The sequence below is a fragment of the Amaranthus tricolor genome, chromosome 8, assembly GCF_026212465.1.
Source record: "Amaranthus tricolor cultivar Red isolate AtriRed21 chromosome 8, ASM2621246v1, whole genome shotgun sequence".
Taxonomy (NCBI): Eukaryota; Viridiplantae; Streptophyta; class Magnoliopsida; order Caryophyllales; family Amaranthaceae; genus Amaranthus; species Amaranthus tricolor.
The window spans coordinates 5,826,038-5,898,126 of NC_080054.1; the positions used below are offsets into that span (position 1 = coordinate 5,826,038).

Here is a 72,089-nt window from a genome sequence, read left to right on the forward strand (position 1 = left end):
AATATATTTTCTAAATTAAAAATTTTTTGTTGCAATTTTGATTGTTGTAATTGTTCTTCAATCCTTTGAAAAGAAATTTCTTCTTTTAAAGACGAAATTTGAAATTCTTTTTGTTTTATTAAATTTATACTTTGTATTACTGAAGAATTTTGTAATAAATTAATATCTTTTTGTAACATGGGACTTAAAAAAGGAAATGATAATTGTTTCCCTAAAATTTTTGTATGAACACCTTTGTCATCAACCCAAAAAGGATAAATTTGTGTTAAAAAGGGAGTACCTAATATTATTTCTTCCTTAATATCATTAATAATAATGAAAGTATTAGTAAAACTATAATTTTCATTTATGATCTTCCCTTTTGAAATTTTATATTTAATATCCATGGGTGAACTATTTGCACTATATAACCGAGTTTTTGTTTTTTCATAAAATTTGGTTGGGACTAATCCTTCCCTTAAGCAATTTTAACCGAGTTTTTGTTTTTTCATAAAATTTGGTTGGGACTAATCCTTCCCTTAAGCAATTTTGATCTGCTCCACTATCAATTAAAGCAATATAGGTTTTTTGAAAATCTCCAATTTGAAAAGTAACTGGTGCGTACCATTTTTGAAAATTAATTTTATTAATAACGGTGATAAAATCATCATCATCCCCATTAACTTTCTCTTTTCCCAAAGAAAGATTTTCTTTATAGATGGGGTTTTCTAAAATAGATAATTTTGTTTCAAGTTCGAAATCTTTGATTTCTAAATGCTTTAAACTATTTTTGATAGAAATGATGTCTTCTTTGATTTTATTTATTTCAAGTTGAAGATCTTTGACCGAAAGAGTTTGATTCTTAATAGGAATTAATTTAGAAGTCATTTCTTTCGAAGAGTATTTTTCTAATAATTTTGAAATATTGAAAGGTTCAATTTGAGGAATTGGAATACTTTCTTTGTTTTTAGAGGTAGAGGTTTCACCCCAAAACCATAGTTTTGAGTTTCAAAAGGGTTTCTCTTTTGATCTCTTTATCTTGGATTTTGTCAACGAGATCAAAAAGAAATTCCACATTTTTCTCTTTATCTGTTAAAACATTAATGCATTTGATAGGAGAGGAAGAAATCGAAGATTCAGAATCAGAAGTTTGATCATTAATTTGTAAAATTTCGTCATCTTCCTTTTCTGAAGAAGAAGAAGAAGAAGTAGACTCAAGAGTTTGTAATAATATTTTGGATATTTTATCTCCTAGCTCAGAGTCGTTAATAAATAATTCTTGAATCTTTTTCTTTGTGGTACAAGCATTTGCTTTATGCCCAGGTTTTCCACATGAATAACAAAAGATTTTGAAAGCTTTGTTTGATTTTCGGAAATTTCCGAAATTTTTCTTTCCTCGTTTCTTTCGATAATAAGAAGGATAAGAATTTTTATTTTTATCTTTTGAAAATTTAGAAAATTGTTTTTTAATTTTCTTTTTTGTAGAGGGAGCTCTAATAGCTTCCATACCAAATGCTTCACAGAAACATCCAATTTCTTTCCTAGATTGTTTCTTTTCAGAGGTATATTTGGCTTGGAGTTTGAGTTCTTCACATAAAGAAAGACCTTCCTTTTTAATGAAAGCGAATAGTCCTCCATAAGTAGTATTATTAAGAGCTTGTTCTTTATCTGTATCATATTCAGCTATTATTCTAAAAATTCTTTGAGCAAATAATTTTGGTAGTCCTGATATAAATTTTTCTTTCCAAAAACTTTGATTGCAATCTTGTCTTTGTAAAACATAACTAAAGAAGGTATCTTTATACCATCTATAGTCACTTAAAGTTGGGCAACGTAAATTTTGTAAAATCGTTTCTCCAGAAGAAAGAGTTTGAGTAGGGTTACCGACAAAATGAAAGGCAATAACTATGATTAAGAAATCACAGCAGTCAGATTTTTGAAATACATTTCCTTGATCATCCATGATGTCAGTAACGTGATTCAAAATTTCTAATCTGTCTTGTAAAGTGAGAAGATTATCCCACCAGTTTTTTAATTGCCCAGTAAAACCTGATATAATAAAACCAAAAATTATTTGTTCATCCAAAGGTTTTGCCTTGTAAGCTACAATAGCCATTCCCATATTTTGAAGAGTATTAAGAATTTCATAATCAGATTTTCCATCTATGTTCCATTCATGGATCATATCTGGAGAAAAGGATTTGGAGGTAAATGTAGACCTTTCTTTATATTGAAGATCAACAGGAGTAGGCCTAGGATAATAGTTTTTTGTAGGGATATTCTTCCAAGATGATCGTATTTTATTAATTTGATGAGGATCATTATCAGATTCTTGAAATTGCTTTGCAACTTTTGAAATGATTAAAGACTCAGAATTTTCTTCATCAGAAGATATCTCTGAACTTTGATATTTACTCAAAACCTTAATATGACTTGGACTATCTACTAATTTTTGTAAAGATTTTTGAATTTTATCTAACACTGCAGAATTAGAGTTAGAAGAAGTAAAACCATTTTTTGGAAACATTTGAGTCATAGGTATAGTTAATCCTGGTGGTTTGAAATGCGGTGCAGAAACCTTATCAGATCCTAATGATGCAATCGTATTAGGGGCTATGGATCTAGAGGTTTCTTTTTGTAAATTATCAACCTTATTTGAAAGTTGATCTACTTGTGTAGCAACGGTATGAAGGATTTGATTTGTAAAATTATTTTGATGATAAATTTTAATGATGTCTTCTACATTTGGAGTTTTATCTGTTTGATCTACTCTTCCTTCTTTAAAAGGACTAGCCTTTATTTCACGGTCATAATAGGGAAAAGTAATATTTTGTAATGGTGGATGAACTGAACTAATTGTTTGTCCATCTTTCAAAACCCAATTTTTTTGAAGTTTGGTTTGTACAAATATGTGATTTTGAGAATATGGATTAGCAATACCTTGTTTTTCACAAAACAATAAAAACCATGTAAAAAACGGGATATTAATTTGAAGAGTATTCATATCTTTATACCATACATCTCAATACCTTGTTTTTAAAGGAGCGAGAAAAAGATCTAAACCAATCTCGATGTTCAGCATTGTGAGAGGAATTAAATTCATCTCTTAGATAGTTTTTATCTATTTCAAAATCTTTAGTAATTGTATTGATAGAGTCAAAATTTTGCATATCAGACATTGTGGGAGATGCAGGTCTAGATGAAGAGATTTGAGAAGTTTGAGAAGCATTTGCTTCATATTCAGGAATAGGAGATTTATATCTGACTTTGATTGGTTCAGAAATGACTGAAGTTGTTTTTTGAGGAAAAGAAAAAGATCTTCGTGGATAGTTGGAAGAAGAAGTACAAGGAGAACTAGATAATTCTCTCATAGACCCAAACCTTATAAGAACTTTATTTTCGTCTTCCTCAATGCATTCTATTTCTTGTCTTATGTTTCTAGGAGGCATTGGATTTGAGAATTGAAATGTCTCAGGAATAGAAATTTGATCCCATCTCAAGGTTTTTGCTGTAGAAACTATTGATTTAGTATTCTCAGCATGAACCTCTATAAAAATAGTTTCTTCTTTTGAAGAAGCCTCATGTATGAATTTTGGATTAACTGTGGAATTCATTAATCTAAAATAAACACGGAAAACAATTGCAAAATTTCTAGCAAACTCTTTAAATTTATTATTTAAAATTTGAATATCTAAAATTAATGAAGATAAGATTAATGGGTCTTGAAGATCTACTGTAAAGTTTGGAAAACAATTGAAATATATTGGGCCATTACAGATATTAGTTTGAATCATAGCCAAAACAGAATCTTTATAATTATTAAGTCGATCGTCTCTGAGAGCTAGGAAAATTGGACAATCAACTCCTTTATGAACTAATGGTTTTATTCCTATTTGAACAAGGCCAAAATGAATGAATCTAAATTTGTGTTTGAGATAAGCTTTAATGCTGGATTCTGAAAGTAAATGCATAGTTTCAGATTCTTTTTGAATGCTTCTAGTCTCTTCATGAGTTTTGATGCTAAATGCAGTCTTAAAATCAGTAATGCCTATATGATAAATTTTAGTAAGATTTTCTTTTGGAATTTCCCAATTTGAAAAGTTCTTTTCTATATGAACTTCACTACTTTGAATTATATTATTAGGTGATCCTAAACTAATAGCTTTCCTTAACCAGTTTGCCATTAATAAATTAAATGTTGCATAAACTAAATATGACTGAATTGAATAGGAACAGTGGGACCACCTAACCGGGAACACCAAGACTTAAAATGGCTTACCAACAACTTAATTAGGCTGACCAAGCACTTTACCAACACTCAATACAAATGCAATTTAATAAATGCACAATTAATCAATTTAATAACTTATGGCTCTGATACCAATAGGGAGTACAGGATCGATAGAGAAAATAATTTAATAATTTTGTGGATATAAATCTTATTATATAATTGATAATAATAAGATAAGTAAAGAAAGTTAGATTTATTTGAGATAAGACTTAAACAAAAGAAAATTACATGATGCCCTCATCTTAGAGCTAGACACTTAATTTATACACAAAGGAAGAGATAAGGTGCAATCTGCTCTTCCAATAAGAAACTAAAGAGAAAAAGTAAATAGTACAAACATAATTATTAAAGTTACACTATAATATTGTAGAAGATGCTTTGAATTACTATTGAAGATGCTTTACTGTTGAAGATGCTTTGAATCACTGTTGGAGATGCTTTACTGTTGAAGATGCTTTGAATTAATGTTGGAGATGCTTTTGATTTCGTCATTGCTTACGTTTGTGCTTTCGGATGAATTAATTTGAGTTGTTGAACATTTGAATTGAACTTTTGTGAACTCAATATTTACCCTGTTCACATGCGGAAGGATAAGTCTAACGAATTCACTCGTTTTGAAATGGGAAATTTAACTGTGAGTGAGTATTATTAGAAGTTCATGGAGTATATCAAATATTGTCCAGATGATGTACCCATAGAGAAAAGAGGATGCAACGGTTTGAGTTGGGTCTGCCCTTCAAAATTCAGAAACAAAATGAAATGAATAGACACAAAACTTTGGAAAAGATGTACAAAAGAGCATCACAGATTTGGGACATTTTAAGAAAAGAGAGGGAGAAAGAGAAGCAAGTCGTGGGGATAAAAGTAAGGAAGTGTCTAATCAATTTTCTGGATCATAAAAACTTTGATTAGAGAAAGCTGAGATCTTACGGAGATTTTTAAGGGAACTCTTTCACTGGGGGTTTGGGACAGAGGAGAGAATCTAGAAATTTTAGACCTATGGTGGATAGAGATGGCAAAGAGAGGACATATGACTGTAATCGGTGTAAAAGAAACCACCCGAGGAAAGACTGCGAGGGAAATTTAGTGGAATGCAACTTTTATCTTTAGAAGGGGAACAAAGAGTTCGAGTGTTATAAAAAGAAAGGCAATGGGTTGCAACAATCTAGAATTCATTAGAAATAGCACACCTTCCCTATTAACGGAAGATAAGAAAATAATAACGACGGAGGAAATGCTTACGAGAACAACAATGGAGCAAGATTTCATCGTCAGTTTGGTGGTAATCATGGTCAATCTGGTGGGAATAGTTACGATAATGCAGGAGGAGTGTGTGCTAGATAACCGGTGAAAGATTTTTTGCAATTAATGCAAGGGAAGCTAATCAAGTTGCAGATGTCGTTACAGGTAACTTCACCTTACCTTCCATATTTGTTACGCGTTGTTTGATTTAAGAGCTACATGGTCTTTTCTTGCTAAGTCTCAAGTAGAGGATTTAAAGCTAAGTGATTTTGAACATGTGTCATATACCGTAGCAGTACCTTTGGGAAAATTGTATTGTTGTGATAAGTTATTCAAAAACGTACCGCTAAAGATCAGAAAGGTGATTTTTCCTAATAACATACATGTGCTGGAGATGGAGGGATTAGACATTATCCTAGGAATGGATTGGTTGAGCAAGTTCATAGCAACTATAAATGTAGAGAACAAAGAGTAATTTTGAAAGGTCGGTAAGGAGAAAAGGTAAGATATCGAAAATTTGAAAAGCGGACGAGGTCAAATATGGTGTCGACCTTGGAGTTGAGAAAATTAGTAAGATGGGGACTTCCTTTGTATTTGTGTCACATCAACTAAGTTGGTAAAGGTGAGAAAAACCCCAAAATGATTCCAATAGTAGGTGAGTTTGCGGATGTTTTTCTAGAAGAGATTCTTGGTATGCCTCCTCATATATTGATTTCACCATCGATTTAGTGCCTAGAACAGGGCTGATCTCTTGAGCCCCTTACTGCATGGCACCTAAGGAGATAGAGGAATTAAATTCACAACTAGATGAGTTGTTGAAAAAACGATATATTCGGTCAAGTGTATTGCCCTGGGGCACCAGTTCTGTTTGTACGAAAAAAGGATAGAAGTTTGAGGTTGTGTAATTAACGAGAGCTGAATAAGGGACTGTCAAGAATAAGTATCCCTTACCTCAAATTGAAGATAGATCTTTGATCTAGGTATCATCAGCTGAGTATCGCCTACGGGGATATACATAAAACATCGTTCAAAACACATTACATACACTATGAGTTCATATTAATGTTGTTTGGGTTGACAAATGTCCATGCAGCGTTTACGTGTTTGATGAACCAAGTATTTCGAGCATACTTGGATAAATTTGTGGTGTTTTTCATCGATGATATACTTGTTTGCTCTATGGATCGGATGGAGCATGAGGAGCATTTGCGTAAGGTTTTACAAACCCTTAAAGAAAACAAGTCGTATATAAAAAGTTGTCTAAGTGCGAGTTTTGGTTGGAGAAGGTGTCTTTCTTGGGACACTTTGTGTCTAAGGAAAGAGTCTCGGTGGATCCGCAAAAGTGAAAGCAGTGCGAAGGTGGTCATCACCTAAGAATGTCACTAAATTAAGAACTTTAGGCTTCGCCGGGTATTACCGACGATTTGTGCAAGATTTCTCTCGGATAGCACATCCCACGACTTCGTTGATGAAGAAAGATAAGAAATTTGAATGGATAGAAGAGTGTGAACAGGCCTTTACGACCCTGAAGGAACGCTTAACCACAGCTCCTGTTCTCACTTAACCTGATCCAAAGTTAGATTACTCAGTTTACAGTGATGCATCAAAGAAGGGTTTGAGTTGTGTGCTTATGCATGATCAAAAGGTCATAGCATGTGCGACAGCTGAAGAATCATGAGATAAATTACCCTACTCATGACCTTAAGTTGGCTACGATAGTGTTTTCTCTTAAGATTTGGCGACACTATTTGTATGGTGTAAATTTTAAAATTTACACTGACCACCAAAGTTTGAAGTATCTGTACACTCAGAGTGATCTTAATACGCGACAACAGAGGTGGTTAGACCTAATGACTGATTATGATTAAGAATTCAATTACCACAAGGGTCAAGCGAATTTGGTAAAACTAAGGGGTTTAAGTAGGAAGTCTAGTCAAGTTTAGCTGCTCTGGGAGGTCAGGGTCTTTTGGCACGAGAGTTTACTAAGCTCAATTTGGATATCATATAGGATGGCGAGCTTTAACTTAAGTTGAACGCTCTGTCGATCCAACCTTCATTCTTTGAAGAGATCTTGAGATCTCAAGGCCGGGATCCTAAGTTATTTAAGCTTAAGGATCAAGCTCAAGAAAGAAAAACTAAGGGGTTTTCAATTCACGAGGATGAAAATTTAAGGTTTAAAGATTGATGGTGTTTACCGACGGGAGAGTTGATAATGAAAGAACGTATCTTAGATAAAGCTCACAGTTCGAAATACTCATTTCAACCTAGACGATATAAGATGTATTAGAACCTCAAATTGATGTTTTAGTGATCAGGAATGAAGAAAGATATTACTGAGTTTGTGTCTCGCTGTTTGACCTGTTAGAAGGTCAAGAGTGTACATAAACGACCTAGTGGTTTACTTCTACCCTTGGAGATTCCAGTATGGAAGTGGAATGACATATCAATGGATTTTGTCGTAGGTTTGCCATGGACGAAGGCTAGAAACGATACATTATGGGTGATTGTGGACTGTTTGACGAACTCACCATGTTTTATTCCCATGAATTTTCGATGGGAGATGGAACAATTAGCTCGGGCTTATATTAAGTATATCATCCGGTTGCATGGGCTCCTCGTACGATTGTGTCAAACCGGGATACGTATTACCTTTCACACTTTTGGAAGTCACTATAGCAAGCTTTGGGAACTACTCTCTTGTATAGTACTTCTTTTCGTTTTTAGACTGATGGGTAGACAGAGAAAATAAATCAGATTTAAGAGGATATGTTACGAGCGGTAGCCATGGAGTGGCAAGGCTCTTGGGATGAGTATTTCGCCCAAGTATGAATTTTCTTATAATAATAGTTATCAAGCCTTGATTCAAACGGCTCCATTTGAAGCTTTGTATGGAAGACGTTGTCGTAGTCCGATGTGTTGGGATGACTTCACTGAAGTTGTTACTCTAGGGCCTGATTTGTTACTGCAAATGACGGATCAAATTAAGTTGCTACGTGATAGGATAAAAGCGGTTCTGGATCATCAAAAGTCTTATGCAGATTTGAAACGAGGCCCTGAAGAGTTTGAGGTGGGTGATCACGTGTTTTTAAGGGTATCTCCTATGCGTGGTGTAGCCGTTTTGGTGCCAAGGGGAAGTTGAGCTCGAGGTTTGTAGGTCCATATGAAGTTTCGGAACGTATTGGGAAGATGGCATATCGTTTAGCTCTTTCTAATTCGTTGGATAAGGTCCACAATGTCTTTCATGTCTCACAACTTAAACGGTACTTGGCGCGTCATCTCATGTGTTGGACCCTAACCTTTGGAACTTTTCACAAACCTATCTTATGAGGAGCAACCTGTTCGTATTTTTGTTACATAAGTCCGTGGTACAAATCACGAGAGGGAGGCGGCTACATGGGAAATCGAGTCTATTGTGCGACAAAAGTGTCCTCACCTGTTTCAAGTTAGTAAATTATCTAGACATAACTTCTTTAAAGGGAGTAGAAAGTGATAGGATTTTCGCTCGAAAAATTATTTCATTGCGGTGTGACGTATATGTTTACTAATTAGTTGAAGGGCGCTTTGTCTTGTTGTGTTTTGTTGTTTACGCCTTGTACAAGTTACCAGGATATAACTTCTTTTAAGGGGGATAGTCTGTAACATCCTGTTAATTTTAAATCTTAAAAATTAATATAATTAAATGATTAGTTGTTTAACGTGTCAATGTCTTGTGTCAACGTGTTGGTTGTGTGATGTGTCTGTCGCGTATTGTTTTAGTATCATGCTATACACTTATCAATTGGATAAATTAAATAAATAGGTGGACATAAATGTTGGTGATAATTATTTAGTCACTCAAGAATAAGAAGAGAAGGATGAAGAGTCATGCATTTATGGGTGTTTATGTAGAGCTATGACCATCAATAGATTAAAATTTTCATTTCTAAATCATCAAACAAAATTCTGATATTTTGAGGTGTAGTACATCACTATTAATACAAAGTATAATGGTAGGAGCATTACTTCATAGAACCTTCATAAAGGATTCAGAATTTGATACCAAAAACCTCTCATTGCTCCTTGGAATACCAAGAAAAATTCAGAAAATTTTAAGCAATTACACTTTACCTTAATGCTCATTATGACTAAACCTTTCACTACCCATAATATCCCTATTTAAACACCACATCAAGACCCTTCAATCCCATACTGACAAAGCATCAAAGCAAACAAAAATTATAAATACTTTTGAGAGCTTGTAAAAGTGTGGGTTTTGGGGTACAAAGGAAAAGAGCAAGGAGGAGGCTTTAGCTTATATTCACTTTGGAATTCTAGAATTATTTCATATTATTCCCATATTTGTAAGTCCTTTATGTTCATAAACCTTTTATAGTTTGTATAATTTTTGCAATCATATGATAAGAAAGAAACATGTTATTGTGGTTTTGGTATGTGCGTTTGATTGTTGAATTATAACTAAAGGATTGCTCACGACAAAATATGTAATTGACTAGTTTTTGATTTATTGGTTATGGATGTATTATAAATATAAAGTTTTGTTGTAGCGCATGAGTATGTGTCATGAAAATTGGTGAAAAGAATTCTACACATGTATGAGTAAGATGTATTATAAATAAAATGTACACATAAGTTGAAATATGGACCTAGTCACACGTTTTGTATGAATCGTCCTAGGCCAAGCCGCACGTTTTGTGCAACTAGATCTAATCTATTTATTAATTAATATTTTTATTTTTATTTTGTTAAATTTTTATTTTTAACTCGGTTGAAAATTTTTTACAAAAAAGATGAGTAAAAGAGAAAAAAGTAGTTTATAATGCAGAAGCTTTATGGTGAAATTTGATACATACTCTTTTGGCCAATGTTTTTTAGGAAAATCACATTCATACAATGCTTATGATATTAGAAACTAAACGTCAAGAGTTTTCCAACGATATATTAAATACACAATTCCAATAATCGAGCAAAAAATGAAGATCGTTTAAAGTTTGTTTGTACGGAAATTTGATACATGTTAACTTTTTAGGTTATAACTATTGATAAAAAAAATTTATACTAATGCAAGTTTTGCGGCATTAGAAACTACACTTTAAGAGCTTTCCAATGATACATTATATGCCCAATTCCGATAACCGAACAAGAGATGACGACTATTTAAAGTTGCACTGATTTTTAATACACCTAGTCGCACAAAACGCACATAGATCGTGGTAAAGTCGCGTAAAACACGCAACTGGACAAACAATAGAATCGCACAAAACGCGCGACTGCACCAGTCACGCGTTTTGTGCGACTGGGTGTACTAAAAATCAGCGCAAACCTTAAAATTTCTCGCTTGGTTATCGGAATTAGACATATAGTATATCATTGGATAGCTCTTGAAGTCTAATTTGTAATGACGCAAAAATTGCATTAATGTGAATTTCCTATCAATATGGCTAAAAGAGTGAACATGTATCAAATTTTAGTTTTTACTTAATTAATTAATAGGAGTATTAATTAACCCAACTTTTTTCTTTTTGTATTAATATTCTTGATTTATTTACTTAATAATTTTAGTTTTTGGTAAATTGATTAATATTTATTCATTTTATGTTTATAGTTGATTAATAATAATAATAATAATAATAATAATAATAATAATAATAATAATAATAATAATAATAATAATAATAATAATAATAATAATAATAATAATAATAATAATTAGTCAATCAATGATAATTTCTCTTTAATTACTTTAATATGCATAAAATAGTTTTAGTTTAATTACTAATAATATTAATATTATTGCGAAATCATTCAATTAATAATTAATTAGGTGATCAAATTTAGGAAAAATTACCCTGAATAATACGAACTTTCACTGATTTTCCTACAATAATACGAACTTTCAATTAACCATGAATAATACGAACTTTAATACATATTTCCCGCTAGCATACCTGACCGGTTCTTTACCTGGAGAAACGGTTATTCCCCATTTCTTCATTATGCTAGCGGGAAATATGTATCAAAGTTCGTATTTTATTCATAGTTAATTGAAAGTTCGTATTATTGTAGGAAAATCAGTGAAAGTTCGTATTATTCAGGGTAATTTTTCTTACTTAGTTTTATCAGCCAAAAAATTTTTTTTAAAGGAATGAGTAAGTTTACCGGTAACAGGTAAAATGGTATGCCAGCGGGAAATATGTATCAAAGTTCGTATTATTCATGGTTAATTAAAAGTTCGTATTATTGTAGGAAAATCAGTGAAAGTTCGTATTATTCAGGGTAATTTTTCCTAAAATTTATCAATTATATTTTTTAGATGTTTAATTTTAGTTCAAAGCGTTTTTTCAAATCGAAGTTAGATTGATAGAATTATGAAAATCAATTAAGATTAAGGAAATTCAATATGTAAAAGTAACTCAATGAAAAGAATAGTGACATTTAGTAAAACCCAATCATCATCATAATCATACAATATACTAATTCATAAACACTTCATGCCATGTGTCATTATTATAGTGCATTTTACAATTTGTATCAAGTATCACACTTACAATGCAATTTTAATGAAATGCAAATTATTAATGAAGATTTTTATTTGAAGTGTTTGTACTTGTAATATAACAATTGGTGATGACATAAATTCCACAAACTCATACTGTAACACCCCTGAATTTCAAGCCTCTTACACGAAACCAGAAGTTGTGAAGGAAGGGAGGAAATTCGGGTGTTACATAAAAAGAAAAGAGGAAGATAATTAAAATAAACGTTAAAGATTAATTAAGAAGGTAAGTAAGTGGAAATTTCGGCAGCATCTCTGCTGAAAACTGAGGATGTGACAAGAATATATAAATGGATAACATAACAAAAATAATCTAAGGCCTTTAATGCCTTCAAGAATACGTCACGACGGAAGGAATCATCGCCGGCTTCTCAAATCATCAATTCTAATGAGGATCGTGGTTCCAGTGTTAACGCATCGATCTGACGGATACCAAAAGAGTATTCCCACTACTATACATCCAAAAACTACGCAGCGGAATTATGGATCATACAAGGAGTCACATCGCCCCATACAAAAGAAATTATACAATCACAAAGGAGAACTTTACAAGTAAATATAGAAGCTACAAGCATTAGACAATTTGTACACAATCGTTACGACCGTACTCCGCTCTTTCCCCCAATGCAAAGCAAAAGAAGCTCCAATACCTGTCATGTCAAGCTATGATCCTCCTACTGCTCAACATAATGACCATAGTCAAATGTGTCATAGCAGGAACATCATAGAGAGTCATGAGCAAACAACAACAAACACATACACGTCAGTAATTAATAAACTTATAACAATTTGAGTCATCGAACAAAACTATAGACAACGATATAGTATGGCAATAGCGGGTCTACTCATCTGTCTAAACACCTCTATTTACTCATAATTCCTCTTTCAAACTAATATTCTCTCGAGTATATTCAAAGATAGTGGATCCTTTCTCTATTCATGGCATAGTGACACGGCCAAGGGCGTTATCGGCCATCCGGCGCCCATTGCAAAGTATGAGCTCATGCCCTCCAGCTGACCCTCTCGGGTCCTACCTTCGGGAAAAACTAACACACTAGGGTACTAAACCAGTGAAGAGCCACCATATTGGGGTTTGCAAGGCCTGCATGGTATCGCCTCGGTCAAGGGGCGGTATCGGCCATCCGGCGCCCAGTGACCCAAGCATGCTCATACCCCCCTTACGGTGGTCCCGTCGAACCTCACCTAGGGGACTATTAAATCAACCGGACATAATCCAGTTGAGTCACGCCAACTAATCATACATCAAGGCTCAATAAGTAGGAAATCACTTCGATACCACACACAACCATGGTGCGTTCTCTACTATTTAGAAATTTGTTCTCAAAGTCTCCTAATGTTTTCATTCTACTTGCCTATATCACTATTATGACTATACACTAGCATAGTTTACTTTCTGGCGCTCTATAATTCTAGTACGATGTATATAATCATGAAATATTGATAACACTTTGTAACGATAAACATGATAATAAATTACTGCGTGTACGTACCTGCAAGCGTCACTGCACGACCACAAGTTACAAAAATAACCCAACTAAGGGTCTACTTTCCTCTTATAAACTAGGAACCTATACAAGTTAGGAATAGAACTTATAAGTTCTCTTAACTACTTTGTCATACCAGCTAGAAACCAGAGTAACCACTATCATCCATTCACGACAAGTTTTCAATTACTTCTAGCACGTGCGCATCTCATTCAACACCAAGCATAATCGTCAATTCAATAATAACACAAGTTTTCCATCGACAAAGAATAAAAGGATTATGTCGACTATTTCATTACGCAAACTAACTTTGAGTTATAATGGTTCACATCATCTTAATATAACGCGACGATTCACACTTAATGTTGATGTAGTGCTAATATGACGACAAGGAAAGAACTAAAATCAAGACATCATAACAAGTGACTTTAATAATTCTCAACAGTTGACACTATGTTCATAGCCTTACTAATATCATTTAATTATACTTCGATAATCTAACGAGGGCACTTGTAATCAACGTTAATAATTTCTTTTACTTCAACAAGGCCAATTAAGACTACCATGCCCAACAAAACTCCCACATTCAACACAAATAAGGTTACTCATGTACTAAGACACCATCAAAAAAATAAGAGATTCAATGAAAATAATACAAAGTTCAACACCTTTCATCCATATTTCAAAAACCCAATTCAAAAGTACATTCAAATCATCAATCAAATTCTTACCCATAACAAGATTCAAAGACAATCATACAAAATTAACACCAAACTCATAAACTTAGTAAAATTCTGATTAGATACTAGGAAAAATTACTTAGAGTAAACTTGAGAGGCTTACAATGGGGTAATTAGAAAAGGAGTGAAGACTAGATGGTTGACACCACGCGGCTGGACCGTGGTTGCTGGAGGCGGCAGCCTTCACAGTAGAAGGGGAGGAGCAGGCTGGCGGTCGTGGCTGCAACAGACGCGGAGCAGGTGGTGGCCTAGATGCTGGCCGCTGTTGTTTGGGGAAGAAAACGCAGCCCTTGCTGTTGCTTGCAAAGCAAAAGAGGCGGCTGCTGCTGCTTGCGAGGAGAAACGAGGCGGCTGCTGCTGGTTGCGAGGAGAAATGAGGCGGCTGCTGCTGGTTGGGGAAGTGAAGAGGCGCAACTGGTTGGGGAAAGAAGAAGCAGCGCAGAGGAGAAGGGAGAAAGAAGGAGAAGGAAGAGAAGGAGGGTGACGGCTCTTGCTTGAGCATTTAGGGTTTTCACGGGTTTTATACTCGTTATTGCTATTATTATTATTATTATTATTATTATTATTATTATTATTATTATTATTATTATTATTATTATGATTATTATTATTATGTTTATTTATTTATTTATTTTTATCTCGATTCATTTCTTGTGAGACCCAACTAAGAGACTCACCTTCGCGGCCTCATACATTTTAATAAAATAATCATTTTGATTCGAACCTTTTTATTTAAGAAATCGTAACTATATTTTTCATATATATATATATATATATATATATATATATATATATATATATATATATATATATATATATATATATATATATATATATATATATATATATATATATATATATATATATATATATATATATATATATATATATATATATATATATATATATATATATATATATATATATATATATATATATATATATATATATATATATATATATATATATGTATGTGTATATATATATATATATATATATATATATATATATATATATATATATATGTATATATATATATATATATGTATATATATATATATATATGTATATATATATATATATATATATATATATATATATATATATATATATATATATATATATATATATATATATATATATTTGTGTATATATATATATATATATATATATATATATATATATATATATATATATATATATATATATATATATATATATATATATATATATATATACTTATATATATATATATATATATATATATATATATATATATATATATATATATATATATATATATATATATATATATATAAGTTAACATTTAAATTCATGTGTGCAAGAAATTTATTAAAACTAATTTCGAAAATAATTAAATATAATTGTAAAATCTTTAAAAACTATCAAAATATCAAATAATTACGTCATTAAAATCTCGGGGTGTTACAGACTACCCCCCTTAAAAGGAGTTTCGTCCCCGAAACTAGCGCAACCAAGGTACTAATTCTGAAAATTTATATTTCTACTAACTCAGGAAGGTGTCTTAACGATTTTAAGCCTAAGGAATTAACTCAAAGATCGTGACCTTATTGACACTATTATACTCACTCTATCTAAATATTCATACATGTTTCGTTCTGAGCATTCATATTCATCTAAATTAACTCAACACCCAAACAAAGCATGTAAATGTCACACAATTAACTTAACATAATCAATCAAAAGCATGTAAAAATCATACAATTGACTCGACACGATCAATCAAAAGCATGCAATTTTGTAATAGGTCGGTATCATAGAGGAGAAGATACGTACAAACGCGCAAATTTCTATCACATTCTACCCCCCTTAAAAACTTAGTTACGACCCCGTAACTTACATACGTCAGGAAAAAGGTGTGGGTATTTCTCATGCATGGAATCCTCAATTTCCCACGTTGCCTCCTGTGTGCGCTGGTTAGTCCATAGAACTTTCACCATCTTTATATCTTTTCTCCTCGTACTACGCACCTTAGAATCTAAGATCTTAATAGGCTTCTCTTCATAAGATAAATTCTCATCAAGGTCTAAGGGCTCGGGGTCTAACACATGAGATTTATCGAGAACATATCTCTTCAACTACGAAATGTGAAACACATCATGGACCTTACCGAACTCATTGGGTAATGCTAGTCTGTAAGCGACCTTTCCTACCTTTTCTGTGACCTCATAAGGTCCTATAAACTTTGGGCTCAATTTCCCCCTCTTGTCAAACCTCATGACTCCCTTCATCGGTGAAACTCTCAATAACACATAATCCCTTGCGGCGAACTCATCAGGTCTCCTCTTAAGATCTGTATAAGACTTTTGTCGATCCTGGGCCGCTTTAAGTTTTGCTCGAATCATTTTTACTTGATCAGTCATCTCCTCTAACATAGCCGGTCCTAGATTGATAGATTCACTGAAATCGTCCCAACATACTGGATTACGACAACGACAACCGTACAAAGCTTCAAAAGGTGCCATCTGGATGCTTGCCTGGTAACTATTGTTGTATGAAAATTCCACCATGTATAGGCACTCATCCCAAGATCCTTGCCTATCTAAAGCCACCGCTCGCAACATATCTTCAAGTGTCCTATTCGTGCGTTCGGTTTGCCCATCAGTAGCCGGGTGAAAAGATGTGCTCCTAAGAAGTTCTGTACCCAAAGCTTTCTGAAATGCTTCCCAAAATTTTGACACGTATCTAGTATCACGATCAAACACTATAGATCTAGGGACACCATGGTATCGTACGACATTCTTAAGGTAAGCTCGAGCCAATTGATCCATATCCCACTGATTATTCATTGGAATGAACTTAGCACTCTTGGTGAGTCTATCCACGATCACCCATAGCGTATCATTCCCCGATCTAGTCCTCGGTAAACCCAAAACAAAATGCATGGATATGTCATCCCATTTCCATACAGAAATATCCAAAGGTTGGAGCAAACCTGCAGGTCTCTTATGCTCGCTCTTTACCTTCTGGCAAGTCAAACACTTGGAAACAAACTCAGCAATATCTCTTTTCATCCCCGACCACCAGAATGTCTGCTTCAAGTCTTGATACATTTTATCTCCTCCCGGATGGATAGAGTACTTTGAACCATGAGCCTCTGTCAAGATCTTATTCTTAAGCTCTGTGCAAGTAGAAGGTACACACCACCGACCCTTATATCGAATGCTACCATCCTCGAATATAGCGAATCCTTCAGCTTTCCCTTCTTTAACCTGCTCTCTCGTTTTCTCTAATAAGGAGTCACTCACTTGATTTGTTAAAGTTTCTTCAAAAATTGAAGGTCGGATGGATAAGGCTGCTAATCGGGACTCCAGCTCCCCATGTTGTATAATCTCGAGATTCAATCCTTCCATGTCTCTCTGCAACTCTCTAGGAACAGTCAAGGAAGCTAAGGAACGACTGGTCTTTCTACTCAAAGCATCAGCGACCACATTGGCCTTACCCTCATGGTAATTAAACTCCACATCATAGTTGTTAATCAACTCTAGCCACCTTCGTTGTCTAATGTTCAAATTTTGTTGTGTATACAAGTATCGCAAGCTTTGATGGTCAGTATAAATTTTGCACTTCACTCCATACAAGTAATGTCTCCAAATCTTCAGGGCAAAGACAATGGCTGCTAGTTCTAGGTCATGAGTCGGATAATTGACTTCGTGCGGTTTAAGTTGTCTTGATGCATAAGCAATAACCTTTCGATCTTGCATCAACACACACCCTAACCCATTTTTCGAGGCATCACTATACATAAGATACTCAGACGTGCTGTCTGGAAGGGTTAAAACCCGTGCAGTAGTCAATCTCTCCTTTAATGTTCGGAAGGCTCCCTCACACTCCTCAGTCCACTCAAATTTCTTGTCTTTCTTCATCAAATTAGTCATCGGTCGGGCAATCTTCGAGAAATCCTTCACAAATCTTCTATAGTAACCAGCCAAACCTAGAAAACTTCGAATCTTGGTCACATTTTTCGGTGTAGGCCAGTCTTTCACCGCCTTAATCTTAGCTGGATCCACGATAACTCCCTCTTTGGATACAAAATGCCCTAGAAATGATACTTTTTCAAGCCAAAACTCACACTTAGAAAATGTGGAATACAATTGATTCTCCCGAAGTATCTGCAACACTTGCCTCAAATGTTGATCGTGCTCTCCCTCATCCTTTGAATACACCAAGATATCACATGAAGACTACGACGAACTTATCAAGGCATGCACTGAATACCCGATTCATCAAACACATGAATGCTACTGGTGCATTTGTCAGCCCAAATAGCATTACTGTAAACTCGAAATGCCCATAGCAAGTCCTAAAGGCCGTCTTGGGTACATCACTCTCCGCTATTCTCAATTGATGATAGCCAGACCTCAAGTCAATCTTCGAAAACATTCCGGCTCCCTTAAGCTGGTCAAACAGGTCACCAATTCTCGGTAGAGGGTATTTGTTCTTCACAGTAACCTTGTTCAACTCACGGTAATTTATGCATAGTCTCATACTCCCATCCTTCTTGCGAACAAACAACACAGGTGCTCCCTAGGGTGAAACACTCGGTCGTATGTACCCTTTTTCCAACAACTCTTCTACTTGCTTTCTCAATTCTTCCATCTTTGCTGGTGCCATCCTATAAGGTGCTTTGGATATGGGTCCCGCCCCCGGTACTAAGTCTATGGTAAATTCAAAGTCCCGTGTAGGTGGCATTCCCGGTATTTCATTTGAGAAGGCGTACATAAACTCGTTTACGACAGGAACATTCTCAAGAGCCACAACCTTATCCTCTATTCTTCGAACGTGACACAAGTAACAAGGTAATCCCTGCTTCAGCAATCTCTTCATTCTCAAGGAAGATACCATTTTAGCCCGTAACCCCGAAGTGCCCTTGTTATACTTAACCCTTTTTCCCTTAGGTCCCACAAGTCTCACTTCTTGTTTGTCGCACTCAATCTCTACCTTGAAATGATCTAACCAATCCATCCCAAGAATGATGTCTAAGTCATCCATGTCAAGCTTATAAAAGTCACTAGGGAAAACGACTTCTCCTATGGTTAAAGGAACTCCTCTATATAACCTAGTACACTGAAATAACTCCCCCGATGGAATCACTACGACATTAGAGGTGGATTCAGGGGTCTTTAATCCTAACTTCTCGATCTTTGATGTGCATACAAAAGAATCAAATGCCCCAGTATCAAACAATACTTTAACAGGTACAGAATTCACAAGGAACGTACTTGTCACCACATCCCTAGCCAACTCTGCCTCTTTGCTGTTGATAGCTGTCAACCTTCCTGTAGTTGGATGAGTTACTGCCGTACTGGCTCCTCCATTGCCATTCCGGGTGTTGTTCCCATTAAGCCCTACAGGCTTGAAGCTACTTTGAGGTGTGCGGTTCCCATTCCAATCCCTCTGGTGGTTCAGCTTCCTACCACTGTGGTCATTCCCATCCTTGTTATTTCTGAAATTCCCCGGTCTGGAGCTTTGTTGCCCACTATGTTGTTGAGCTAAATGTCCATGCTTTGCAAAGCACTCGTAGTCTCGGTGTCCCAGCTTGCCACAATATTTGCACTCTACCAAATTTCCACTGCAGTCCTTCCCTGGGTGATTGTTGGAACACTTGGAGCAAAAGAAGACTCTCTCCTTGCCATGACGATCCGTGATCACCTTCCGATCATTGGCACCTCCCAGTTGAGGCTTGCCATTTCTCCCATTTCCGAGGTGTTGGTCATTGAAGCTTCGATGTCTTTTGTTGTGGTGAAAACTGTGTTGTTGATGAAAATTCTCCTTCCTCTTTTCCCCACTAGGGGCTGTCCCACTACTAGTCTCGGCCCCTTTTTCCCTTGTCCATCTTAAGCAAGCTTCCGACTTGAGCGGCTCTCTGATACATCGCATCCAATGTGGTGTATCTGTCGCTATCAATGTGAACTTGCACCTGATTCACTAATCCCAATTCGAATCTTTGCATCTTCTTTTCTTCGGTGGGAACGTCATCAGGGCAGTATTTGACATATTCCATGAATTTCTTATAGTATTCATCAACGGACATCTCCCCCATCTCAAGTCTAGCAAATTCATTGGACTTTTGCTTCCTGATATATGGTGGGTAAAACTTTTCTCGAATCATCGTCTTGAAATCCTTCCAACTTAGCAGATTATCGAGATCACTCATCACACTATCTCTTGCATTCGACCACCAATAATCTGCCTCTTCTTGAAGATAGAATGCAGCCTGGTCTACCCTCAAGTGCTTCGGGCATTGCACCACGTTGAACAGTTTGTCAAATTCTCGTAACCAACTTTCCAAAGCTGCAGGTTCCCCAGTCCCTGAGTACGTAGGAGGTTTATTCTGAGAGATTCTCTTGCTCATAGAGGAAGCTGTCTCTGCGGTCGGCTTGGACTTTGACCTCCTTTCCTCAGCCAGTTCCATAACCAGCTCACGTAGTGCCTTGTTAGAAGAGCGTTGTCTCAAACGTTTGCTAGATAGAGGAGGTATTTCCTGTTAGCATCATCCAACACGAATATAAGTTTATTTCCCATCTATTCCAAAAAGACGAGAAAGTATGGGGTCGAAGATTTAATTCACTAACTTACCTACATGTGTACTTCTACCTCTATGATAATCCACCTTAAACAGTATTGCGCTTATCTTAAAGAATTTCGTAAACGAACAGTTAAAAGACGGAATTCGCATATAAGAAATGAAAATTGTCATATATAGATTCTCAAGTACCCATCACGTACGTATTAACCTTCTCATACCAATAAGGTTCAATTAACATCACATTTAAGCATTATTATACAAATTTAGTAGATTATACCAAAACTTCACTAACACTAAATAATACTCAATATTGCAGAGAATGTAACTAGCATCTGTTAAACAAACCCATGTTCATAAGGGAGTCATAAGTATGAGCAACTTACACTTATGAATCTAATATCAAATTACTTAACTTATTCGACTTATGCACATGCAATGATCACCATAACGTAAAACATAAGTCGTATATCTATCCTAAATCTACCCCATCTCTCACGCGTAACGTTAACTTCAAACAATTCCTTAAAGACTTTAGAATATGAGCGTCAAAGTAGGAACCACTGGCTCTAGTAACCACCTGTAACACCCCTGAATTTCCAGCCCCTTACACGAAACCAGAATTCGTGAAGGAAGGGAGGAAATTCGGGTGTTACATAAAAAGAAAAGGGGAAGATAATTAAAATAAACGTTAAAGATTAATTAAGAAGGTAAGTAAGTGGAAATTTCGGCAGTATCTCTACTGAAAACTGAGGATGTGACAAGAATATATAAATGGATAACATAACAAAAATAATCTAAGGCCTTCAATGCCTTCAAGAATACGTCACGACGGAAGGAATCATCGTCGGCTTCTCAAATCATCAATTCTAATGAGGATCGTGGTTCCAATGTTAACGCATCGATCTGACGGATACCAAAAGAGTATTCCCACTACTATACATCCAAAAACTACGCAGCGGAATTATGGATCATACAAGGAGTCACATCGCCCCATACAAAAGAAATTATACAATCACAAAGGAGAACTTTACAAGTAATATAGAAGCTACAAGCATTAGACAATTTGTACACAATCGTTACGACCGTACTCCGCTCTTTCCCCCAATGCAAAGCAAAAGAAGCTCCTATACCTGTCATGTCAAGCTATGATCCTCCTGATGCTCAACATAATGACCATAGTCAGATGTGTCATAGCAGGAACATCATAGAGAGTCATGAGCAAACAACAACAAACACATACACGTCAGTAATTAATAAACTTATAACAATTTGAGTCATCGAACAAAACTATAGACAACGATATAGTATGGCAATAGCGGGTCTACTCATCTGTCTAAACACCTCTATTTACTCATAATTCCTCTTTCAAACTAATATTCTCTCGAGTATATTCAAAGGTAGTGGATCCTTTCTCTATTCATGGCATAGTGACACGGCCAAGGGCGTTATCGGCCATCCGGCGCCTAAGGCAAATATGAGCTCATGCCCTCCAGCTGACCCTCTCGGGTCCTACTTTCGGGAAAAACTAACACACTGGGGTACTAAACCAGTGAAGAGGCCACCATATTGGGGTTTGCAAGGCCCGCATGGTATCGCCTCGGTCAACGGGCGGTATCGGCCATCCGGTGCCCAGTGACCCAAGCATGCTCATACCCCCCTTACGGTGGTCCCGTCGAACCTCATCTAGGGGACTATTAAATCAACCGGACATAATCCAGTTGATTCACGCCAACTAATCATACACCAAGGCTCAATAAGTAGGAAATCACTTCGATACCACACACAACCATGGTGCATTCTCTACTATTTAGAAATTTGTTCTCACAGTCTCCTAATGTTTTCATTCTACTTGCCTATATCACTACTATGACTATACGCTAGCATAGTTTACTTTCTGGCGCTCTATAATTCTAGTACGATGTATATAATCATGAAATATTGATAATACTTTGTAACGATAAACATGATAATAAATTACTGCGTGTACATACCTGCAAGCGTCACTGCACGACCACAAGTTAAAAAATCACCCAACTAAGGATCTACTTTCCTCTTATAAACTGGGAACCTATACAAGTTAGGAATAGAACTTATAAGTTCTCTTAACTACTTTCTCATACCAACTAGAAACCAGAGTAACCACTATCATCCATTCACGACAAGTTTTCAATTACTTCTAACACGTACGCATCTCATTAAACACCAAGCATAATCGTCAATTCAACAATAACACAAGTTTTGCCATCGACAAAGAATAAAGGATTATGTCGACTGTTTCATTACGCCAACTAACTTTGAGTTATAACGGTTCACATCATCTTAATATATGGCGACGATTCACACTTAATGTTGATGTAGTGCTAATATGACGACAAGGACGAATCTTAAAGTTATCATATCACAGTATTATTCATTATATTCTCTAAGGTTAGAAAGAACTAAAATCAAGACATCATAACAAGTGACTTTAATAATTCTCAACAGTTGACACTATGTTCATAGCCTTACTAATATCATTTAATTATACTTCGAAAATCTAACGAGGGCACTTGTAATCAACGTTAATAATTTCTTTTACTTCAACAAGGCCAATTAAGACTACCATGCCCAACAAAACTCCCACATTCAACACAAATAAGGTTACTCATGTACTAAGACACCATCAAAATAGCACACAACCATTATTTTCATTCATATTTCAAACTCTAAATCATAAATGTGTTAAATTCACCAAACACACTCTTACCCATAAAAGATTCAATGAAAATAATACAAAGTTCAACACCTTTCATCCATATTTAAAAAACCCAATTTATAAGTACATTCAAATCATCAATCAAATTCTTACCCATAACAAGATTCAATAACAATCATACAAAATTAACACCAAACTCATAAACTTAGTAAAATTCTAATTAGATACTAGGAAAAATTACTTATAGTAAACTTGAGAGGCTTACAATGGGGTAATTAGAAGAGGAGTGAAGACTAGATGGTTGACACCACGCAGCTGGACCGTGGCTACTGGAGGTGGCAGCCTTTACAGCAGAAGGAGAGGAGCAGGTTGGTGGTCGTGGCTGCAGCAGACGCAGAGCAGGTGGTGGCCTAGATGCTGGCTGCTGCTGTTAGGGGAAGAAAACGCAGCCCTTTCTGCTGCTTACGAGGGAAAAGAGGCGGCTGCTGCTGGTTGCGAGGAGAAACGAGGCGGCTGCTGCTGGTTGCGAGGAGAAACGAGGTGGCTGCTGCTGGTTGCGAGGAGAAACAAGGCGGCTGCTGCTGGTTGGGGAAGTGAAGAGGCGCAACTGGTTGGGGAAAGAAGAAGCAGCGCAGAGGAGAAGGGAGAAAGAAGGAGAAGAAGGAGAAGGAGGGTGACGGCTCTTGCTTGAGCATTTAGGGTTTTCATGGGTTTTATACTCATTATTGCTATTATTATTATTATTATTATTATTATTATTATTATTATTATTATTATTATTATTATTATTATTATTATTATGTTTATTTATTTATTTATTTTTATCTCGATTCATTTCTTGCGAGACCTAACTAAGAGACTCACCTTCGCGGTCTCACACATTTTAATAAAATAATCATTTTGATTCGAACCTCTTAATTTAAGAAATCGTAACTATATTTTTGATATATATATATATATATATATATATATATATATATATATATATATATATATATATATATATATATATATATATATATATATATAGATATACATATATATATATACATATATATATAGATATACATATATATATATATATAGATATACATATATATATATACATATATATATACATATATATATATATATATATATATATATATATATATATATATATATATGTATATATATATATGTATATATATATATATGTATATATATATATATGTATATATATATATATATATATATATATATATATATATATATATACATATATATATATATATATATATATATATATATATATATATATAAATATATATATATATTCATGTAACACTAATTAATGTAAGGTAGTTATTTTTTAAAAAACCTCTCTCTTCATATCCTCAAATGTCAAGCATTATAAAGTGAGAGTTTACTAAAGAAGATGACAAGTTTGAGAAATAAAGTTAAGAGTAATACATAAGGAGTAATTTATGCAATCCTATCTTATCTTATATATTATAAATTTTCAACAATAGAGACATTAAAGATACCTATAGTATGTAATATACAAACAAAGCACACATGTAACAACATTATATGGTACGATCGAATATTTTTTCAATTACTACTACTTTCAATTGTTATCAAGAACATACGAATTCACCAATTTCAGTATACCACCATCATTATCATCATCATACCCAGCGTATCCCGCTCAAAGAGCAATTGAGTTACTTTTAAGAAAGTCGTAATAAATAAAGAGACATAATGAATTGTGTTTTTGAAATTAAAAGAGAATGAAAATGTATGAATGAGATAACAAGAATGGTGAGTCATTGCCAAAAATAGAAATAATGCAATTAAGTAGGACGGACTAAAATAGAATATAATGTAAATTCAATGGGACAGAGGAAGTAATTGATAATTATCATTTTGTCAAATGTCCTACATATTATGTACACAAACAATTTGTAAAAAACAAAAGTGAACCACAACCGTGCATAGCATTGGTATAATCCTCAAACCCAATAAAAATTAATGATAAAATGGTGGTTCAATTATCTGTTTCTATCTATAAATCTATAATCTTCTATAATCTATAAAAACTACTAAAAATGAAACAGCCCTGACATGTGTCAGACTATGGGCAAAAATTTTTCCGCCCATTCTTCATGCTAATGTGGTAGAAAAAGATTAACATTAATAATTCATTCTTAATACACTAAATATACAATCACACTACTCTTATTTCCACGATAAAAGTGGTAAATATTGAAGCAATGTATAGTTATCTATAAAGACATCTTTCAATTTTTAAAGGAAAAATTACCCTGAATAATACGAACTTTCACTGATTTTCCTACAATAATACAAACTTTCAATTAACCATGAATAATACGAACTTTGATACATATTTCCCGCTGGCATACCATTTTATCTGTTACCGGTAAACTTACTCATTCCTTAAAAAAAAATTTTTTGCTGATAAAACTAAGTAAGAAAAATTACCCTAAATAATACGAACTCTCAATTAACTATGAATAAAATACGAACTTTGATACATATTTCCCGCTAGCATAATGAAGAAATGGGGAATTTACCGTTTCTCTAGGTAAAGAACCGGTCAGGTATGCTAGCGGGAAATATGTATTAAAGTTCGTATTATTCATGGTTAATTGAAAGTTCGTATTATTGTAGGAAAATCAGTGAAAGTTCGTATTATTCAGGGTAATTTTTCCATTTTTAAAAGGTCACAAAATAAATATCTTCTTTCTGTAAATCATTTAATAATTAAATACAACATCTTTTATATTAGTTTACTCATAATATTTGCAGAAAATATCTTAAATTCTTTGGGTCAGCAATATTACTATGATAACATTATAAAATAATTTTTTTATAATAAAATTTTTTCATTATAACAAAAAAATAATTATTATTACGATAACATCAAAATCTTTATATAAAATTTTTTTCACATAAAATAATTATTTAGTAAATTTCTAATGTTTTTAACAAAATATCTTTTCATTATAAAATAATGGTCTCATTGAATACTTTGATTCAACATGTCATGAACGTATATCGTATTATTAATCTATTTTCTTTATAGAAAAAAGATATAAATATTATAAAAAAATCTTTATTTACATAATTAGCGTTAAGTTTAAATTGGGACAAATATAAAAAAAAACTTAGTAAAAATGGTAGAAAAAATATATATTTAATTCAGAAATTAGAGAAAAATATTAATGAGATTAAAATATAATGTAAATATATAAATAAAAATTAAAGAAATAATACAATTCATGATCAATAATAATTATAAAATTATTATAAGAAAAAATATAATGTTTAAAATATTTAACCTTTGTGTATAAAAAACAAATAATCTTACAAATTTTTTATACAAGTATATAATTAAGGAAAAATTACCCTGAATAATACGAACTTTCACTGATTTTCCTACAATAATACGAACTTTCAATTAACCATGAATAATACGAACTTTAATACATATTTCCCGCTAGCATACCTGACCGGTTCTTTACCTGGAGAAACGGTTATTCCCCATTTCTTCATTATGCTAGCGGGAAATATGTATCAAAGTTCGTATTTTATTCATAGTTAATTGAAAGTTCGTATTATTGTAGGAAAATCAGTGAAAGTTCGTATTATTCAGGGTAATTTTTCTTACTTAGTTTTATCAGCCAAAAATTTTTTTTTAAAGGAATGAGTAAGTTTACCGGTAACAGGTAAAATGGTATGCCAGCGGGAAATATGTATCAAAGTTCGTATTATTCATGGTTAATTAAAAGTTCGTATTATTGTAGAAAAATCAGTGAAAGTTCGTATTATTCAGGGTAATTTTTCCTATAATTAATAAATCAAAAATATTTTTTCAATCACCGTGCGCACGGGTATTATCTAGTACTTCTCTAACGCCACCAGATTTGCTCTAATCCCTCTATCGCACTCTCCTGGTTTTCGTTACACAATTTGCTATTTTTTCGCAGTCGGAACCCTAAACCACTTGAGAGAAATCAGATAAAAATGGATTTGGGAAATGATTTCGATCGTCTACTCTTCTTCGAACATGCTCGTAAAACCTGTGAAGCAAACTACATTAAAAATCCTCTTGATGCTGAGGTTTTACTTTATTTCATTTTCTCTTTCTTTGTTATATCATTCCTCGTTTGTTTGTTTGAGATCTTGTTATGAACTGAATTTTCTTTGGTTTGTGCAGAATTTAACGAAATGGGGGGGCGCATTGCTTGAGTTGTCGCAATTTCAGAGTCCCGCCGAGTCTAAGCCTATGCTTTCAGGTTTGAATTTCACCATTAATCTTTGTTAGAATTAGTGCTTCAAAATTAGGAATCAATTAGTTTCAATTTGACTTTTGTGTTAAAATTACTCTTAACGACTTCACCATTAGTTTGCAGTTTCTTAGTGGGTAAATTAGTTGCTAGACATATGGGAGACAGTGGGATATATTAACTCATTAAATTAGTTGCTAAAAATACGAGAGTTAGTGGGATTATGTTGACCCATTAAATTAGTTTATAGAAATATGGGAGTTAGTGGAATTATGTCCACACATTTTCTAGAGTTAGTTTTCTATAATTGAGGTTTTTTTTTAATGAGTTTGTACGCGTATAAATAGGCTATTTTTCTGATTCATGAATGTGGTAGTTTTATGTTTATCACTCTGTCATACTTACTTTCTTTAATATTTTGCCAACATAGTAGTATCAAGAGCCATGTTCCTTGTAAACCTATCCCTTTCTGCCATTTTTTTCTTCATGATATCCAACCATTTTCAATCTCCATTCTTGAATTTAATGGAAAAAATTATCACTCTTGGGCTATTAAGATAAAAGCATACTTAAGAGCCATGAGTTTAAGGGATGTTATTGAAAAGGATGAAAATCCAACCCTTCCACATAATCCAACTATTGCCCAAATAAAAGATTTTGATAAACAAATGACAAAAAGGCCTAGAACACTTGCATGTTTACTTTCGGGTGTATTGGAAGAAATTTTTACAACTATTATGGATTGTGAGTCTCCAAAAGAGACATTGGAAAAACTCATGAAGGAGTTTGAGGGCAATGCTCAAACTAAATTGATGCAAATTTTCAATCTTAAAAGAGAGTTTGAAGAATGGGGATGAAAAGCAGTGAAAAATTCAAAGAGTACGAAAGTCGGTTGATGTCCATCGTCAATCAATCAAGCTACTTGGTGGAGACTTGTTGCAAATCAAAGTCCACCGATATTTCAAAATATTTCAAAATTGGGAGGAAATTTTTATTTATGGCTTGCTTTATCCAAAGACATCAACAACATCATATAAGGGCAACTTTTGTGTGGATTTTATCAAGCCATAACTCAATCTTATTTGCAATGCTAGTTCATTATCAACAATGTTGGCATGGGCGCACCTTCCTCTCACAAGCAATCTTTCAATCCACCCTTCAAAGATAAATCCTTAGTCAAGCAATGTCTTAATCAAATCTGAATTTTAATTCTTAGTTTCTAGTTTGTGTTTTATTTTATTTTTATTAAGGTCGGTCCATCAATGTTTTTAGTGTTTAATTTTGATTAAAAAAACAAACAAAAATGTCATATTATTCTAAGTATTTTAAGAGTCGTAAGCAAGTATGGAAGTGCAAGTCAGGAAAACGAAGACAGAAAACGAGTCGAAGTCCGACAACAAGGAAGTTATTTTCAACAAGTGTTGAGCCAAGCTAGGCGTGTGGAAAGCATGCGCAAAGTCATCATCTTTTAAGTCCTTTTTAGTCCATACTAGCTAGATAGTTATTTATGTATGCAATAAAAGAAAATCGGAAATTTTAATTAGTATCCTAGGTAGTTATTTTCGGTTTTATGCAATAAATTAGGAGTATTTGTCGGTTTTGTAAGTAGTTAATTACAAGGACGAAAGTTACGTGAGAAGTTACTTGCAGAATAGACACATAGGAGGTAGTTACCAAGGAGTTACAATCGGCCAAAGTGTTAACTTCCACACGTCACTATGGTCGGTCATGTGCACGGTTTTTGTGAGTTGGTTTTTCAGTTAGTTTATTTCGTTTTTTCTTTCTTTATAAATAGTTCAACAAGTATTGTAATTTTCAGAGTTGATTAATGATAAAGAAAACCCGAAACGTTTTGTTTCAATCCCCGTTGTTTGTATGATTCTTTTATTAGAGTCGTATTTGCAAAAGTTCTTATTCTTGGTGTGTTTGGCACGTGCACCTGTGTCTTAAGAGCGTCGTTACTTGTTACGTGGATTCTTAGTGAGTTTCGAGATTAGCCATCATTATCCTTTACTTGCTATTTTCGAAAATCAAACGAAAAACATCAAAAAAATCAGTTTGTTCATTCCACATTCACCCTCACCATTTCCTTCATTGTTCTTTCATCGTTCTTTCTTTTGATCATTGATTAAGGGTTGTAAGAACCCCTAAATCTTAGGCGATCTTACAACAAGACTTTACAGGCCAAAGAGTGGTGGAAAAAATTTTAGTTCCTCCAGAAAGGTGTGAATTAAAAATTTCCCCACTTGAAGATACTAAAGATCTATCAAAGTTTGCATTTTATGGAATTGATCAACTCACTTCATACCGCGGATCAAAGAAGCAGCATGAGAAATGGAGGTAGCAAAAGATTTGAAAATGCACTAGTTGTTAAGTCTTCATATCAAAAATGGTCATGAGGAAAATGATTGTTGACATAAAGGAAAGCCACAATGCTACAATTGTAAAAGATTTGGGCATATGGCTAGGAATTGCAGGCTCAAGAATAATGAGAAAGAATCAATGGCACAAGTGGTCATGGAAGAAAATTTGTTATAGAAATTTGGGTGATAATGTGCACCATAGAGAGAAGTGCCTTAAAGAATTTATAGTTGGTGATAATGTACATCAATATAATTATGAGGATGATTAGATGTGCATCAATGAAGATTGGAGTGATGTGCTTCGTGATCAATGAATTTTGAAGCAAGGGGTTAGATGTTAGAATTAGTGCTTAAAAATTAGGAATTAATTAGTTTTAATTTGACTTTATTATTAATGTGTTAAAATTAGTCTTAATCTTTAGTTTGCTGTTTCTTAGTGGTTAAATTAGTTGCTAGAAATATGAGAGTTAGTGGGATCATGTTGACCAACTAAATTAGCTGCTAAAATATGGGAGTTAGTGATCATGTTAACCCATTAAATTAGTTGTTAGAAATTTGAGAATAGTGGGATTATGTCGACCCATTTTCTAGAGTTAGTTTTCTATGATTAAGTTAGTTTCTTTATGACTTTGTAAGCCTGTAAATAGGCTATTTTTTTGATCAATGAATGCAAAAGTTTTATGTTTATCACTCTACCATACTTTCTTTAATATTTTTTCCCAACAATCTTGATTTTGATCCTTCCATTTTTTAAAATTTCTTTTAGTTCTATGAAGAGATTGTATTCTCATTGGTTATTTGGGGTTTCTAATGAAGGTATTTGTAATAAGGAGTAGGATGTACCCAAACCTACCCTTGTTTGGGAAGGTTTGTCTCTTAATGACCTTTTATATTAAACATTATGTCATTATCAGTGTTAAAACTTCTTGTAAAAAAGAAGTGCACGAACGTTCTATTACTCAAAGAACTTAAATATTTCAATAATAAATTATGGTAAAGTTAGTTTTGTTTCATATACATCACTAATAAGAAGGGGTTGTTTCTTTTGTTATTTGGTTTCATATACCATACTACAATTTATCACTCTAATGTCATTTAGGACTTTTACCTACGTAGGGTTTTAGAGGTCTTATGTTAGCAACCTACCTTTGTTTGTTATAAAAAAAGTTGTTTGCTATTGACCTTTGGTACAAAATATATTATGCAACTTTTAATAAGAATTGCATGATTTAATGAGCCTTTTTAATGTAGTCCATTATAAATCCAAAATCAATGAACTATAAAGGTTTGCCCCTTTGAAATAAGAGATCTTATTTGGGTTCAAAAAAAAAAATACTAAACAATTTGGCGATATTTACATGGGCTAGTAAAGATGCAATACGGTTGTATTATTTTCTATTGCAACATTTATACTTAAAGTCAACTGTAATGACTTGGGTCAAGGGTCTAAGGGCATTATCTTCTTTTCACTATTATTAGTCTTTGTATTTTGTCAATTAGATGTTATTTTTTAGTTGTCTCTTGGGGTTTAGGCTATATAAAGAGCCACCCTTGTAATAAATGATTGGGCTTTTGAATAGTGAATAATAAGAATTGGTCTTTTGGGAGTTAGTGGGCAGACTCGAAGTGTCCATTTTATCCAGTTTTGGTAACGGCTCCGGTTGATTGTATCTAAGCGGTACGATTACGGTGACCAGAAAATCGCCGGCGACGGCATAATATTGGAGACAGACTACTTGAAGTTGTCGAAACAATATAACTAGTTGACTATAGCGTTGGAGACAAATGCGGGAAAACTTTGAAGATATGAAAGAATTGGTCAAGATGTTTCAAGACTACAAAAAACATGTTTCATGTATTGAAGAAAACACCATTTGTGAAGATTCAGGGTTTAATGAAGAGATTGAAGGTAAAACAGATCTGAAATTTAAAGAGAATGAAGGTAAAACAAATTTGAAATTTAAAGAAGAGATTAAGGGTATATGTGAGGAACACATAACAGTTCATGAAGAGAAATGCCAAGAGTACCCAAAGGTGGTGGAAAAGGAAGAGGTGAAGTTGAGCAAAATGGGGAAGAAACATAAAGAAAGACAGAAGCTATTTGGAAAACAATAAATTAAAGAAAAAAAAAATCGTGGGGAATCATACCAAAGAAGGAAGGGTAAACAGAAAGAAGACTCAAAAAAGAAACAAAGAAAAGAACTTCATGGTCTCGAGCGGAGGCGCGTGTGGAGGCACTACAGGCGGCGTGTGGGGAAGTCCGGGGAAGGTGTGAATAAATTGGTACCTTGGAAGAAACTCAAGAAAAAGGAGTATTGTTTGTCTATCCTAATAATCTTGAAACTAAATCCAGGTAACTCCACAAAATTCAATAGACGAAAAATCTTAGACTTGAGTCGACAATAGAACCCTAGTTTGATTGGAGGGTTGATCTTTGCTGAAGAGGTGGAGAACTCGATGGCTGAAAACAGGAAGATAGTCGGACCAGGTGGTGGTTCTGGGAAGTTGGACGGAAGCTGTTGGAAGGCGATGAAGTCGACGACGAGGGTAGACACTGTGGTTTTGGGCGAGAAAAAAAGAGAGAAGGGAAGGGAGGCGAACGTGACGACAGGTGTAAGGGGCTTAAGTACACCGAAAATCATGGGGAATTTGCCGGCGGTATGAAGAAGGTAGAAGAAAAAGAAGACGGCAGGCGACGTGAGAGTACGATGGCCTTCCTTAAGGTTCTAGGTTTTGAGGAGAAAGAGATAATTGAAGGAGAGAGAAAGGGGGATATAGAGGAGGCGGCCGGGAAATGTGGAAGATTCACCGACGAGGGTAAGACGACAGACGGTGCCGGAAATGGAGGGTTCGCCAGGAGACCGTGGTGGTCGGCTGACAGCGAGTGTAAGAAATTAGGGAGGAAGGAAGATTGTTTTGATGGTCTTGAAATAGAAGGTGAAAAATGGAATTTGAAAAAAAAAAGGGAATTCAAGCCAAGAGATATGAAGGGCCATTTAGTGTTCCAAGATGATACTACTGATGACATCACCATTGATGACATCATCAAGACAGATTTGGGTTGGGATTATTTTTCACTCGTTCAATTTATGGTGAGAATGACCCAACTTTTAAGCTCAAGAAATTGCAAGACTTCCAGCCCATTTAAACATACCTCAACTTCATTTTTTCTCGACCCACTCACTGCTTTAACCCATCTCTTCAAAATCTTCAATCTCAAAATGGTGGAGTTGGAACTGAATACAATAATGGTGAATGGCTCACGTTCAAGGACAACCTACTGGACACACAAAGCTAATTTTTATCCACCTTAAGGGCAAGGTGGAACTTTAGGCGGTCGGTAATGTAATGACTTGGGTCAAGGGTCTAAGGGAATTATCGTCATTTCACTATTATTAGTCTTTGTATTTTGTCAATTAGATTAGTTGTTATTTTTTAGTTGTCTCTTGGGGCTTAGGCTATATTAAGAGCCACCCTTGTAATAAATGATTGGCTTTGAATAGTGAATAATAAGAATTGGTCTTTTGGGAGTTAGTGGGCAGACTCGAAGCGCCCATTGTATCCAGTTTCGGTAACGGGTGCGGCTGATCTATTACATCAACATAATTTACTAGAAAGTGTTCTAGTCATTGTTGCAATATATATCTTTTTCAATGTTCATAATTTAAGTCAATATTGTTTATCAAGAAGTGTTTTTCAGCCAACGGTTCCTATGGTTTTTTTAAATAAAAGAACCTAATTTTTAATAGTATTTTTGGGTGGTTGAAGATGCTGTGTTGAAGTTGGAAGAAGCATTGTCGATCAATCCCAAACGACATGATGCAATGTGGTGTTTGGCAAATGCTTATACCACCACTGCTTTATTGATTCCTGACATTGAAGAGGCTAAACCTTTCTTTGACAAGGCTGCACATTTCTTTCAACAAGCTGTTGATGAGGTAATTATTTCATTTGTAACTAACGATTTTTTATTTGCTTTTGGAATTTGTTTTTATTGTTTCCTCCTTTTTTTTTTTCTGTAGGAACCCTCTAATGAGTTGTACAGAAAGTCCTTAGAAATCTCTTCCAAGGTTTGAAATTCTTTTCTTACTGTATTGGAACATTGTTTTGTTTTATATTTGAACTTATATGTCATGCATTGCTTTGAGGCGAGAGTTGACTTTAATTGCGTGTTTATTGGGTAACATAAGACATAGACATTATTATTAATATAGAATTCATACAACTGGTATTGTGAAGACTTAAAAAGAGAGCGAGAAAGACCAAGATGACTTTGAGGACAAAATCAAAAAAGAATTTGAAATATCTGGATTTACAAATTGAGATGGTAGAAAATTAGGATGATGGAGATGAAGAATCCTTGTGGACGAAGGTTCGTGCAGCTTACTACAATTGGGATTAAGGCTCTAGCGTTCTTGTTGTTAAATCTGTATTCACAATTGCCAAAGCTAATCTTGTTAGCCATCATTGTGAAAAAATGTGGTAATTATCATGATCACGATTATATAACAATGATGCGGTAACAAGAGTAATACGATTATTATAGCGCCTTAATATCTTTCGAAAGCATGAGATATCGTTTGATCCGACCAAAAACACTTTACAATGTTAGACATATGACTTTATTTTTTGTGAAAAGCTTACCACGTTGCCAATGCAATGCAATGCGTTCTTATTTTGGCACTATGCGATAACCAAATTCAAGGATAACATATTGTATTATGTTATGTCCTTGCTGCTTAGTTCCTTGACATCTATGTTACCTGGACATGTGTTTGAGGGTTTGACTTGTGAATACGTAAAATTTTTTGTGCCAAACTTGGACGTGGACATGACATTTCAAAATATGTTGAAGTTTACTTTATAATGATAAATATTACTCCCTCCATTTCCTAATGAAGTTCCCACAAAAAATGTTCACGAGAATTAAAAAGAAAAAAGAATATTTAGATAGTATATATTTATTTTATTGAATAATGAATGTGATGGAGGAAAGTAGGGATCATAAACATTAAAAAATATTAAAAGAAAGTTGGTGGAAATAAATGGTGACCACACCTAATAAATCTTTTTACAAAATTAGTGGGAAACATGTGGGGATCATAAGAAATATTAAAATGCTTAAAGGAAGTTAGTGGAAGATATGTGGGGACATAAATATTATTTAAATACTAAAATAATGATGAATAAGGTTATTTTTGTCTAAAATTTGTGATATAAATAAAAAGATTCTTTATGGGATCAACAAATGAAATACCCTAAAATGGTAAATGGAAACTTCTTTAAGGAACTGAGAGAGTATATTTATTTTTCTTATATTTTCCCTGATTGATAATTTTTATTTTCATTAATAAAAAAGAATTGTGTATTTTATGTTTATTATCAAGTTATTTTTAATGACAAATAACTTATAACTAATAATGTGTAACAAAAATAAAGATTCAAGCATGAAAAGAGAAATATAAACAATATAAAAAGTAAATAAAAGAAAAAAGCAATGGCGACAAAGGGTATCAGATGGTGGGTAAAGGGCACACGGGCAATGGTAGCTATTAAAATTAGAAAAATAAAGATATAATTATTTAAAACAAGTAACTCTTGTGAGAAACTGTCTCTTAGTGATATTCCTAGCACAAGATAAGTGTCGAAGTTTCTTGTTATAATTATACAAAACAATAATAATATTTAATTATCTCAATGCTATTAAGTGTCTTCCAGCTAAGGTGAGGTTTGGGGGTTGTATGTATGATTACAAAATTTAAAAAGAACGTGCAACTTGAAAAACATGCGCACAATTTTTTTTAAAAAAAAATCCAAAAAGAATTAAAAATCAAATTGTAACTTCCTAAAATACAATGTTTGATTGAATGTTTTAACAAATCATCATATTTTCAATTGAAACAAATCAAAGAAAATTAATATGGAAGAATTACTTGCTAAAATACCTACTTTGAATCAAAAACATTCTTAAAACACTTACTTTCAAACTTAAAATCACTATTTTGTATCAAAAAAAACACTTTAAATCCTTAAAACACTTTATTCTAGTTTACAAAACTTATTTTAGTACTTATAACACCTACTTTGGATCTTAAAACACCTATTTAGGGTCTTACAATACAAATTTGATTGCCAATTAAGAAATGTTCATGCGAATTAAGAAATGTTCACGTGAATTATGAAAACTAGAAACTTTTAGATAGTAGATTATAAACATTAAAAAATTAAAAGAAAGTTAATGGAAAAAATATGGAGACCACAACTAATACGAAAATGTTTTTATAAAGTAAGTAGAAAACACGTAGGGATCATGAGGAATATAAAATTGTTAAAATGAAGTTAATAAAAGATACGTAGGACCCATACGCATTGTTTAAATATTAAAATAAGGATGAACAAGATTATTTTTGTTCAAAATATATGATATAAATAAAATTGCTCTATGTAGTTGGTTCATTGCATTACCCACAACAACAAATTTCACATTGTCGGATTTTGTTTGGTTTGACGCTGAAATCAAACCAAATATGAATTTACGATTTAAAAATTTTTTTGGACTAAACGAATTCGTATTGATTGCCAATCTAGACTAGTCAATCCAGTTTATGGTTTATAAGACTTAAAATAATAAAACACAATGTTATCTTTAGAAAATATTTTTACAGATAAAAAATATATTCTCATATTCAAGTTTTAGTCAGCTAAAATTTTCAACATATAATTAATTGATGATAGTTTATTAAATAAGTTTGTAGGTTACCAATGATGTAACAGAAACTTGCTCAGCTTTGACAAAAATGTGTCCTTTGTGTGGGTTGAGTCTATGAACTTGAAGAAACTTTCAGATCATTAGATAGAAGCTATAAGAATAAACTCATTGTATGCTCCATGACCTTTTTGTTATCTGTATAACATTTTAATTTAGAATACTACCTACTCACCCTATTTTTAAAAGGCGTAAGGTGCCGTAATTTGTTAAAGATCTCTTTAGCATAGGCAATAGCATTGGTGTGTAAGGTGTTAGTGCTCTAAAACCCCCTAATATTTCAAATAATAATATGATGAATCTATAACCAAAAGATGCTTTATGCAACTTAAGGTGCTTGTCAATATAGGGTACTATGAGGTGCTTACCGTAGTTGCAAAAGGCACCAGGTGCCCTAAGGCGTTTAACATCCCAACACTAGCATTTGGGTGTGAGGTGCCCTAACCTTTAAAAATAAATTAACCTCCGAAAAATAAATAAAGATGAAAAGAAGAGAAAACGTACGAGGTGTTGAATGAGATTTTGAGGCTAATACCATAAAGCGCTCTAATGGGCTTGCCTTAAGGAATTACTTCACCTAGTCCAACCAAGGCACCCAACCCAGCGTCTGCTATATTTAAGCGCTCTTAGGGACGCTTATAAAAACTAAGACACTCACATTGAAGAATCGCCTCAACTAGCCCTATCAAGGCACCGAGTCCATTACTTTTTTTCTCGTAGGTTTTGTATTTCGTTTGGGAGATTTTGAGATGTGGGCTGAAATTATCATGAGGGAAGATAATAAATTTTGGAGAGGCTTAGGCTGTTATATTTAGGTTTCCGTGGAGAAATTTATGGGTTCCATTTTGTTTGAGAGAGCGTGTTGTGTTATGGATGTGGTTGTTGTCGTGGTGGTTGTATTTTGAGTGAAAGAAATCAGAACTTGATATGATTGAATAGAAATGAAATGGTTGTAGTAGCAAACGAAATGAGGTGATTTGTTTTGCGGAGTTGGTTGGTTGTGGGTGGTGTCTAGTAGAGTGGTGTTGTAATGGATTTGCTTGGAAACCAAATCGAGAACGATAGTGGGTGGGCATACTTTGAAGTTGGAACTTGTCGCTTTGTTCTCAGAACCTCCATATCTTTTCTGAGCTCCTCAAAATTGTTATTTTCTGATGGAGCTTTTTGTTTTTTTGCTAATCAGACGGGTCGTTACACCAGCATGTAATTTATGTCTGGTTTATGGTCATGATGCTATTTGAAAAGGCCAATCTGCAATTATTCTGACAATGTTGTGTCAATGTGCATATATGGTCACCCCATGCTGTGGGTCAGAATATTGCATGAAGAAAAGAGAAAGAAAAACTCAGAGAATGAAGGTTGCTATTATCAAGCACTGATTGAGTAATACAAAACCCTTCTTTCGAGAGGAAGGTGCTCTCCCAATGATACTAAGTGTTTAACAGAAAATTGCTTGCTTTCCCTTCTCCCCCATTCTCTATTATATAATCAGATTCTTAACAAACTTCTTAAGTGTATTCCTAACAAGGCCTCCCCAGCTAACAAACTCATAACAACTTTTCTTCTTGATTTACTAAATTACCCTCTACCCCAAAACTGAAATTATTTCTCAGCTTAGCAATTATTTGGCAGCTTCAACCTTCTTCTAGTAGCTTCTTCTTGGGCCTTCTAGCATAAGTGAAACGAATATTGGGCTGGTTTCTTGCAATACCTCCCACCCAAAGATTCACCTTGTCCTCAAGGTGGAAGGTAGGATATCTGAGATTGACTTCCTCAAAGGACTCCCAAGTAGCTTCAAAATCTTGCAGACCCTTCCAGTGAATCAGGACTTCCATATTGGCCTGAGAATTGCGCACCCCAAGCACAGCCCAAGGTTCCACCTCCAACACCAAATCAGCAGACAACTGGGTAGGGAGATTGGTAGGTTGATGCCCCGCTCCTAAGGCCTTCTTGAGCTGAGAGATATGAAAGACGGGGTGAATTCTGGACTCTGGAGGAAGTTGCAGCTTGTAGGCAACTTGGCCAATTCTTTCTAGCACCGAATACGGTCCATAGAATCCAGGTGAGAGTTTCTCATTGACACGCTTCGCTACAGACTGCTGTCGATACGGTTGTAGCTTGAGGTAAACCATATCGCCTACTTGAAAATAACCCTCCCGACGCTTCTTATTCTCATAGTGCTGCATATAAACTTGGGCCTGTACCAGATGAAACTTCAAATCATCCAAAATGGCATCACGTTCTTGCGATTGTGTTTCCACTGACGACACAGTTGTGTGGCCAGCAGAGAATCGAATCAAATGAGGGGATCCCTGCCATATAAGGCTTTGAAAGGGGTGTAATTAGTGGAGGTATGGAAGGAAGTATTATACCAATATTCAGCCCAAGGTAACCAACGAGCCCAGGTGTACGGTTTACCATTCACAAAGCATCGCAAATAAGATTCGACCCCTTTGTTGACCACCTCAGTTTGGCCATCTGTTTGAGGGTGGTAAGTAGTACTTCGCAGGAGTTGAGTACCCTGTAGCTTGAACAGCTCCGACCAAAAGATGCTCAGAAAAACCTTGTCTCGATCAGAGACAATTGAGTTGGGTACTCCATGTAATCTCACGACCTCAGATATGAATTTTTGGGCCACGTTCTGAGCAGTAAGAGGATGCTTAAGTGGAATGAAATGCCCGTACTTGGTCAGCCTATCTACTACCACGAGTATGGTATCCCACCCTAAGGACTTGGGTAATTTCTCAATGAAATCCATAGAAATGTCCTCCCAAACCTTTTCAGGAATTGGTAATGGTTGGAGGAGTCCCAAAGGAGACAAAGTGGAGAGTTTGTTTTGTTGACAGACATGACAGTGCTGTACATATTTGGCCACGTCCTTCCTCATCCCGAACCAAAACCATTCCTCGGCCAAGCGCTGGTAGGTCTTGAGGTCACCGGCGTGCCCTCCTACCAAGGAATCGTGGTATTCCTTGAGTAATTTAGAGGTGAGTTCACACTGTTTTGGAATTACTATCCTCCCTTTATATTTCAAGACTCCATTTTCCAGAGAGAACCATTTCGGAGTTACTTCTCCTTGTTGGAATTGAGTAATCATTCGTTGCAAGGTGGCATCCTTTGCTATGAAAGCCTGCACATAATCCCATCGTAGGCCACATGAAGCTACCAGCGCGCTACAAGTAACCTCAGGGTTGTGTTGGCGTGAGAGAGCGTCGGCCACTTTGTTCGTAGGGCCCGGCTTATAGTGAATTGTAAAAGTGTATCCCATCAACTTACTAACCCATCTTTGGTAAGCTTGTCCCACCTCTCTTTGTTCCAAGAGGAACTTAAGGCTCCACTGATCCGTGCGTACAATGAAGTGACGGCCCAATAAGTAGTGTCTCCATCTTTCCACCGCAAAGACTATGGCCATGAGTTCTTTTTCGTATATAAGTTTACCCCGATTTCGTATGCCCAGAATCTTGCTGTAATATGCAATGGGATGCCCAACTTGTAGCAAGACAGCCCCTAACCCATGCCAAGAAGCATCTGTTTCAATCTCAAAAGGAAGAGAGAAATTAGGAGCTGCTAGTATAGGAGCGTTTACCATGGCTGTTTTTAGGGTATTGAAGGCTGAAGTGGCTGCATCGTTCCACCCGAAATTCTCCTTGCGCAGCTGATCCGTCAAAGGAAGAGCAATTTGGGCATACCCCTTAATAAACTTTCGATAGTATCCTGTTAAGCCAAGGAATCCCCGGAGTTGCTTCAGATTCGAGGGGCAAGGCCAATCCAACATAGCCTGTATCTTTGTAGAGTCAACTTCCACCCCGGCTGCAGAGATCACATGACCAAGATTGGCCACCCTCACCTTTCCCACTTCACATTTTTGAAGTTGGCAAAGAGTCGGTGGTCTGAGAGGATCTGCCATATTGTGAGGATCACATGCAGAGCAATTTTCTGTTATATTGTGATGGTTTGTTTTGTCCAATCTGCCATCTTCTGCTAAGTGGATCTATATTATTTCAGCCCAGATGTTCCTCTTTCCTTCTGATTGATGATAATTTGTGTATCATATAATTGATGGAATTGTACAATATACTTCAGGCGCCGGAGCTACATGCTGAGATTAACAAGCAACAAGAAGTTTTTGGCCAAGCTTTGGGGGGTGTGGGAGCTCCTGCTTCTTCTAGTTCCACTTCCACCACTAAGGTAACCATTTGTATAATCTGTTGTTTAGTCTGTTAATATTATGCAATTGTATAAAATGAAATGTTCTTCTTTCTCAGACGGCTGCAAAAAAGAAGAAAAACAATGATTTTGCTTATGATGTGCTGGGATGGGTTATTTTAGCTGCTGGAATCGTTGTGTGGTTAGGATTTGCGAAAAACCAAGCTCCCTCACAGCCACCAAGATAATCATTTTTCATTTGTGCTTCAAATTTTGTCAAGAACATGGGGAGGACAGCTGAGATCGGATGGTTTTTTTATTGGAAAATGCCTCAAGAGTTTTGGGGACAGTTGAATATTAAAGGTCTAGTTTAGACGTATCTGTTAGCTGTAGATTATGAGTGATCATGACTGCAGCTCTTTTCTAAGCTCAAAATTTTCGTGGATGAATGAATACTGGATTATACGGAAAGCAGATTGTTCTGATCGTCTCTTTTCAGTATACAAAAATAAATACGGGGTACCTATTTCTACAAGTAGTTATAGCTGTCCCAAATTAGAAATTTCTATTATTGTTGTAATAGATGTGTAAATGTTCTTGGCTTTTGATTCCCAAACCGTATACTATGTTCGGCAACTCTTGTGAAAGACGGTCTATTGGAGAGACGTCGTCCACAGGTTCAACTCATTTTAACATCTGAAAAAATAAAAAAAGTGTTGCAGCATGCTTAAAAAAACAGTTTCTCTGCTCATCGTAAAACTTCTTTCAATATCTCTAAATTTGAAAACCAAAAAGAAATAAAAGAATTCATGCTTGAATTCGATAATTTCAAAATTTTATGTCAATTCAAACACAATAAAAATGAAATTACAGGTATATAGTTTTGACTGATATTTTGAATATTCAATTAGTTGATATATAGTAGGCATTTTTATTAGTAGAATTAGATATTTAATTTTTACGGTCATTATAGAAGACCAAATATATCTAGGAGACAGTACCGTGGTGCATGTTATTCGCTGATGATATTGTATTGGTAGCGGAAATTAAGGGGAAGTTAATAATAAATTGGATGAGTGGAGGAAAGCTTTAGAAGATAAAGAGTTGTGCATTAGTCGTATGAAGACTGAATATTTGCGTTGTGACTTTAGTAGGACATCGTCGATTGGTCAGCCAGAGGTATCTATTGGTGAAGAAGTATAGGTTTTTGGGATCAATCATTCAGAGCGATGGGGAGATTGACGGAGATGTCAATCATCAAATACATGCAGGTTAGCTCAAGTGGCAAGCAACAACCGCGGTGCTATGTGATAGGAAGTTCCCCAATAAGTTAAGAGGTAAAATTTATAGGGTGGCTATCAAACTTGCTTTGCTATACGGGATAGAATGTTGACCCATAAAGAAGATTTTTGAACATTAGATGGAAGTTACAGAAATGTGTATTCTGAGGTGGATGTGCGGGCACACATTGATGGATCGAATTAGGAACCAAGAGTTTAGAGACAAACTAGGGGTTGCCCTATTTCTGCAAAAATGCGCGAAAATAGATTGAGGTGGTTTGGACATGTGCAGAGAAAGACTTTCGACGCCCTTGTGAGGAGGATAGAGATCATCATAGTAGAGGGTAAGAGAAGTCGAGGAAGGCCCAGGAGAACTTGGGATGAGCAGATAAAAGCTGATTTGCATGAATTAACCTCTCTGAGGACCTGACCAGGGACAGGAGTAGGTGGAGGCGCCTTATCCATGTTTTAAACTACTGATTCTCCCTTCGCTTACTTGTCGGTGTTTTTGTTCTCTGGCTTTTATTCGTTGCCATTATTATTATTATTATTATTATTATTATTATTGTTGTTGTTGTTGCTGTTGTTGTTGTTGTTCTTGTTGTTCTTGTTGTTATTGTTATTGTTATTGTTATTGTTATTGTTATTGTTATTATTATTATTATTATTATTATTATTATTTATTTATTTATTTATTTATTTATTTATTTATTTATTTATTTATTTATTTATTTATTTATTTATTTATTTATTTATTTATTTATTTTAACCATATGCATTCTATTTATATTTATCTTATGTCTAATGTTCACGCTTGTTTGTGATAAGATGCAGACTTACGGAATTTGCTTCAATCGCACTCGGTCCCATCAGTTGCAAAATCTTATCTTATTCTTTCTCGAGTCGGGTCCTTCCCTCCCCAAACCTGTCCGTAGTTTTCTATGGGCGGGATACACTAGGTATGATGATGATGATGAATGAGTTATATAGTTGTTTTTATTGTAGAAATAGTTATTATAATGGTTAACCAATAGATATTTTACATGTACAAGTAGGTAATATGATAGGTAATAGTAGATGTTTTTACTAGTAGAAATCAATATTTTTTTTTGATAGAAATGATACAATACAACGTGTATTTAACCTATTTTTTTGTCTTAAAGTGTATTTAATCTATTAAAACAACTACTTTTGGATCTTGAAACTCTTTGTTTAATACTATAAAATACGTACTATAAGTAGTTAAATGTCTAGCTATTATCATGTAAAATCAAGGAATTGAAAACTCATACTAAAAAACTTACTATATGTAGTTAAAATGTCTACTTATTATCTTACAAAAAGAATAAACTGAAAACTCTTAACTGTAATATTATAAAACACCTACTATAAGTAGTAAGAAAAACTCTTATTATATTTAATTCAAATGCATACTATAACTAGTGTAAGTGCCTACTATAACTAATTTTAATGTCTCCTTTAACAATTAAAAATGTCTACTTTAGTATGTAAAAACACTTATTTAAGTATGTATAAATATCTAGTTTTATATGCAAAAATACCTACTATAACCATTTTAAATGCCTACTTTAACTATTTAAAATGTCTATCATATGACAAAGCACCTACTTCAGTATGTAATAAAGCATGCTATGGTATACAAAAACAACTATTTTGATATACAAAAACACCTACTATAACAATGAAAAAAATGTCTACTTCATCTATTTAAAAATACCTACCTTAGTTATTTTAATGTCTACCTCTACTTTTAATATAAAAAACACATACTATTAACTATTTCAAATTGCCACTATTAACGTCATTCAAAAAAAAAATTGCCACTATTAATTAGTTTATACGCCTACTCAAATATGCAAAAATACCTACTAAAACTAGTTCAAATGCCTGCCATACAACTTTGAATGGAGAAATTATGGGTGAAATAAACGCCTTAACAAAAACTCTGAAACTTAGCATATTCTCAATCTTAATTCTAGTTAACCTAATATTAACATATGTTTTTTACGGTTACCAAATTTTACTCTTCTGATCCTCTTTTTGACTTATGTATTTCTTGACTTTAGTTCTCTTCAAGAATAAAAATGAAGAAGGTCGACAACCATAGATGTTTGCTAAAGAAAAAGATGGTGTCATGGTATCACCTACCTAATTTATTTATTTATTTAAATTATTAACGACATATTACCCAAATACCCTTTGACCTTTTGTGTTGACTTTGACTTTCGGTCAATGGGCCTTTTTCTGAATTCCCCATCTTCCTTGAATGGCCCATAGGCTAGTTACCTCCAAATACCCTAACCTCCCTCCAGGAAAGTAACCTGCAAATTGACCCAACTTCCCATTTACTCCTCATTGCTTGGTTCTCCTTCTTCTAAGGCTGGTAACCGCCCACTACTCTCATGATATTCAACCTCCTCTCTGAAGTAACATCCTTCTTCATCATTATAAATAGGGACAACCATTAGAGAGGAAGTGATCATCTGAAAATAATTTTCTTAAGTATCCCTACTCACACTCTACTTCATTAGCCTACCCAAAATCTAGCAATATCAACCTCGACATCTTCTTGCATCTATTTTATAGTCATCTACTCAATAATCTCATATCAACGTTCTAACTTGAGCGTCGGAGGGGTTTTCCGGGAGATCACCCCCCGGACAAGGCTAACTTGTTGTTTTGCAGGAATTCAAGACGCTTCCTTCCACGAATCGCCGCTTCTGATAACGCTTCCACTTACAGTATTTCAAGTGTTTTCCACTTCCTCGTTTCATAACCGAAACAGTTTGGCGCCGTTTATGGGAACTTGAATAAAAAGTCATGGCTCCCAAAAGAAATCCAACTCAAACCGCCACCGTGCACAGCACAGATACAGACACTTCCGCAGGTCATGCTAATAATCAAGCCGTGACTCGTCGTGATCTGGACATGCTAGCACGAAACCTTACTGCCGCTTTTTCCGAACAACTCCGCGCCGTCATAAATAACAATCCCACTCAACAACGAGTGTTAGAGGACATGGCGGACCAAATAAAAAATTTGCAGGAACGAATCGAACCCCATCAAGAGATACCAAAGTCTCACGAATCTCAAGATGGGAATTCGAGGACATCCCACTCCAGCAGGCGTAATAAGAAGAGGCGGGAGAGATCCAGGACCCACCCGAGTCTCAGCAGGACTGATCAACGAGATGATGAATCTAAGACCACCTCTTGGGATGCCCGTACATACCCGAAAAGCAAAAAGCAAAAGGCATCCGAAAGCGTCCAATCGCTAGTGGATAAGAGGATGGAAGAGAGAAAAAAGGCACAACTCGCGGGATCTAGCCGTCCCCTCAGTCCCGTCACTATGCCGCGGAATGAGGACGGCAGGAGTAGCCTTCATGAAGATCTCACACCGATAATTTCTCCGTTGGCTACGGAGATACTGAATACCCCCAACCCTGGGAAAATAAAGATCCCAAACATGGCGACCTTCGACGGAACGTCCTGCCCAGAGGAACACCTAATGGCCTACAAGAACCTGATGCTGCTGTATACCACTAACTCATCATTGTGGTGCAAATTCTTCCCAACTACTCTCACAGGGGTAGCCTTGACGTGGTATACCTCCCTTCCAGGAGGAAGTATCCACAATTTTGCGCAATTAGAAGGAAAATTTCTGGGTCACTTTGTAGCATCCAGAAGGCAGGAAAAATCGAACTTCCATTTGCTCAGCATCACGCAACTGGAAGGAGAGTCTATATCATCATACTTGAAAAAGTTCCATGAGGCGGTGCTGGAAGTAACTGATTTGGAAGAGTCGGTTGCATTAAACCCCCTGATCAACGGAATGAAGGCTCAGAGGCTGAAGTTCCAGCTGGTCGAGAGCCAAGTAAAGACATACGCGGAGGCCATGAAGCAATGCCAAAGCTATGTTACGGCCTCCGAAATATGCCAGGCACATGATCCTAAGAAACGAAGGTCTGATAAGAAGGATCTCACAGCCAATCATTCCTGAAGGAGCAAAGAGGAACATTCGTCAAGGAGGGAAAGAAACTACTTGCCGCATCGTCCAGAACCTCCGTCAGATATGGGGCCCCCACGATCCAGACACGTATATGTCATTGAAGGGGAGCCCAGGATGCGGAATCTGTTAGATGGAGGCAACGATCCGCTGTTCAACTGGAACAGGAAGGACATATTCTTCGCCATCAGGGATCAATTGCCAACTCCACCTCCTACTGCCACCCCCTCTGATAGACGCAACTATAATCTGTGGTGTGATTACCACAAAGAGCACGGCCACACTTTGGCCCAATGCCGTGAACTCAAACGTATCCTACATCAATTAGCCGATTAGGGGAAGTTGTCCAGGTTCATCAACCGGAAGGACCATAATGCGGGAAGAGAAGCAGAAAGGAGGCCGCGGAATCAAAGACGCAGATCCTCCAAAAGGGATGAGGCCAGGCGCGAAAGTTCCAACACTCAAAAAACTATCAACATGATTTTCGGAGGATACACTGAAGAATATCCTACCATCCGCGCCACAAGAAATAGCGTCCACACTCTGCTAAAAGGGCCCCCAAAAGCCTCATCAAGTGGGCCGATCATGAGGTTCGATGCCACGACCTCCCAAACGCTGCAACAACCCCATACTAACCCTCTGGTGGTCTCCCTCAAAATTGGGCAAATGAAAGTCAAGAGGGTACTCGTAGATACCGGGAGCACGGCTGATCTCATAACAATGGAGTGCCTGAGAAAAATGAAGTTTGAAGAAAAGCACTTACAACCCCTCGACAAACCACTGATTGGGTTTGGGGGAAGTCAAGTCATTCCATTAGGCACGATCATACTCCCCGTGCGGGTGGGGGAAAGAAATGAAAGCAGAACCGTGCCCATACGATTCACGGTGGTAGATCTCACCTTTCCCTACAACGCTATCAATGGGCTTCCGCTCATCAAAAAGATCAAAGCCGCAATCTTCCCTCATCAACTCTTGCTACAATTCGAGCGGGACGATGGACAAGTGGGTATCCTCAAAGGGGATCAGGTGACGGCACGCCAATGCCTCATTAATACCTTAAAACGAGGAGCTTCCATCACCCCCTCCAAAAGGGAAAGGGAAGAAGAGTCCCCTACTGTCATGAGCGTGTATCTAGAGAACCCTAACACGCACGAAAGGCCTCGCCCCGTAGAACTATATGAGGAGGTGGACATATTCAAAGGAAAACGCATCAAAATAGGGAAAGATCTCCCTGGCCCGGTCAAACAAGATATCATGGCCACCCTTACTTAGTTCCCACCCTAAGGACTTGGGTAATTTCTCAATGAAATCCATAGAAATGTCCTCCCAAACCTTTTCAGGAATTGGTAATGGTTGGAGGAGTCCCAAAGGAGACAAAGTGGAGAGTTTGTTTTGTTGACAGACATGACAGTGCTGTACATATTTGGCCACGTCCTTCCTCATCCCGAACCAAAACCATTCCTCGGCCAAGCGCTGGTAGGTCTTGAGGTCACCGGCGTGCCCTCCTACCAAGGAATCGTGGTATTCCTTGAGTAATTTAGAGGTGAGTTCACACTGTTTTGGAATTACTATCCTCCCTTTATATTTCAAGACTCCATTTTCCAGAGAGAACCATTTCGGAGTTACTTCTCCTTGTTGGAATTGAGTAATCATTCGTTGCAAGGTGGCATCCTTTGCTATGAAAGCCTGCACATAATCCCATCGTAGGCCACATGAAGCTACCAGCGCGCTACAAGTAACCTCAGGGTTGTGTTGGCGTGAGAGAGCGTCGGCCACTTTGTTCGTAGGGCCCGGCTTATAGTGAATTGTAAAAGTGTATCCCATCAACTTACTAACCCATCTTTGGTAAGCTTGTCCCACCTCTCTTTGTTCCAAGAGGAACTTAAGGCTCCACTGATCCGTGCGTACAATGAAGTGACGGCCCAATAAGTAGTGTCTCCATCTTTCCACCGCAAAGACTATGGCCATGAGTTCTTTTTCGTATATAAGTTTACCCCGATTTCGTATGCCCAGAATCTTGCTGTAATATGCAATGGGATGCCCAACTTGTAGCAAGACAGCCCCTAACCCATGCCAAGAAGCATCTGTTTCAATCTCAAAAGGAAGAGAGAAATTAGGAGCTGCTAGTATAGGAGCGTTTACCATGGCTGTTTTTAGGGTATTGAAGGCTGAAGTGGCTGCATCGTTCCACCCGAAATTCTCCTTGCGCAGCTGATCCGTCAAAGGAAGAGCAATTTGGGCATACCCCTTAATAAACTTTCGATAGTATCCTGTTAAGCCAAGGAATCCCCGGAGTTGCTTCAGATTCGAGGGGCAAGGCCAATCCAACATAGCCTGTATCTTTGTAGAGTCAACTTCCACCCCGGCTGCAGAGATCACATGACCAAGATTGGCCACCCTCACCTTTCCCACTTCACATTTTTGAAGTTGGCAAAGAGTCGGTGGTCTGAGAGGATCTGCCATATTGTGAGGATCACATGCAGAGCAATTTTCTGTTATATTGTGATGGTTTGTTTTGTCCAATCTGCCATCTTCTGCTAAGTGGATCTATATTATTTCAGCCCAGATGTTCCTCTTTCCTTCTGATTGATGATAATTTGTGTATCATATAATTGATGGAATTGTACAATATACTTCAGGCGCCGGAGCTACATGCTGAGATTAACAAGCAACAAGAAGTTTTTGGCCAAGCTTTGGGGGGTGTGGGAGCTCCTGCTTCTTCTAGTTCCACTTCCACCACTAAGGTAACCATTTGTATAATCTGTTGTTTAGTCTGTTAATATTATGCAATTGTATAAAATGAAATGTTCTTCTTTCTCAGACGGCTGCAAAAAAGAAGAAAAACAATGATTTTGCTTATGATGTGCTGGGATGGGTTATTTTAGCTGCTGGAATCGTTGTGTGGTTAGGATTTGCGAAAAACCAAGCTCCCTCACAGCCACCAAGATAATCATTTTTCATTTGTGCTTCAAATTTTGTCAAGAACATGGGGAGGACAGCTGAGATCGGATGGTTTTTTTATTGGAAAATGCCTCAAGAGTTTTGGGGACAATTGAATATTAAAGGTCTAGTTTAGACGTATCTGTTAGCTGTAGATTATGAGTGATCATGACTGCAGCTCTTTTCTAAGCTCAAAATTTTCGTGGATGAATGAATACTGGATTATACGGAAAGCAGATTGTTCTGATCGTCTCTTTTCAGTATACAAAAATAAATACGGGGTACCTATTTCTACAAGTAGTTATAGCTGTCCCAAATTAGAAATTTCTATTATTGTTGTAATAGATGTGTAAATGTTCTTGGCTTTTGATTCCCAAACCGTATACTATGTTCGGCAACTCTTGTGAAAGACGGTCTATTGGAGAGACGTCGTCCACAGGTTCAACTCATTTTAACATCTGAAAAAATAAAAAAAGTGTTGCAGCATGCTTAAAAAAACAGTTTCTCTGCTCATCGTAAAACTTCTTTCAATATCTCTAAATTTGAAAACCAAAAAGAAATAAAAGAATTCATGCTTGAATTCGATAATTTCAAAATTTTATGTCAATTCAAACACAATAAAAATGAAATTACAGGTATATAGTTTTGACTGATATTTTGAATATTCAATTAGTTGATATATAGTAGGCATTTTTATTAGTAGAATTAGATATTTAATTTTTACGGTCATTATAGAAGACCAAATATATCTAGGAGACAGTACCGTGGTGCATGTTATTCGCTGATGATATTGTATTGGTAGCGGAAATTAAGGGGAAGTTAATAATAAATTGGATGAGTGGAGGAAAGCTTTAGAAGATAAAGAGTTGTGCATTAGTCGTATGAAGACTGAATATTTGCGTTGTGACTTTAGTAGGACATCGTCGATTGGTCAGCCAGAGGTATCTATTGGTGAAGAAGTATAGGTTTTTGGGATCAATCATTCAGAGCGATGGGGAGATTGACGGAGATGCCAATCATCAAATACATGCAGGTTAGCTCAAGTGGCAAGCAACAACCGCGGTGCTATGTGATAGGAAGTTCCCCAATAAGTTAAGAGGTAAAATTTATAGGGTGGCTATCAAACTTGCTTTGCTATACGGGATAGAATGTTGACCCATAAAGAAGATTTTTGAACATTAGATGGAAGTTACAGAAATGTGTATTCTGAGGTGGATGTGCGGGCACACATTGATGGATCGAATTAGGAACCAAGAGTTTAGAGACAAACTAGGGGTTGCCCTATTTCTGCAAAAATGCGCGAAAATAGATTGAGGTGGTTTGGACATGTGCAGAGAAAGACTTTCGACGCCCTTGTGAGGAGGATAGAGATCATCATAGTAGAGGGTAAGAGAAGTCGAGGAAGGCCCAGGAGAACTTGGGATGAGCAGATAAAAGCTGATTTGCATGAATTAACCTCTCTGAGGACCTGACCAGGGACAGGAGTAGGTGGAGGCGCCTTATCCATGTTTTAAACTACTGATTCTCCCTTCGCTTACTTGTCGGTGTTTTTGTTCTCTGGCTTTTATTCGTTGCCATTATTATTATTATTATTATTATTATTATTATTGTTGTTGTTGTTGTTGTTGTTGTTGTTCTTGTTGTTATTGTTATTGTTATTGTTATTGTTATTGTTATTGTTATTGTTATTGTTATTATTATTATTATTATTATTATTATTATTTATTTATTTATTTATTTATTTATTTATTTATTTATTTATTTATTTATTTATTTATTTATTTATTTATTTATTTATTTATTTTAACCATATGCATTCTATTTATATTTATCTTATGTCTAATGTTCACGCTTGTTTGTGATAAGATGCAGACTTACGGAATTTGCTTCAATCGCACTCGGTCCCATCAGTTGCAAAATCTTATCTTATTCTTTCTCGAGTTGGGTCCTTCCCTCCCCAAACCTGTCCGTAGTTTTCTATGGGCGGGATACACTAGGTATGATGATGATGATGAATGAGTTATATAGTTGTTTTTATTGTAGAAATAGTTATTATAATGGTTAACCAATAGATATTTTACATGTACAAGTAGGTAATATGATAGGTAATAGTAGATGTTTTTACTAGTAGAAATCAATATTTTTTTTTGATAGAAATGATACAATACAACGTGTATTTAACCTATTTTTTTGTCTTAAAGTGTATTTAACCTATTAAAACAACTACTTTTGGATCTTGAAACTCTTTGTTTAATACTATAAAATACGTACTATAAGTAGTTAAATGTCTAGCTATTATCATGTAAAATCAAGGAATTGAAAACTCATACTAAAAAACTTACTATATGTAGTTAAAATGTCTACTTATTATCTTACAAAAAGAATAAACTGAAAACTCTTAACTGTAATATTATAAAACACCTACTATAAGTAGTAAGAAAAACTCTTATTATATTTAATTCAAATGCATACTATAACTAGTGTAAGTGCCTACTATAACTAATTTTAATGTCTCCTTTAACAATTAAAAATGTCTACTTTAGTATGTAAAAACACTTATTTAAGTATGTATAAATATCTAGTTTTATATGCAAAAATACCTACTATAACCATTTTAAATGCCTACTTTAACTATTTAAAATGTCTATCATATGACAAAGCACCTACTTCAGTATGTAATAAAGCATGCTATGGTATACAAAAACAACTATTTTGATATACAAAAACACCTACTATAACAATGAAAAAAATGTCTACTTCATCTATTTAAAAATACCTACCTTAGTTATTTTAATGTCTACCTCTACTTTTAATATAAAAAACACATACTATTAACTATTTCAAATTGCCACTATTAACGTCATTCAAAAAAAAAATTGCCACTATTAATTAGTTTATACGCCTACTCAAATATGCAAAAATACCTACTAAAACTAGTTCAAATGCCTGCCATACAACTTTGAATGGAGAAATTATGGGTGAAATAAACGCCTTAACAAAAACTCTGAAACTTAGCATATTCTCAATCTTAATTCTAGTTAACCTAATATTAACATATGTTTTTTACGGTTACCAAATTTTACTCTTCTGATCCTCTTTTTGACTTATGTATTTCTTGACTTTAGTTCTCTTCAAGAATAAAAATGAAGAAGGTCGACAACCATAGATGTTTGCTAAAGAAAAAGATGGTGTCATGGTATCACCTACCTAATTTATTTATTTATTTAAATTATTAACGACATATTACCCAAATACCCTTTGACCTTTTGTGTTGACTTTGACTTTCGGTCAATGGGCCTTTTTCTGAATTCCCCATCTTCCTTGAATGGCCCATAGGCTAGTTACCTCCAAATACCCTAACCTCCCTCCAGGAAAGTAACCTGCAAATTGACCCAACTTCCCATTTACTCCTCATTGCTTGGTTCTCCTTCTTCTAAGGCTGGTAACCGCCCACTACTCTCATGATATTCAACCTCCTCTCTGAAGTAACATCCTTCTTCATCATTATAAATAGGGACAACCATTAGAGAGGAAGTGATCATCTGAAAATAATTTTCTTAAGTATCCCTACTCACACTCTACTTCATTAGCCTACCCAAAATCTAGCAATATCAACCTCGACATCTTCTTGCATCTATTTTATAGTCATCTACTCAATAATCTCATATCAACGTTCTAACTTGAGCGTCGGAGGGGTTTTCCGGGAGATCACCCCCCGGACAAGGCTAACTTGTTGTTTTGCAGGAATTCAAGACGCTTCCTTCCACGAATCGCCGCTTCTGATAACGCTTCCACTTACAGTATTTCAAGTGTTTTCCACTTCCTCGTTTCATAACCGAAACAGTTTGGCGCCGTTTATGGGAACTTGAATAAAAAGTCATGGCTCCCAAAAGAAATCCAACTCAAACCGCCACCGTGCACAGCACAGATACAGACACTTCCGCAGGTCATGCTAATAATCAAGCCGTGACTCGTCGTGATCTGGACATGCTAGCACGAAACCTTACTGCCGCTTTTTCCGAACAACTCCGCGCCGTCATAAATAACAATCCCACTCAACAACGAGTGTTAGAGGACATGGCGGACCAAATAAAAAATTTGCAGGAACGAATCGAACCCCATCAAGAGATACCAAAGTCTCACGAATCTCAAGATGGGAATTCGAGGACATCCCACTCCAGCAGGCGTAATAAGAAGAGGCGGGAGAGATCCAGGACCCACCCGAGTCTCAGCAGGACTGATCAACGAGATGATGAATCTAAGACCACCTCTTGGGATGCCCGTACATACCCGAAAAGCAAAAAGCAAAAGGCATCCGAAAGCGTCCAATCGCTAGTGGATAAGAGGATGGAAGAGAGAAAAAAGGCACAACTCGCGGGATCTAGCCGTCCCCTCAGTCCCGTCACTATGCCGCGGAATGAGGACGGCAGGAGTAGCCTTCATGAAGATCTCACACCGATAATTTCTCCGTTGGCTACGGAGATACTGAATACCCCCAACCCTGGGAAAATAAAGATCCCAAACATGGCGGCCTTCGACGGAACGTCCTGCCCAGAGGAACACCTAATGGCCTACAAGAACCTGATGCTGCTGTATACCACTAACTCATCATTGTGGTGCAAATTCTTCCCAACTACTCTCACAGGGGTAGCCTTGACGTGGTATACCTCCCTTCCAGGAGGAAGTATCCACAATTTTGCGCAATTAGAAGGAAAATTTCTGGGTCACTTTGTAGCATCCAGAAGGCAGGAAAAATCGAACTTCCATTTGCTCAGCATCACGCAACTGGAAGGAGAGTCTATATCATCATACTTGAAAAAGTTCCATGAGGCGGTGCTGGAAGTAACTGATTTGGAAGAGTCGGTTGCATTAAACCCCCTGATCAACGGAATGAAGGCTCAGAGGCTGAAGTTCCAGCTGGTCGAGAGCCAAGTAAAGACATACGCGGAGGCCATGAAGCAATGCCAAAGCTATGTTACGGCCTCCGAAATATGCCAGGCACATGATCCTAAGAAACGAAGGTCTGATAAGAAGGATCTCACAGCCAATCATTCCTGAAGGAGCAAAGAGGAACATTCGTCAAGGAGGGAAAGAAACTACTTGCCGCATCGTCCAGAACCTCCGTCAGATATGGGGCCCCCACGATCCAGACACGTATATGTCATTGAAGGGGAGCCCAGGATGCGGAATCTGTTAGATGGAGGCAACGATCCGCTGTTCAACTGGAACAGGAAGGACATATTCTTCGCCATCAGGGATCAATTGCCAACTCCACCTCCTACTGCCACCCCCTCTGATAGACGCAACTATAATCTGTGGTGTGATTACCACAAAGAGCACGGCCACACTTTGGCCCAATGCCGTGAACTCAAACGTATCCTACATCAATTAGCCGATTAGGGGAAGTTGTCCAGGTTCATCAACCGGAAGGACCATAATGCGGGAAGAGAAGCAGAAAGGAGGCCGCGGAATCAAAGACGCAGATCCTCCAAAAGGGATGAGGCCAGGCGCGAAAGTTCCAACACTCAAAAAACTATCAACATGATTTTCGGAGGATACACTGAAGAATATCCTACCATCCGCGCCACAAGAAATAGCGTCCACACTCTGCTAAAAGGGCCCCCAAAAGCCTCATCAAGTGGGCCGATCATGAGGTTCGATGCCACGACCTCCCAAACGCTGCAACAACCCCATACTAACCCTCTGGTGGTCTCCCTCAAAATTGGGCAAATGAAAGTCAAGAGGGTACTCGTAGATACCGGGAGCACGGCTGATCTCATAACAATGGAGTGCCTGAGAAAAATGAAGTTTGAAGAAAAGCACTTACAACCCCTCGACAAACCACTGATTGGGTTTGGGGGAAGTCAAGTCATTCCATTAGGCACGATCATACTCCCCGTGCGGGTGGGGGAAAGAAATGAAAGCAGAACCGTGCCCATACGATTCACGGTGGTAGATCTCACCTTTCCCTACAACGCTATCAATGGGCTTCCGCTCATCAAAAAGATCAAAGCCGCAATCTTCCCTCATCAACTCTTGCTACAATTCGAGCGGGACGATGGACAAGTGGGTATCCTCAAAGAGGATCAGGTGACGGCACGCCAATGCCTCATTAATACCTTAAAACGAGGAGCTTCCATCACCCCCTCCAAAAGGGAAAGGGAAGAAGAGTCCCCTACTGTCATGAGCGTGTATCTAGAGAACCCTAACACGCACGAAAGGCCTCGCCCCGTAGAACTATATGAGGAGGTGGACATATTCAAAGGAAAACGCATCAAAATAGGGAAAGATCTCCCTGGCCCGGTCAAACAAGATATCATGGCCACCCTTACTTAGTTCCGCGACGTCTTTGCCTTTTCCACGGAAGAAATGCCTGGCATCCCTACAAGTGTCATGTGCCATAAACTTGATATAAAACCAGGCTACAAACCCGTGAAGCAAAAGCTGCGACATCAAGGAAGAGAGCGGATAGAGGCCGCTCGAGAAGAAGTGGAGAAATTGCTGAGAGCTGGATTCATCAAATAATGTAAATACTCCGATTGGCTCTCAAACGTCGTCCTCGTGAAAAAATCGAATGGCAAATGGAGGATGTGGGCAGACTTCACGGATCTGAACAAGACATGCCCCAAGGACGATTATCCTCTACCTAAAATAGATCGTTTGGTAGATTCCACAGCAGGCCACGCTCTATTGAGTTTCTTGGATGCTAACGCTGGCTACAGCCAGATCCCCTTGGCCACAGAAGACCAGCCACATACGGCCTTCATTATGAATGCTGGAGTATATTGCTACAAAGTTATTCCCTTTGGGCTAAAGAATGCTGGAGCTACTTACCAGAGAATGATCAATAAGGTCTTCCAATCTCAGATAGGCCGAAACTTGGAGGTATACGTGGACGATATGATCACAAAAAGCAAGCAGGCGTCACAGCATGCTGAGGATTTAAGCGAGACGTTCATAACCCTCCGAAAACACCAAATGCGACTCAATCCTGAAAAGTGCGTGTTTGGAGTCACCGGGGGGAAGTGCCTCGGCTTCTTTGTTGACGAAAGAGGAATAGAAGCAAACCCTGAGAAGATACAGGCCATCCAGGACATGAAGTCCTCGGGATCCGTAAAAGAAGTTCAAAAGATAACGGGATGCATAGCTGCCTTGAGGAGATTTCTATCAAAGTCCGCGGACAGATGCTCGCCCTTCTTCAAAACCCTCAAACAAAGTAAGTTCGAATGGACAAGAGAAGCCGAAGAATCCTTCCAGCAATTGAAAGAGCACTTGTCATCTTTGCCGAAACTAGTTTCGCCATTCAACGGGGAAAAGCTGGTCTTATATGTCTCGGTCTCCAAATACTCCTTATCAGAAGTACTGATCGCCGAAAGAGAAAAAAAAGCGATTCCCCGTATACTACGTGAGTCACGCCTTTCGAGGATCTGAGGGAAATTACAGCAAAGTAGAGAAGGTCTTATTTGCAATCGTGATGGCGAGCAGGAAACTGAAACCGTATTTCCAATCCCACCAAATCATCGTTAGGACCAGCCAACCTTTGAGGAAGATTCTGGAGGGAAAAAACAAATCAAGCCACGTCACTGATTGGGCTAATCAACTTGCAGATTTCGGCATTGAATACGAACCATGAACGGCAATCAAAGCCCAAGCCTTGGCTGACTTCATCGCCGAAAGCACTATCCCCCAACATCCCGAACCTAATCAAGAATGGAGGTTGTACGTGGATGGATCCTCGACACAATCAGCAAGCGGAGCTGGGCTATTGATCGTGTCTTCTGCCGGGGTCCGTACGGAAAGAGCGGTCAGATTCGAATTCGCGGCCTCTAACAATGAGGCAGAATACGAAGCATTACTCATGGGGCTCAAAATCTGCTATGAGGTAGGGGCTAAAGTATTATCCACTTCCTCCGATTCTCAACTAATAGTCGGACAAGTGAATGGGGAATTCGAAGCCAAAGATGACAGTATGAAGATGTACTTACAAAAAGTAAGAGAATTTGTCAAGAAATTCGACAAATTCACATTGATCCACATCCCAAGATCTCAAAACGCACAGGCCGATTCCCTGGCAAAACTCGCCAGCTCAGCTGAAACATCCGCGGCTCGCGATATTATCTGGGAAGTTCTTCCAAACCCCAGTATCAACCTCATGGTTAGCACCATTGATAGATCATAAATGTGGATGGAGCCATACATCAAATTTTTGCAAAATCAGACGCTCCCCCTTGACGAGAATCAGGCCAAAGTGCTTTAAAAGAAGGCCAGATGGTTCGAGCTCCACCAAGGCACGCTCTATAAAAAATCATATACCCATCCCCTTTTAAAATGTGTTTCTGCTGAAGAAGGAAACTACATCCTTCGCGAAATACATGAAGGCGGATGCGGCATAAATCAAGGAGTACGAACTGTCATTGGCAAAGTTCTCAGAAGCGGATATTATTGCCCCTCTCTCAGGAAAGATGCGGAAACCTTGGTCAAGCGATGTTCCGAATGCCAATACCACTCAAAGATAGGAAGGAAACCCTCTAACTACCTGTCCGTCATGCAAGCCGTCTTGCCGTTCGATAAATGGGGTATGGATCTCCTTGGCCCCTTCCCACCTACAAAGGGGCAACGCAAATTCATTATAGTGGCCATTGATTATTTCACCAAGTACATGGAAGCAGAGCCCCTCAGCTCCATCACGGACAAACAAGTCTATCAATTCATATGGCGAAATATCATCACAAGATACGGCATTCCTCGTGTGATCATTACCGACAATGGGAGACAATTTGTCAGTAAGAACACAATACAATACTGTGACAGATTTGACATTCAAATCCGATTCAGTTCCGTATCTCGCCCGCAAACAAATGGGAAAGTTGAATCAGCAAACAAGGAGATCCTAAATGGCATCAAAAAGAAAATAGAGGGGGTTAAAGGTACTTGGGACGAAGAACTACCCGACATCCTATGGGAAAGCCGAACAACCGTCAAAGAAGCAACAGGGTATACCCCATTCTCTGTGGTATATGGGTCCGAAGCCGTGCTTCCAGTAGAGATAGGCATACCCTCCACAAGGGTTACCTACTACTCACACGACGAGAATGAACAAGGGAAAAGGGAGAACTTAGATTTGCTTCAAGAAACACGGGGGAATGCATTGTTAAGATCCGTGGCCCAAAAACAGAAGATGATTCGCAGCTTCAACCGACTCGTCAAAACTAAACACATTCAAGTTGGCGACTTCGTCCTACGTAAAGTGGAGGCCACGGGGAAATTCGTAGATAAAGGGAAACTCGGAGCCAACTAGGATGGCCCGTTCAAAATCGTCCGTGTCATCAAACCTGGAACATTCGAACTGGAAGACATGAAAGGAAAGAAGTTGCCCCGCCCATGGAATGGAGATCACTTAAAAAAGTACTTCATTTAATGAGATTCGTAAGAGGCCAGTCAATGATCATTAATTTCATCAGAATTAGTAGTTTCATCCCGCGACATAGTCGCGTTGTCATTACATTTTTCAATATCAGAAATTTCATTTCATTTTTCAGAATTATCCGGCTCCAACAAGTATTCAGTTATATTCTACTTCCTCTAGTAATATTGCAAATCTTATTAAATTCAGTTATGTCTATAAGTCGGACCCCTTGATAGGGGTCCCATATTCAAATTTATTCTAAGTCACCACGAATCAGTGACATCCACAAGTCGGACCCAAAAAGAGGGGTCAAATATCAAAAAATTATTCCAAGTAAAAATCTCATGCATTCAAGTAACATTGATAAGTCGGACTCCTAAACGGGGGTCCAAAAAACAGAATTAAGTTAAGCTAAAAACAATGTCCTCTGGTATTCAGGTAAGTATCAGTAACATCCATAAGTCGGACCCATAGAATAGGGTCCCAAAATCAAAATTATTCCAAGTACAAATTTTGCTTTATGTCTCCTGTTCGTGACATCGATAAGTCGGACCCTTAGAATGGGGTCCTAAGTTTAGAATTAGTCTAAGTAAAACTTCAAAGTCACCCGGCCGTGATATCGATAAGTCGGACCCATAGAATGGGGTCCCAAGATCGGAATTTTTCTAAGTAAAAAGTGACCAAATCAATCCCAGCTTGTTGGTCGAAAGGAGCCGCGGCCTGAGAAATAGAACTGGAAATACTCCAAACACAGCGTAATACATTGCAATCAGGAATAATCATTGATCATACGAATAATTCGGCACAAAAATATGATTCGATTCAAAAATTATAAAAGTTGATTACAAAAGTCAAGTTTATATTACAAAACATCAAATATCATCCAAGAAGGCGTCTACATCTCCCGCCGGATCTTGAGGCAATGGGTGAGGGGACCCGGCCACTCCCTCGCCAAGGCTCGGAGTGAAGCTTATAAATTCTTCAATATCGAACGGCTCCACTCCGATCTCGGACAATTCCCTGGATAAGCCTTGGAGGTTTTTGCCCTCGTCAATCAGCAGATTGGACAAATCTAGACACAAACTCTCCAGCTTAGAGAGCGTCAAGTTCTCGGGGACGTCCGAGGTTGAGGGAGGAGAGAGAGAGAGTTTGTCCAAATCAAGGCATAATGCCTCCTTTTCAGCCGCAAGGTCCACTCTCTCCGACCACTCCCTCGCCTCTTCCACATCCAAATGGGGGTCCACCAGCACTGCTGACTCCCGCTCCAAAATCGGAGCTAGGTTAGCCAAAGCTTCGTCTCCCTTTTGATTTGCCTTCTGAAGGAGAGAATCGAAGTCGACGCCTAACTCCGCGGCAGCCAGACGGAATTTTTCGTCACTAATCATGGTACCGGTGCCCACCATCTCCGCAGTCAGCGCCCCCAAGAAACTCGACGCCTCCGGCTCATCCGAGGTCAACCAATCCCTTGCTATCCGCGACTTCCTACCCAAGCAAAGCTTGTATATTCTCGCCGCAGAGAACAAGGATTGGAATTTATCCAAATCATCCGACACCTGACGCAGAAGTGACTGATTTTGTCGAACCAGCCTGGCATGAATATCCATCAAGTGCCCGATTTCGTGGCCGAGGGTGGCCGACATGTTTGAAGCCGCGTCTAAACTACCCACGTTCCCCTCCAGCTGCTTCCTAGCCTTCTCTCGCCATTGTTTTGTGCTAACTAAGAGCTCTTTTAGTTCGACGCACTTAGCCAGCTTTTCTCTTAAGACCGGCAGCTCCTCAAGATCCTCCCTCAGCCTCTTCAACTCCTCCTCCTGTTCTTTGCAATGAGAAGTCAGGGCCGCCAGGGTTTCTCTATCTACGGCACTCTGACGGCTGAGGTTCAATTCGAACGATAACCTCAAGTATGTCTGCCCAAAAAGGAATCAAGTCAATAGATTATCCGGCCGTCTTATTCAACAGAGTATGGAAAATATAACGTCATACCTCAGCCGCCGAGGCCTGGAGTTGGCGAACCCTGTCGATAGGAGGCAGGGACTCTAGATGATCGACGTCCTTTCGGCTGATCAGATGGGATGTCGCCCTGTTAAAGCGGGTGATCATGCCCTTATGACCCAATTCATTGAAGAGGGTATCGTGCTGGAAGGGTAAGACCTCCCTGCGGCGATACACCTCTTCTATCCGCGGTTCTGGGGCCGCGGACGATTCCCCGACCTTATCTTTTCCTTTATTGGAGATGGGAGCCTCGGACGGGGGAATAGACGTCTCCCCTTCCGCTGACCTCGCTTGTAGAGGTACGGTGGTGTGTATGGTATCCGGGGAGGCCCTTTTTTCCGCGCTCTCCCCGTGGGAAAGACAGTCTCTTTTTCTTTTTCTCTCCTTCCCACTCTTCTTTTTCCTCGATTCCCTCTTCTTAGAGGGAATTACCCTCTGAGAGTCATCGGGAATATGGATTCTCTTCCTCTCCTCGAGGAGACGGAGAGCCTCCTCTTCGCAGGGCACTTCATCCAGCCCCTTCTCCACCGTTGTCGAGTCCTACAAGAGAAAAAGTAAGAAGAAATTGAAGAAATCTCTCATAGTTCGAAAAATATGTATGAATTTATACCTTTGGAGAAGAGGTAGGGGTTTTTCCGCGGGCCGTTAGATGGCCCCTTGAGCAAATCTCATAACGCTGAATTTCTTGATAAGTTCTGGATTTTTTGCTTGTAAGTTTTCCTTGGCTATCCCTGAAAGATCAAGAGTTAGAAACAAGTAAACATACCATAGAAAAGGGAAGGAAGAAATCCGACGACTCTTACTCCGATCGATAGCCAAGCTGATGCCGAATGCTGAGAGGAGGTTCTCATTCTCCAACTCAGGACGACCTGGTATCCAGTTGATTTGGACGTTCATGGGTTTCCTCCCCAATTGAACGTTCATCTTCGCGTACTCTATGATCACCGCATCATTAAAAGAACATTGCGGGATCCCGTTATTAAAACCCGAAAGGTTGGGTTTGATGTCGAAGGAGGTCTTAATATTCCAGCCTCCTGAATTGTATAAGTAGGCAAACTTTGTCCTATATCCCTTTTGGTTGTCAGGGAGGTCGTGGACTATCTTCAGTCCACGACGGTGGGTGAAAGTTATCCAGCCACAGTCGTATGATTGAGAATTGCATAGGCGGGCTCTAAATATATACCTAAAGGCAGTAAGTGTTGGTAGTATGGCCAAAACTTTGCACAGGATTAAAAATGCCACCATACAACCCCATGCGTTAGGATATAACTCAGGCACTGAGACGTTCAAAAAATCTAACACCTCCCTAAAAATGGGTGAAGAGAAAACCTAAGTCCTAACTCAAAAGAAGGAAAATATACAGCTATACAGTGTGGGGGAGGAAACCTAACGGTGTCATAATTCCCCGGGGTAATGATATTGATGTCATCTTTCAAACCCCATTTTTGAGAGATGGCTTCCCGACGCTTGTCTAAGTCTCTCTTTGTTTGTAAATCTATGAAGTAGTTAAGGGGACCGCCGCTTGGAATGTAAAATGGAGGAGGAACAGGCGTTGCGCTCTCCCTTCCAGAGGATTCGGTTGATCCTTCGATGTCTTCCATATCTACATACAATAACCCTTCTAGGTCAGGATTTATTCGCGGCAAGTAATTGGAAAAGAAAGCAACGCTCACTTCCCAAGGAGCAGTTTTCATTATCTCCGGAGGGTATACAGGGGACACAGATGACTCATCCCCGGCCTTTATTGGTTCATAATGAGGGGTGATTCTCACCGAACTACTATCGTCCAAATCATTCATTAGCAACCCCTCTTTATTAAAGCGTCTACAAGCTACCAAATGAATTTCCTTCGGGCTAGCCGAATTAATGTCGAAGTTAGCTATTGTCTCATGAGTAGCCGCGACATCCATATTTATGATAGTCATAAAATAGTAGGCGAAACTTGTAAAGGAAAATGACTAATTTCATAAAACTAATTCAACTTTAAACATTCAAGAACACGAAGAACAATCTGAAGAACAGTTTGAAGAATAATTTGAAGAAATTTAAGAATTGGGAGAAAGATTTGAATACCTTGAAGAAATTTTGAATATTTGTCAGAAATTTGATGAAGATCTGTCAGAATCCTTGAAGATCTTCGAGAAGTTTGTCAGAAGTTTGAAGAAGGGTTGAAGGTTGTCAGAGCGTCTCTCTCTACTTTCTCTTTCTAGCGATTTGAAGAATTGAGGGAGTTAATGAAGGTTAGGTGAGAGGGAACTGTTCCAACAACCTTATTTATTGCAGCAATAAATGTTCAAACGTCGAACCTGAACCTCCCTCGAACGAAAAGTGGAATCCCAAACTAAAACCGGGAAGTCGATAAGTCGGACCCCCAATGAGGGGGCAAACGTCGAAGATTTGTCTAAGTGTTCTTATCTATGTCCGTGAAGTCGACTAGTCGGACCTTCAATGAAGGGAAATATTGAAAAATTTTCTAAGTATCAGATCTTGATTATGACTGCGGAGTCGATAAGTCGGACCCCCAAGATGGGAGAAAATGTCAACAAATTCTCTAAGTTATTAAAATTCTCTTGAAGCCATAGGGTCGATAAGTCGGACCCTGAATTACACATCAACAAGAATGGAAATAATTACAAGTGTAAGGGATGTCCGTATGATCGATAAGTCGGACCCCTAGGTGCTCCCAGTTATGGCGTAAAAATTCTAAGTATGGGAGAAATTCTTCCATTTTTCCGTATCATCCAAAGCACGGACTTACGTGATCTTTCCGCGTCCTGGAAGAAAAAGGGGGCGTGTTAGAACGAAGAAAGTGATTCCAAGTCTTTTTGTCTTCCCGCAACATCGATAAGTCGGACTCCCCTAAGTCCATCAGTGAAGAATAAAAATCTAAGTATAAATTTAAGCCGCGTCTTCAATACATTTGACTCAGTTGACTGGCGAGTCAACTCATTCATGCCGCGGTATTATACCTTCCCTTGACTCCACGGCTTATAACACGACAACAAAAAGAAAGATAGATCAACAAAACCGGCATCTTGTCCGTGGGCTCTATAAGTCGGACCCGCTTTGATGGTGATCTCGTTCAAAGTTATTTAAGTCCCTGAAGACCCGTATGGTCGACAAGTCGGGTCCCCCCTTAGGGGCTATCTCATTCCAAAATATTCTAAGTGTTGGGGGCTTCTGCGGCATCAATAAAGCATGAACCAGGATCCAGCCTCTGCATCTATATTCCTGCTAAATAATATAGGCGGACAGGGATATTCCGCGGCATGCTTAAAGCCGCGGCTTGACTGACGTTATTCATTTTTCTTAAAGCATCTCTTGCGGTTATTTTGAAAAGGCCATAACTTTTTCGTTACAACTCGGAATTCGGCATGTGAACAGTCGATTTAAAGCTTACGAATCCAATTTTCGGGATCCGCCAAAAGATCTGCCAAATGACTCTTACTGTTTCCGCACAAAGAAAGATACTTCGAGTCATCAGGGTTGCCTTTCTCATATCATCCTTCGTGCGTGGGGCTAAATGTCATGGTATCACCTACCTAATTTATTTATTTATTTAAATTATTAACGACATATTACCCAAATACCCTTTGACCTTTTGTATTGACTTTGACTTTCGGTCAATGGGCCTTTTTCTGAATTCCCCATCTTCCTTGAATGGCCCATAAGCTAGTTACCTCGAAATACCTTAACCTCCCTCCAGGAAAGTAACCTCCAAATTGACCCAACTTCCCATTCACTCCTCATTGCTTGGTTCTCCTTCTTCTAAGGCTGGTAACCGCCCACTACTCCCATGATATTCAACCTCCTCTCTGAAGTAACTTCCTTCTTCACCATTATAAATAGGGACAACCATCAGAGAGGAAGGGATCATCTGAAAATAATCTTCTTAAGTATCCCTACTCACACTCTACTTCATTAGCCTACCCAAAATCTAGCAATATCAACCTCGATATCTTCTTGCATCTATTTTATAGTCATCTGCTCAATAATCTCATATCAACGTTCTAACTTGAGCGTCGGAGGGGTTTTCCGGGAGATCACCCCCCGGACAAGGCTAACTTGTTGTTTTGCAGGAATTCAAGCCGCTTCCTTCCACGAATCGCCGCTTCTGATAACACTTCCACTTACAGTATTTCAAGTGTTTTCCACTTCCTCATTTCATCACCAAAACAGATGGAAAAAAGATACGTTGTTTCTTCTAAGTTATAAAATTTTTTAATAAAATATTAAATCGGTCTAAAGAGATTCATCTATCAAAGAGACCTTCATTTTAAAGAATTTGTGTTTTATATTTGGATACTTTTGATTTTTCATAAAAAAAAATCTAAATAATAGAACGATAAATAGTGAATAATATTGAGAATTGAGATGGCGTGACTATAAATAAGCAAAAATTTTATGCATTCGTTGTTCCTACAATTCTAGAGTTAAAAGCTTAATACATGCTTCCACCGCTTTTTTTACTGCACTCAAATCAAGTTTCGCTATAATACGAAAAAAAAAATATAGTTGTGATTAGACCGCAAATAAATGTCTTTTGATACGATCGGACGGAGTAAAGAATTTTGAGGCCTTATTTAAATTGTAATTATTTCAAAAAAATTGAGGCCCTTCAATAAAAATAATTTACAATTGACAAAATATCAAATTATAATAGCAGCTAACTAGACATAAAAAATCAAAATAATAAACGAATAACTTAATAAATAATTAATAATGTTATACAACTAAAAATATTAAAATATGACTATAACTATTAAAATATTAACATAATAAATAATTTATCTTTTCCGTGTAGCTTCGTCTTTTTATCTTTCTCGAGTCGGGGGACTTTTTTGGCTGCGCTCTCCTTTATGGGTATGAGTTGCAGCCGTCCTTCCCTCCCCAGACTCTGTCCATAATTTTTCTATGAGCGGAATACACTGGGTAGGATAATGATGATGATAAACTATTAAAATATGACAAAAGACCAATTTTTAAAAACAAATACTTCATATAACAAGATAATAAGTACAGTAATAAACAAATTTGCAAATTACTGTTATACTTGTAGGGAAAAAAATCCAAACAAAGCAGAAATTAAATCTAAAAAATATAATAATGAACAAAAATATCATACCCAATTTCTAGAAGCAGAGAATTACCCATTTAGTATGAAGAGCAATTTGTACATTCTTGGAATGATGAACATAAGTATGAGCATAAATAAGAAATGCCCCAATTTGTACAACCCAGAACATCATATATTGATATTCACTGAATAAAGATAACTTGAAAATTAAAATAAGGAAGCTAGAATAAAGGTCTCATATGAAAATAAATGAATGGAAAATTCCATTTAATTTTATGTTAAAAGAAGAGATCAAAAAAAAAAAATAAAAATTACCTAAAATAATTCAATCTTTCTTCGATTTTTATAATAATTTTAACTATCAATTAACAATAAATAATCCTATGTATTGTATCATTTAACCCGGACTATTGTTTCTTCACCTACTGCCTGTTTGTATTAATTTAAATATAATTTCCTTTTTTTCTTAAATTTTTACATATATTTACTGATTACATACTCCCTCATTTCTTCACCATTTTCACTTCCATTTCATGACATTAATTTACTCACTCCTACCAAACCCACCATTGAAGAGGACATCCATTGAAGAAAAACTTGATTTTCGTGAAGAATAAGGATGAATTCTGTGTTTTCTGTCTTGATTTTCATTATAATTATTACAATCCTAATATATACAAACTCTTATGAACTAATTAGGGAAATACAAGGCTTGGACAATCAGAAATTCCCTAAATACATTTGGCTAATTTGGCTAATTTGAGTAATCAAATATTTATTGAATCATAATATTCCAAAATATATTTCCACACTCCCCCTCAAGTTAGGTTATGGGATTCCCAATACCTAACTTGGTTAAAGTAGTTTCGAAGACTTTAGCGGAAACGGCTTTTGTGAGAATGTCAGCTAACTGATCCTCTGATCTCACATGTGGAATGCTGATGATTTCCTTCTCCAGTTTTTCCTTTATGAAGTGTCTGTCAACCTCCACGTGCTTTGTTCGATCATGCTGTACCGAGTTTTCTGAGATATCAATAGCTGCTTTATGATCACAGAATAACTTGCAAGCTCCTGTTGGTGGAAAGTCGAGTTCGTATAAGAGTTTTCTTAGCCATAGGATCTCTGTTATTCCTTTTACTACTTCTCTGAACTCTGCTTCCACACTTGATAATGCGACTATTTTCTGTTTCTTACTCCTCCAAGTAACCAAGTTACCCCCTACAAGGGTGAAGTATCCAGACGTAGATTTCCTGTTGTCTCGATCACCTGCCTAGTCAGCATCCATGTAGGCAACAAGGTCAAGATGATGGTTTTTTTCGTAGAAGACTCCTCTATCACTTGTGCCTTTCAAGTATCTCAAAATTCTTATCGCTGCTTCCATATGTGGAATTTGTGGTAAGTGCATGAATCGACTCACAACCCCAACTGCATATGATATGTCAGGTCTAGTGTGGGATAGATAGATCAATTTGCCCACCAGTTTCTGATACTTCTCCTTGTCAGCTGGTTCTCCTCCAGGTGTTGTCTGCAGTTTATGATTAGCAACAATTGGTGTTTCTGCTGGTTTGCAATCAAGCATGCCTACTTCTGCTAACAGATCTAAGACATATTTCTTTTAATTGATGAAGATTCCCTTCTTGGATCGCAAAACTTCTATACCAAGGAAGTACTTTAAGTTCCCCAAATCCTTCATCTCAAACTCCATGAATAGTTTCTTCTTGAGCTCTTTTATCTCCCTTTCATTGTTTTCGGTTATTACCATATCATATACATAAATGATAAGACATGTGATCTGACCACCGCCCTTCTTTAGGAATAGGGTATGGTCGGAATGGCTTTGTTCATACCCAAATTTCTTCATTGCTGAGGTAAACTTATCAAACCAAGCTCTCGGAGACTATTTCAAGCCATACAACGCCCTTTTAAGTCTACATCCTTCTCCTGAAGCAAATTCATCTGAAAAACCTGGCGGGGCATGCATATACACTTCTTCTTCGATTTCGCCATGTAGGAAAGCGTTCTTTACATCGAACTGGTAGAGAGGCCAATCTTTATTTGCAGCTATGGAAAAAATGACCCTGATAGTATCTATTTTGGCAACCAGAGAGAAGGTTTCGGAGTAATCAATCCCGTAAGTTTGTGTATATCCCTTTGCCACAAGACGAGCTTTGTATCTCTCAATGGTTCCATCTGCATGATACTTTATTGCAAAAACCCATTTGCAGCCTACTGGTTTCTTTCCTTCAGGTAGCATACACTTCTCCCATGTGCTATTTTTCTTTAAAGCCAAGATCTCATCTACCATAGCCTCTTTCCACCTTGGATTTTGGAGAGCTTCTTCAGTATTTTTAGGCAGGGAGCTTGAGTATATGCTGGTTTGGAATGCCACAACAATTTGTGCCAAGTTACTCGTCTCTCGGTTAATAGGGTATCGAGATCTCTGTGATTCGAACTCTGGATCATACCTCCTTGGAGGAATACCCCTTTTGCTCCTTGGAGGTAATTGGTATCTGCAGGGTGAATTAACAATACCAGATATATCATCATTAGTTTGAGGTTCAGGTTCAGTTAATACCTCTTGAGGCTCACAGGCAACCTCTTGATCATGAGATGCTTCAGACAAGGTAAGAAGGGGCTAAGAAGAAAGCAAAACTATGTTTTCCGTAGCAATGTCTGTGGGATAACCTACTTGCTCTTTGGGGTTCAAATCATCAATTACAGAATATGTAAGCCAGCGCAAGTCATCACATGTAGTCTCCCCCTGAGGACGAGGATGGGAGTAAAAATAGGAATGCTCAAAGAAGTCACAATCCATTGTAGTATACATCTTATTCTGAGTTGGATCAAAGCAGCGGTATCCCTTCTGATTAGTACCATAGCCCACAAAGATACACTTAACAGCCCGGGGGTCAAGTTTGGTTCGAGTAGGTTTGGGTAGATGGACATACACAACACACCCAAAAACCCGAGGAGGTAAAGAGTGAAAAGATGGGATAGTAGTGTGAGTATGAAGGACTTCCAGGGGGGTTCTGAAGTTAAGAATTTTGGAGGGTAGTCGATTGGTGAGAAAGGTAGCAGAGGCAATGGCTTCAGGCCAAAAATAAGGTGGGACATGGGCTTCAAACATAAGGGCTCGACTTATTTCAAGGAGAGTACGATTTTTCCTTTCAGCTATGCCATTTTGTTGGGGTGTGTGGGAACAAGAAGTTTGGTGGAGGAGACCATGGGTGGTAAAGAAATTCGTCATGTGTTGGTTCATGTATTCCCCCCCCCATTATCCGAGCGGAGTATTTTAGGCTTAGCAATAAATTGCGTGACAATCATATTATAAAACTTGACAAAGACATCAAATACCTCAGATTTGTGTTTCAAGAAATATATCCAACACATTCTAGTACAATCATCAATAAATGAAACAAAATACGAATAGCTGGGTTTTCCAAACACAAGAGCAGGGCCCCAAACATCAGAATGTATCAAAACAAACGGTTCACTACTATGAGTAAAACTAGGAGAATAAGAATGTTTGTGACTTTTTGCAAGAAGACATGCTTTACAGTCCAAGACTACATTACTTTTAGCTAATGACGGAAAAAGACGTTTTAGATACCCCAAAGATGGATGACCTAGACGTCGATGCGAGGTCCGTAACGGATGATTAGGGAATCCATGAGCAAGCAAAATGTGACCCTTTTGAATCGCCTCATCCACATAGTACAAGCCATCTCGTTCAGTACCACACCCAATAATCCTCCCGGTCTGAGCATCCTGTACAACACAATCAGAAGAAGTCATAAGCACAATACAATTTAATTCCCGAGTCAATTGACTAATAGATACTAACTTATGAGATAAGTCAGGAATTAGAAGACAATTATTTAATTTTAGAGACGGAGAGATAGAAACGGGCCCAGACTGATCAACATTCACACATTCCCCGTTTGCCGTCTAGATATAGGTGCGGGGTTTTGGATGGGTGGATAGGAGATCATGAGGGTCAAATGTCATAGTATCCGTGGCCCCACAATCAAATATCCACTGAGCTGAAACCGGTTTACACAGCAAGCTAACCCTTTTAGGTATTATTTTGTGGGTTGTGGGATAGTGGGCCGGTTGAGTGTTGGGGTAGGGAAATTGGGCCAGTTGGGTTGTGGGTTTTAGGGTTTTTCTTTAGGGCTAGGGTAAGGGGACTATAAAAGGTCCCCTTTTAGAAGGTTTGGATTTGTTCCCCTTCTCCTACTTTCTTTTCTGGGCCGTTTTCTTCTTCCTCTGCGATCTGTTCACCTGTATCGCCATTTTCGTCATTCTTGTCCTTCATTCTGTGGGTTGGTTCATCAGTCATATCGGAGATGTGAGGAGCACTGGTGGCCATGTTAGCCCTGCCGCCGGTTCTGTTGGTCGGAGCCTTGGTGGCGGCTTTCCGTTGTCGGTGTTCCTCCCACCACTCCGGGTAACCAATAATTTTAAAAACAACCCTCCTTTGTGTGTCGGCTTCCTCCACAGTGACTACACCTGAGGTGAGTCTTGTCCTCCATTTCACGCCGGAATAATGAATTTGACCGGTGGTGTTTGACGGTCAACCCACTTCCAATCTCTGAGAGATTTTTTCCCGATGATGAAGCGTGAATCATTATACCATCGGGTTTGGTTGTCGTCGGTCTATTTCTTTCCAGATTGTGGTCAATTTTCCATAAAAGACCTCTAATGGATCTTGATTCTATTTCATGTTATTTGCCTGTGAACTCAGATCAAAGATCTGGAGTTCATCCCTTTCACTGCTCAATAAGACTTCAATTCCCTTCCATAAGTCCTTTGCAACTGTGTAATCTAGAAACTGATTTATGAGTTCAGTGTCTATATTTGAGATAATCCATGATAGGACTATTGAGTCCTTTTGCTTACATGTTTTGTGATTTGGATCTGTAATGTTAGGAGGGTCGTCAATGATGTGGCTGAGACGACCTCTGCATTCCAAGGCTATCTTCATGATTTTACACCAAGTTGTGTAATTTTGATAGTTTAATTTTTCGGCTAATTTTAAGTCTGGGGAAATGGTTTCAAGGTTTGTGTTTGGTTTTTGCATCTGCTGGAACAATCTCAACTGAATCATAATATTCCAAAATATATTTCCACATTTCGTACTGTTTTTTTGAGCAATTATGTACTGATTTCAGAATGCCATTTTTAGTTACATAATGTGTTCAGCTTGCTACTGATTTTAGATCAAAATGCTAACAGTAGCTGAACATCAGAATGGTGAATTTCAAAATGGTACTTTTTTTTTGAAAAAAAATTACATACTAATTTCAAATATAGTAGCTGAACATTAGAATGTAATTACATACTATTTTTTGGTACTTTTTTTTTTGAGGAAGAAATTGATATAATATTCTTGAAATGTAATAGAAGTAATACAATTCTACTTTTTAACCTCTTTATATATACTAGAGAGGAAGAAAAGAAAAGGAATAAAGAACAAGAAGATAAGAACTGATGTTTTTGTGTGGTAATCTGGATATGGAATGACTGTATTACCTGGAACAGTCGGGTATACTTTTTCCGACAACAGTTCGGGTTAAATGATACAATACTAACGGCCCGTTTGGTTGATGGTAATGAAGTAATGGGAATGAAATGTTGTAATGGCAATAGTAATGAAGGAATGGATATGAGAATTGGTAATGAAGATTCTTTTGTTTGGTGTGCATGACTAAAGAATGGTAATGGAAGAATATTCCATTGATTGCATTTGGTTGTTAGTAATAAAAAATGGTAATGACTCTTAGTTTCATTATTGTATATTTGTATCTAAAAGCATTATTGTATCTAAATTATTCTATCTAATGATTCTTTTTTTAATAATAATATTTTTTGGATAATTACAAAAATTACCTTTTTTTTCTTCATTTTTTTTTCTTCAGCTCGAAACAACATTACCTTATTTTATTACCACAATAATACTTCATTACCATTACCGCCTAATACCATGTTGTTTGATGGTAATGAAAATGGCCCTTTTTGGTAATTTCATTACCTTATTTTATTACCATCCATTACCATTGAAGGCATCCAAACAACCAAAATTTTCATTACTTAATTTTATTACCATTACCGCCCTCTAATACCATGTACCAAACGGGCCGTTAGGGTTATTCATGGTTAATTGATATTTGGAATTATTGTAGGAAAATCGAAAAAATGTTAAATTATTCTAGATAATTTTTC

At 37.1% G+C, this 72,089-nt stretch overlaps 4 protein-coding genes across 4 annotated transcripts; all 4 read left to right on the top strand.

Moving 5' to 3' along the window:
• Nucleotides 1–27,467: 27,467 nt before the first annotated feature.
• LOC130820188 (mitochondrial import receptor subunit TOM20-like) lies at nt 27,468–41,879 on the top strand. Its single transcript, XM_057685458.1, has 6 exons — nt 27,468–27,701; nt 27,799–27,877; nt 34,000–34,169; nt 34,254–34,301; nt 41,081–41,185; nt 41,263–41,879. Exons 1-6 carry the CDS (start codon nt 27,606–27,608, stop codon nt 41,389–41,391), a joined length of 627 nt encoding a protein of 208 aa, XP_057541441.1. The 5' UTR covers nt 27,468–27,605; the 3' UTR covers nt 41,392–41,879.
• Nucleotides 41,880–45,372: 3,493 nt separating this feature from the next.
• LOC130820930 (uncharacterized) lies at nt 45,373–46,443 on the top strand. The gene is made up of 2 exons (XM_057686485.1): nt 45,373–45,452; nt 45,570–46,443. The coding sequence occupies exons 1-2, from the start codon at nt 45,373–45,375 to the stop codon at nt 46,441–46,443; spliced, it is 954 nt and encodes a 317-aa protein (XP_057542468.1).
• A 6,933-nt stretch (nt 46,444–53,376) lies between these two features.
• Nucleotides 53,377–54,447, top strand: LOC130820932 (uncharacterized). The gene is made up of 2 exons (XM_057686486.1): nt 53,377–53,456; nt 53,574–54,447. The coding sequence occupies exons 1-2, from the start codon at nt 53,377–53,379 to the stop codon at nt 54,445–54,447; spliced, it is 954 nt and encodes a 317-aa protein (XP_057542469.1).
• Nucleotides 54,448–55,977: 1,530 nt separating this feature from the next.
• LOC130820933 (uncharacterized) lies at nt 55,978–58,687 on the top strand. The gene is made up of 4 exons (XM_057686487.1): nt 55,978–56,241; nt 56,311–56,794; nt 57,036–57,530; nt 57,738–58,687. The coding sequence occupies exons 1-4, from the start codon at nt 55,978–55,980 to the stop codon at nt 58,685–58,687; spliced, it is 2,193 nt and encodes a 730-aa protein (XP_057542470.1).
• Nucleotides 58,688–72,089: the final 13,402 nt, after the last annotated feature.

What these genes read in the sequence shown, in the direction of transcription:
- LOC130820188 (XM_057685458.1), top strand. Translation starts at nt 27,606, where the DNA reads ATGGATTTGGGAAATGATTTCGATCGTCTACTCTTCTTCGAACATGCT. An exon ending in GTCTAAGCCTATGCTTTCAG is followed by an intron (nt 27,878 to 33,999) that starts GTTTGAATTTCA and finishes GGGTGGTTGAAG; the next exon opens with ATGCTGTGTTGAAGTTGGAA. An exon ending in TTCAACAAGCTGTTGATGAG is followed by an intron (nt 34,170 to 34,253) that starts GTAATTATTTCA and finishes TTTTTTCTGTAG; the next exon opens with GAACCCTCTAATGAGTTGTA.
- LOC130820930 (XM_057686485.1), top strand. Translation starts at nt 45,373, where the DNA reads ATGCTAGCACGAAACCTTACTGCCGCTTTTTCCGAACAACTCCGCGCC. An exon ending in AATCCCACTCAACAACGAGT is followed by an intron (nt 45,453 to 45,569) that starts GTTAGAGGACAT and finishes CCACTCCAGCAG; the next exon opens with GCGTAATAAGAAGAGGCGGG.
- LOC130820932 (XM_057686486.1), top strand. Translation starts at nt 53,377, where the DNA reads ATGCTAGCACGAAACCTTACTGCCGCTTTTTCCGAACAACTCCGCGCC. An exon ending in AATCCCACTCAACAACGAGT is followed by an intron (nt 53,457 to 53,573) that starts GTTAGAGGACAT and finishes CCACTCCAGCAG; the next exon opens with GCGTAATAAGAAGAGGCGGG.
- LOC130820933 (XM_057686487.1), top strand. Translation starts at nt 55,978, where the DNA reads ATGTGGGCAGACTTCACGGATCTGAACAAGACATGCCCCAAGGACGAT. An exon ending in ACCAGAGAATGATCAATAAG is followed by an intron (nt 56,242 to 56,310) that starts GTCTTCCAATCT and finishes AAAAGCAAGCAG; the next exon opens with GCGTCACAGCATGCTGAGGA. An exon ending in AGCGATTCCCCGTATACTAC is followed by an intron (nt 56,795 to 57,035) that starts GTGAGTCACGCC and finishes CGGCAATCAAAG; the next exon opens with CCCAAGCCTTGGCTGACTTC.